Genomic DNA, 72,089 nt, shown 5'->3' with positions numbered 1-72,089 from the left:
TAGAAAATTACCTTTGAGAATAAATTCTCATTCTAATTTGAGTGACCAAATAACATTCACATGATAAAAATAGCTGTTACTTCAAAAAAAAACAGGTCTTGTCCATTCCCAATCTTTGGCAGTTAAAAGGTAACTCAGACCTAAAGCAAGCAAGCCAAGCCAAGAATTCCTCTTTTTCCCTTCTCCCTCTATCATACTAGATGATAATTGGTTGCCCTGTCAATTAATAAGCATTAGGAATATGAAAATGAATGTTAAACCTCCAACATGTAAAGTATCACACAAGAAATGTGTCAAGCTTTCTACTACAGGATAAATGGCCTATAAGGATACATCAGCATGGAACAGTGGGGACATCCTGTGGCCACTGACATCCTTTACACTTGAATATTCCCACTTACTTTTAATCCACTTGTTTAACTGCTTTCGCTAATTAGATGCAAAGTCACTTAATAAGAGGGCCTGAAGGCAATAGAATTTGCTTATCTAACTTCCCATCTACCACTTTATATTATCACTTAGAAGTTGTTGTGCTCTACCTCAGTTTTCAGTATTTTCTGTTCTCTCTATTCTTCTGGGTTATATAGTTTCCAAGGACAAAAATAAAACCCCCAAAATTTAGGGAGCTTGAATTGATCTAGGTGGCAACACTAACCTCTGACAGTCATGCACACAACTGAAAGGTGACTCCACAATCTCTCTGGGCAACCTGCTCCAGTGTTCTGTCACCCTCAAAGTAAAAAAAAAAAAAAAAAAATCATATTTAGACAGATCTTCCTGTGTCCCAGTTTGTGCCCATTGCCCCTTGTCCTGTTGCTGGGCACCACTGAAAAGTCTTGACACTCACAAATGACTGAGTGTCTCACAGATTTGTTCTGACACATTATAAGCATTGATAAGATCCCCTCTCACTCTTCTCCAGGCTGAACAGACCCAGCTCTCAGCCTTTCCTCATACAAGGGATGCTTCAGGACCTCTCATCATTCTCATATCCCTCTGCTGGACGCTCTCCAGTAGTTCCCTGTCTGCCTTCAACTGGAGAGCCCAGAGCTGGTCATAGTACTCCAGGTGTGGCCTTATGAGGGCAGAGCAGAGGGGGAAGAGAACCTCCCTCAACCTGCCGGCCATGCTTTTCTTCATGCACTCCAGGACACCATTGGCCTTCTTGGCCACCAGGGCACACTGATGGCTCATGGACTCCCAGAGCTGCTTTCCCAGCAGGTCAACCCCTAAGCTGTACTGGCACCTGGGGTTACTCCTCCCTTGGTGGAGGACCCTCCACTTGCCTTTGGTGAACTTCATTAGGTTCATTTCCACCCAATTCTCCAGCCTGTCCAAGTCTCACTGAACGGCAGAGCAGCCTTCTGGTGTATCAGCCACTGCTCCCAGCTTTGTATCACCAGCAGACGTGCTGAGGGTACACTCTGTCCCTTCATGCAGATTATTGATGAGTACGTTGAACAAGACTGGGTGGACCCAGCACTCACCCTTGGGCCACACCACTAGCTACAGGCCTCCAACTAGATCTCTGCACGGCTTATCACAGCCCTCTGAGTCCTGACATTCAGCCAGTTCCTGACCCACCTCACTGTCCACTCAATCTAACCTACCCTTCCTAAGCTTCCCTATGAGGATGTTATGGGAGACAACATCAAAAGCCTGGCTGAAGTCAAAGCAGGTAACACCCACTGCTCTCCCCGGAGTCTGAGTGTTCCTATGAAGAAGCTCTGCAATTTGCACAGCCCATAATTTGAGTCCATTTTAGTGTGGCATTCCAGATGGAAAAGTAGCCATCTAGGACTTGCCCCAAAGTGTGTTGCAGCTGTATAATCCATTTAGGAGGTCTGTTCTTGAGCGTATCTTCAACAAAATAAAACAAGCATCCCATCCTTCCAAGGAAGACATTCATGTTTTCCAGCAGGAACAGGTCTTTTGGTTTGCCAGTCAGAGGAGGTGCAGGACAAACTGTACTCCACAGCTGAGGCAGTTCACTGGCACTACAAATCAAAACTCATTCAAGCACACGAAGGTGATACAGCATTTCTCAACTTCAAATTCCACTGTCCACTAAATTGAATTCTTAAAATAATCACACAAACTAAAACAAAAGCAGTCTAAGTTATTCTCCATGTTGAACAGTTTACTTAAGGCATGCTTCGACCATACAGGCAAAGGTTGTGCCAATGCTGCCGTCAAGGCAAACTCCCCTGTCCCTCCCTCCCCCCCCCCAAAAAAAAACCCCAACTTATTCTTCGTTACCTGTGCAAAATGAGAGTTCATAATAACACAAATTATCAACTCAGCCTAAATCTGCTCCCACAAAGTACGCCTCTCAGCTTCTCTCAAACTTGTCATCTACAGCGATATTAGAAATTATCTAATGATTCATCTTGAAAGTATTTTTCCTGCATGCTCTTGCTAAAGATTTTTTCCTTCTAAATATTCACACACAAAACGCTTTCCACAAAGATTTACCTGAATTTGCTCAAATCCACTATGAAGTGGGCTCAGAACTACCTGCTCTGGAACACAGGTGTATTTGCAGCCACAGTTGCCCAGCCTGTGGCCAGTCGACACTCCTATATAAAGCTATTAAAAATACTCCTTTGTAGCTGTTCTACCAATCCCCTTTCACAGAAAAAAAAAACCCTATAGCTTTGTCAGTGCTGTTACTTATGATTAACCCACATGCCACTCGTGGAGGATTGCTGCTCTACTGCCTTCACATCCTGCACACCAACCTTCCTTCTCCCCCTGCACCCATAGCAATGATTAGACCCAAGGCTGTGCTGATATTAGACACTCACTCCAACACATCAGGCTGAGCACTTCCTCAATACAGTACGAGGAAACAGATGAGAAACACCTGAGCTAAGGAACACCGGCCTATCCCGCTATCCCAGCTTGTGCTTCAGTCTGCAAAGGTCTCTACTGAAGAAAGGTGCTGAGCTGCCAGTGAATCTTCACTGAGAAGGATAATCTGAGGCCAAGACAGATTAATAAACAACTCTGAAGGGATTTTACAGAGTCCATGTCTCCCGTCATGCTTGTATATAAACTGTTTACAACAAGGGGCTACGAAAGGAAACCTCAGGGAGCCACGCAAGGGGGCATATTCTTCTCAGAAGAGTTTTGTGATTTTTGGAATGAAGTAATCTGATGCAGATGGATGAGACAATAAACAGGTTTTAGAGAGGAAAATGATAACACTGGGTTCTGAAACTAAGCACAGCAGGTAGCAAGCTTCTGGAAGGGTGTTGAAAAGACTCATACAATTTCCTAAAAGACGATATGCTTAATCCCTTGGAAAAGGAAGATTTAACTGTTACCATTACTCCAGAGTGTAATACCAGATCTCATAGGTACAATGAAAGCATAAACCCTCCTCACAACTTCATGTGCCACATGATTTAAATGACCCTTCTATTATGAAGACAAATGCTCAGCACTATACCATGCACTGTATCACCATAAATCCACTGGAAAGCATTTCCCACAGCCAGGAAAAGAAACCCACGCTTGTTAACGTGCCACTGCAGTAGAGACCACTGTACAATTACTTCTTTTGTAACTTGTCAGAAATAACAAGCCCATTTCCCAAGATTCACCACATTCCAACTGAAGTAAGTTAAATGGATCAGGCAGATGTGGATCATAATGGATAAAATAATATTAACAACTACAGTGGATTTAAAATTCATCTTTCTTAATGCTGAGTATTCTCAAGTCAAACTTGAGATAAAACATCATGGAACAACTTCCTCTGTTGATCCCTAGGTTCAATCTATACCATATAAAAAGCCTGAGGATGCCAGCCTTTAAGCACTTTCACATTTTTCTTAGATTAAGTCTGGTTTAGAAAAAGAATCATAGAGTAACAGTTAATAATAATAAAAAAGAGCAGCATACCAGGCAGAATTTAGTGTAGCTATTTCTGAGTCCTATACAACTGGCCTGATAAAAAAAAATTAATTCAAACTGATCAACTTGAGAGATGAAGATTTTGAAGACTGATGGACCTTTCTTGTGTTTGCATGTGTAGTATACTGGATGAACAAAACACATCCACATATCCACATAACAGCATGAGGATGCTTCTAAAACAAAAAAGTCAACAACAATAAAGCCAGCTCAATTGCCTCTGGCAATAAGTGCTGTACATTTATATAAACCTCATATCCAAAACTTCTAAACACTGAACTTCCCTGTAAGGGGAAGGCAAGCATCTTTCTCCATGTGCAACTGAATGACTAATGTCCATAAGATATGTATTTTGGATCACTCAAACATTCCTTCTCATGGGACATAAATAATTACAGCAAAACAAGCAAGACTGCTGAGTAGAGACAGGAGGTATACAAAACACTCCTCTGAGTTTTACCTCACATCCCAGTCTCACTCAGTCCTTTCTAATTGCCCACCCAAACAAAATTTTCAACTCCCAAAGCAGAGACAAAAAATAAATTAAAATTATGAACCCGACATTAGAACACAAAACCACATAAACACACGCTAGCCTAATGCCATAATTTTTTTAAACTCTTCACTAACACCAAGACCGATTTGGAGAAGCATGTTTTAAAACATTCATGGTAGCTGAGTTATCTTTTACCTAGAGCAACGCCTCCTCCCTGATGTCTTCCCCCTCTGCATCTTAACCTGCTCACTTTCACCGTGTGGAGACTTGTGCATTATTTATACAAGTTAGTGTTTTAAACAACCACCTTACTCATAAGCAAAGTTCAAGTAAATGAGAAATAATAAAATCAGATCTACAAGATCAGCTATGAGAATATATATACATAAGTAACTCCCCAGCGGTCATCCCAGCACAGCCTCTGTCTCCACACATGCAAAACCTTTATTTTTTTTTAAATGCAAGAAAAAAGCCATAAGTCTGGAGCAGCTACCATGTGACATTCACCCCAGCATGTGAGCCCTAACCTGACTTAGGAGGAACAACTTGCGTGAGAAAGACTATTCAGATAAACTAAACAAAACCGTGCCCTTCACTTTTCTCTGTGTAAATCACCATGCACACGCATGGGACTATACAGTATTAAAATGGTTACTAAAAAAAAAAAAAAAAAGCGGGGTTTTGCCACATAGCAAGACAAATTTCCAAGAAAGTCTTTCACATTAATCCTCAGAGGGGGATAATACAAGGCGGTATGTCCTTTCTTCTTTGTAGCTTCGGGTTTGTGGTGGTTTTAAACCATCTCGCATGCTTCAAAATGTGACTAACGCAGAGTAGCTGACTGCCCTGATCTCTGCTGCTAACCCCTAAATGCTGCCTGCCCCTCCCCTTCTGCCCAGTGTCAGTCAAGGGCTGCTGCAGGCCGCTGGCCCCCCTCCAGCCACCGACAGAAACAGGCGTGCGAAGATGTAGCTCGGGACAGCCGTTGCCTCAGGCCGCGGATTCTATAAACCAGGGTTGGGGTTTCTTTGTATTAAAGACTGTGTTTGGGAGAGACAGCGGTACGTGAGCCGTGCGCTCTCTGTAGCCGCCGTGAGACACCTGGTGCAGGCGCCGTGCGCCCTCTGTAACCGCCCCTGCTCCTTCCCAGCCCGTCCCCGGGACCCCGCGGGCTCCGCTCCTCCCGGCAGAGGCACCAGGTTCCAGCGGCAGGTCGCTTCTTTCAGAGGCCGTACCTCGCCAGCCCGGTCGAGCACCCGGGGACACCTGCCGCCGCGACGCCCCCGCCCCGCTCACCTTCACCCGGCGCCCGCCGCAGTGCCGCTACCCCCCCTCCGGGCACAGACGTAGAGGCTCCAGCCGCGCCCCGCTTCAAAGCGACCGCAACGGGTCCGCGGCCGGGGCGAGCCGCCCCGCGGCGGAGGCGGGACGCGCGGCGGGGCCTCCCGGCACCTGCGCCGTAAGGGAACGGCCGCCCCGGCGGGCGGGAAGGGCGCGAGCGAGGGTCTTGAGGAGGCACGCGCTGGGACTCGTGAGACGGAGCCCGCGCGGGGCTCGTGGGGGCACGCGATCGGCTCGTGCGCGGCTCGGGGGCCACGGCTCCCCCCGACCCTTGCGAATGACTCCTCGGCGGCGGGTCCCGCCCTTCACTTCCTCCCGTTTTGCCCCCCTTCTGTCCCGTCTGCAGCCACCCTTGCGCCAGTGCCGCCGCCCCGCCTGCCCTCGCGGAACGCCCCGGAGGCTCCCGCACGCGCCACGCGCGGGGGTGCCGTCGACCCCGTGAAAGAAACGCGTTTCCCGACAAGCGACTCCGCTACGCGGAGGGACAGCCGAGCGACGCACACACCGTGTGAAGTCACACGCCGCCCCCGCCCCGCCGGTCGCTGCTGCCCCGTGACGCTGCTCCCGGCAGAGGGCGGCCGAGGGTAGCGCGGCCGCTCCCCCGGCCCCAACCTCCAGCCGGCAGGGACGCGGCAGGAAGACGGGCGGCCGCTCGGGGGTGCCCGGCACCGCGGGTCCCACGGTCATTCCGGGGCCACGACAACGCTCCGCAACCGCCGGCCCCGTGGAGGGAGCGACGTCCCCTGGGTGCCGTCAGCAGCTGCTGCGTAACACACACGTGCGTGTGTACCAGGCGGCGTGTCGCCCCTCCGTGTGTAACTCTGCGGAGGCTTCGCTGGAAAGCGCTGCCACCCTGGCACGGAGACGAGAGTCCTGCCCTCCCCCGATGTGTCCTCTCCCCCGGGCAGGACTCCCGAACGCGGGTGCCCAAGCACCGCCTGCGCTTCCCGTCCTATCGACGCCAGCCGCGCCCGCGCGGGGATGCCGCTCACGACGACACGGGCGCAGCGGACCTTTCACGGGGGTCGCTAGCCGGGCGGGGGGGGGGGGGCACACACCGAGCACAGCGCGGCAGAGGCGGCCGGGACTGAGCCGCAGCCCCAAGCGCTCGCCGGGGGGAGCCGAACCGGCCCGTCGGACTCCCCCCGGCGGCCGCAGAGGCGGGCGGCGACGTGAGCAGTACATGGGATCCAGAAGAGGGCCAGGTACCGGTCCCAGGGCGGCGGGACGTGCCGGTCCGGTCCGGTCCGTGTCGCGGTGCAGGGCGCGACCCCGCGGCCACTCGTGCCCGCGCTCTACGTCGGCCCCATCCCATGCCCCGCGAACCCGCGGGGATGCGGCGCGGCCAGGCGCCCCATTGGCCGTTGCTAGGTGACGTGCGCCGCGCCACGTGACCGGTGTTAAATGCCGTCCCGGCGGCGCGCGGCGCCGCAGAGCCCGTCCCGCTGGCGGCGGCGGGAGCGCGGCTGCCCGCCCCGGTCCCGCGGGCGCGGAGCGCAGCGCGGCGCGACGGGCATGGTGGCGCGGCCCTGAGCGCCTCTCCCCGGTGGGGACGGACGCGGGGCAGCGGCGGCCCGTGCCCCGGCGGGCGGGGGCGCGGGATGACCGGCGTGCTGGAGAGCCTGGTGCCGGACATGCACGCCAGCCAGATCTCCGCCGGCAGCTACCACCAGCACGGCGGCCTGCACAAGCCACAGGAGTCCCCCACGCTTCCTGTCTCCACGGCCACCGACAGCAGCTACTACACCAACCAGCAGCACGGGGCGGCGGGCGGGCCGCCCTACGGCTCGGTGGGTTCCTACGCCTACGCGGGCGGCGGCACCGCCCCCTACTCCAAGGCCGGCTACGACCTGGGCTACGCGGGCTCCTACGGCTCCTATGGGCCCTACGGCAGCAGGGCCTCTCCGGCCAACAACGATTCCGGTACGTCCCAGCCCCTGGGGGTGCGTCTGAGGAGAGCTGCGGAGCCGGGCGGCCCCTCCAGGCCTGGCAAGGAGGCGGTCGGGGCTGGGGACCCGGGGTGGGCTGGGAGGGCGCTCGTCCCCGGCGGACCGCCCCGACGGGGCGGGCGGCGGTGCTGCGCTGCGGGCAGGGCCCGTGGCGGCTGGGGCGTCCTTTCTCACTCGGGCCGCTGTTTTTGTCGCAGCAGAGAAGGAAGACTGCGAGCCGGAGATCAGGATCGTGAACGGGAAGCCGAAGAAAGTGCGGAAGCCCCGGACCATCTACTCCAGCTTCCAGCTGGCGGCTCTGCAGCGGCGCTTCCAGAAAACCCAGTACCTCGCCCTGCCCGAGAGAGCGGAGCTGGCGGCCTCCCTCGGCCTCACCCAGACACAGGTAAGGTTCTCCCGCCGCGGGGCCCCGGGCACGTCCCGCCCCGTCGGGGCCGCTCGCCTTCCGCGGGGCCGCCGGGTCGGGTGCGGGCGTGGGAAGGGACTCGGCCGGCGGCGCCTCCTCGGCCCCGGGTTGGGAGGTGGGGGGACCGGCCGCGCCGCTGAGGAGGCGCTTGGGACCGCTCGGGGCTGCGAAAGCTGCCCACCCCTCCGCCGCTGAGGCTGCGGCCGCCTGACGCCCCTCTCCACCCCCAGGTGAAGATCTGGTTTCAGAACCGCCGCTCCAAGTTCAAGAAGATGTGGAAGAGCGGCGAGATACCAGCCGAGCCTCCCCCGCGACGCAGCGCCTCGCCGCCGCCCTCCGCCTCACCCCCCGCCTGGGACTTCGCCCCGCACCCGCGCACAGCGGGCGGCACCGGCACCGGCAGCCCCAACCCCGCCGCCGCCTTCCTCAGCAGCTACTCGTGGTACCCACCGGCCCCCGGGGGCCCGGCGCATCTGCCGACAGCCGCCCCCCTCCCGCAGCCGGCGCAGCCCCCGCACCACCACGGTGGGGGCGGCATCTTCTAGGTGCCGCACAGACTTGAGCCGTGGTGCGGCACCGGTGTTTTGGTGAAGCCTGGCCCTGACCGTCCCGACAGAGAGGAACCGCTCCTCGCCCTGCCCCTTCCCGCCGCGCCACCAGCGTCGGACCCCGTGTGCACTTGGCCCTGCGGGGTCCGGTCTCCCGCCGCCGAAAGAACCACGCAGCGGAACGAGCATCCGCTTCCCCTCCTCCCCCCTGCGTCCATCTTTCTCTTCCCCGGCTTTTTCATCAAACCACCGGTGCAGAACTTTGGTTAACTTTATTTTTTATTTTTTTAAAGTTGATAGGTGCCTTTGCGGATGACCTCACTTTGATGCTGGGAATTAAAAAATAAAATGGTAAAAAAAAAAAAGATAAATAATTTTTATATGTAGATTTAAAACGAGAGCCTCCCGTGTTTAAGTTGTCTGTTTTAGCCGTGAACGAAACCTTCCGGCGAGGGGGGCCGGTTCTGGGCGGTGGAGCCGGGGCGGCGTTGCTCCCCGGCGGGGGGGCTGCTGCCCGCGCCTTGCCTCCGGGTGCGTTTCGTGCCCCGACGGGGCCTCCCGGGGCGGTGCGGAGCCGCGGCGAGCCCTCCCCTGCGCCCCCCCGCCGGCAGCCCAGCCACCGGTCCTGCCCCTGCGCCGTTTGATGTCTGGAGTCGTGAAAGAAAACAAAATAAAGGTATTTTTGGTTATTTATTATGGAAAACTTAAACACTCTTTAATGTTTCTTTTACAATAAGCAGAGATTATTTAAATAAATTATTGTTTCCACGGTGCCCGCGCTGAGTTTCTTTGGGGATTGGAGAGGATGGGACTGCCGATCCTGACCCCGGTGTTCGCTGCGAGAGGACCTGCGTCCCCTCTACCCTTTCCCCCTTGCAACTGTTGCCGCAAGCAGGCACTGCCTCCACACGCACCCACACCCACAATTCTAACCCCCTCTCCCATCTAGAATAAAAGCTCGCCCTTGCCAGCCTTCTCGGCGAGGCCATGAATCACTCAGCGCCGCCTGCAGCAGCCCGGAGCACACACACACACACCCGCCCCCCGGCTCCTGCTGGCGCCAGCGACATTTCGCCCGGGACTGGCTCCTGCCGTCTCCCAGTCTCCCAGACAGGCCAGAGGGGTTTGAGGCAGGGCCGTGTCCGGGGATCGGCGTGTGACTCCCCGTCGGTCACCCAGGCCAGAACTGGTGGCTGCCCCCGAGCCTCGCTGTGACTTTTCAAGGGGTGGAGGCACCGTCTGGACCTCTCTGGGATGTGTCCCTGGAATGCTGGACCCTTCAGGATGTAGCCCCCTGGGATGTAGCCCTCGAGGGTGATAAACCTCTGCGATGTACCTTGCGAGGGCTAGATCCCTCCAGGTTGAACCCTCCCGGTTCCAGGCTACACCTCCACCAAGTGGCACTGCTCTGGGATGTATCCTCGAGGGCTGGATGCCTTCAGGTTCTAGCCCTCTGAGAGGCTCCATTAGCCCTGTCTGCACCCCTCTGAGCTGAACCCCTTTCTAGGCTGCACCCTTCCACCCCTCTGGGCTGCCCCCCTCGGACACACCCCTCACGGCTGTTCCCTTCCAAGCTGTAACTCTGAGGGGTGTGCCCCTCCAAGATGCATCCCTGGAGGTCCTGGCATCTGGAAGGAGCACGGTCAAGTGTCTCTGTCCCGTGTCGTCCCCAGGTCCCCGCCAGCCTGAGAGGGTGCGGGGGGAGAATGACCGGTATGGAGGATCCCAATGCAGACATGCGATGAAGAAGTCGAGGCCACTGCGCCCGGGGCAGGGAATGGGCAGCCCGGCCAGGACCCTCCCGACAGGCATGAGGAGCCCGGGCGGGGCGGGGGAAGGCGTGGGGGCTCCAGCCCCTCGGGGAGCGCGACGATGGGGTGCGATAGGGCGGACTGTTCCTGAGAGCCTGGGGAAGGCTTGGGTCGAGGGGAGCGGGAGGGGGTGGTGGGCAGAGGGGCGAAGCAGGAGTGAGGAAAAGAGAGGAAGGAGGGAGGTGTTGGAGGACGAGACCAGCGGCTGCAAAAGAGGCGAGAGGAGGGAGCGGGAGAGACAAAGGGGGAAGCGGCAGCTGCCCGCCGGCCCCGGCGCTGCCCCGGCGGTGTAGACGGGCAGGAGAACCCAGAGCCGCCCCGAAAAACAGCGTTGATGGCCCGTTCTGTACCTCTCCGCCGCCTCTTATAGTCCCGCCGGCCGCGGGGCGACCCAGCGACAGCGGCTTCGGCCGCCCGCTCTGTCAGCGGGGGAAGGAGTTTCCTGGCTGGCGAGCGGCGAGGCGCTGGGGCGGCCGGCGGGGAGGGTGACAGAATGGGGAGGCAGCGGGGCCGTCTCCAGAGGCAGGGGCACGCGTGGGCACAGCGCCGTGGAGCCCCCCGCGGTCTGGCAGGGGCTTTGCTTGCGGTGCCGCCGCGGGCCCCGGTGTTGGGAACATGGAGAGAGGGGGAGGGCGCCCCTCTGCCAGTTGACAGATTTTGCCAAACTGCTCCTCCGGGGCGCGGGACACGGCCGGGACGGAAACACACACCTTCTCCCTCGTCGTCGTTTTTATACGCGCTTCTCGCTGTTAAATAAAGTTCCCCCAAAAAACACCTCAGCCCCCGTCCCCTCCCCGCCGTCCCTCCTCGCCCGGCAGCGCGGCTCCAGCCCGGTGCGGCGGGGCGGTGCGGAGCGGAGCGTGGCTAGGGCAGGATGCTGGCGGCGGTGTGGAGCCCCCGGGGCGGGGCCCTGCCCAGCCGGGGGACGCTTGTCAGCGGTCCGGAAGCGGAGCACCCCGCCCCGGGATGGGACACCTCTCTCCCCTCCGTGCTTTCCATCTCCTGTTTAGTTATTTATTATTTATTTATTACTATTTATTTGCTGCCAGCTACCAGCAGCTCTCTCTGGGCTGCCCGCATCTGGTGTGTGCGTGGGAGTGTTCGTGCTCCACGCCTGCAGCATCCCCGCGGCTCCCGGAGCCCTTCCAGGCTCTGCGTTTCGCCCGCTGCTCGCCCGGGCTCTGGCTGCGGCTCACACCGTGCTGGGGACGGCGAAGGCGGACGCAGAGGCGCGCCGCACCGCCGCGCGCACCGTAGCTGCACACGTACAGCCCTGTGTGTGTCTGTGATGTGATTTCTCACGCTCTTTTCCTGTCCGACAGGACGCGGCAGGCACCGCTGTGAACCATGTGCCCCCGCGCAGAGACTGCAGCTAGCGCGGGGCTCAGCCGCCCGGGGCCGGGGGGAGCCGCGGGGAGCAGGGCGGCCGCGGGGCGAGGACTGCCCCTGCCCCCCTCCCCTCTCCTCGAGCACTCCGGGAAGGGTTGGGTGTGGGGGGAGATGTGGGGAGGCTGAGCCGCTTCCGCCCCCGTCCCGGGGCCGACATCACACACCCCCAATCCCCCCCCAGAGCCCCGTCGGGCCCGGCCCCGGGCGGGGGCGGCTGAGCGGGGACGGCCCCGGGGGGACGGCCGGGGTAAGTGACGGCTCCGCCGCAAAGCCCGGTCCGGGGGGGTAGGAGGGGCGGCCCGTCAGCCGCCCGGGCGAGGGGCACCCTGTGCCTCCCCGGTGGCACGGGCGGGGCCGGCCGGGCTTGTGCCGTGGGTAGGCAATTTACTCATTTGCCCCGGTGAAGAGAAAAAGCACGAGAAATTCAATTAAAGCGGCTCTGGCAAAAGGAGTTATTTGAGGCATGAATGTCTCCCCTAAAGCTGCAGCAATCATGTGGCATTAGACACTTCCGGAATCCTATAGCCAACTTGAAAAATCCCAGACCCCTTTTTTCCCTAATTTTTGCTCTGATCTGTAATTTTATCCACATTTGCACTAGTTTGAGCATTCTGGCTCTCCCATCTGAAAGCCTGCAATTACTATATAATTCTTCGCAATTTCACATGTCCTAATATGGACTGTAATTTTTGCGCAAGACAATTTCCTGCTATTTCAAGCATCAACATTGTCAAAGTTGTATGTACATAATAAATGGGAATATCAATGCATAGTTTTTAGCATAACATCTTGACTCCTCGATAATTATATCCGTTCGGAGCCTACGCAGAATTAGCCTGAATTGCATGGTAACTGCTGCTGCTTTAAAATTTTTAAAAATTACTCATAATTTTCCCAAAGATTACCAAGATCTCGAGTGCACAATGTCATCAGCGTAATGAAGAGTAAACATTTATGCTAATAATCTGCAATTTTTTTCATCAGCTATAAAGACAGAGGCTATATAGCAGAAAATTTCAGTCATATTCTGCAAGAGCAGAGCTGCAAAAAGGCTGCTGCGCTCAGAGGCATGTGCATCTCTGGGGGATCTCAATCCACATTTGCACTCTCAGGATATTATTATTGTGCTCGGCTTTTTTTTTTTTTTTTTTTCTCTCTTTCCCCCCCTTTCCTTCTCCCTCCCGATCCTCTCCCTCTCCCTCTCCCTCGCACTCTCTCGCTCCTGTAACTTTCGTAGCAAAAAGCCGCGTTCGGTCCTTTGGTTTGTTGTAAAGCAAAGACCTGTGTCCAGCGCCTCAGGGACTGAGGCGGAAGGTAAGGGTGGCGACACAGGCTTCCTTTCTCGGGGGGTAGGTGAGTGCACGGGGCGCGACGCGGACGGATGCCCCGCGCGGGCCGCGGACGGGGAAGCACCGGCGGCGGCTCCGCCGGCCCCATCTCCCCGCAAAACTTCTCGCCGGCGGCGCCGGGGCGAGGGAAGGGGAACGGGGCGCCGGACCGGACCGGACCGGGCCGGGTGGCGGGGGATGCCGGGCACAGCCGAGTCGCGCCGGGGCATCCCTCGAGCCGAACCGCGGAGCGCTGCGCTGGCAGAGCGGCGCCGGGGCGGAGCGGGGGCACTCGCCGCCCGGGGCTTCGGCGGGGGCCGGGGGCTACCGGCGCCGGGGCGCGCTCATTTTCGGTGGTGGCTCGCGGTGTGCGCTTGTCGGTTCCTTGCAATGGGGAGCGTTACTGCCCGGTTCCCAGCCGGGAGCCGGGAGGCGGGAGGGGAGGGCAGCGGTGCGGAGCGGGGGGTGGGGACGGGACACGGCACTTTGTCACCGGCGAGAGAGCGGCGGCGGTGGCGGGAGCGGGGCAGGCGGCCGGCGGCGGGGAGAGCGGCGAGGGCGGCGGCGGGGGTTTCTTATCCCCCTCTGTCAAACGAAGGGAGCAAATTCCGAACGCAAACGGGCTTGGGCTCTGATATTTGATTTTTTTTTTTTTCTAGTTTCAGGGGCCGCTCTGTGCTCTGCAATTAGATTGACACATGTACAACATCCCCAGCCATTCAAGGGGGTTCGCAGGGACACTCCAAAGGGATTTTTTTTTTTTTCTTTTTGGGTAGAAGATATTAAAGAGGTATCTGTTGTTTGGCAATTTTGCTAAGTCTGTCTTCATTACTTCAACATTGTGCATTTGCTAATTTGGAAGCCCCTTCCTATTGACAGCTCTGCTCCATACACCTGCAAGCAATTTGCAGAGCTCCAATATAGGAGAATTGCAGAGATGGCAGCTCGCACCTATTTTATTTTTTTTTCTTCGCTTTTCTCAATGCACAGCAAATTTGGCTTTCAGTGCGTTATCTCTTTTGTTAATGCAAAAAGATTCCCTGGGCGAAAAAATTGCTCATAATTACCAGAGAGATGGGGAAACTGCATTAGAATAAATAAACCTGAAATTACTGTAATTATGTTGTGTTTGATGGGCTCGGCTTGTAATCAAGAAGAGAATACAGTGAAATGATGCTGACCCTCTTGGGTTTGCAGCTGTACGCGCACTTTGGGGTCTTTTTTTGCAGAAAAGAGTCATTTTGATCATCATTAAGCTGTGTGTAACCTATTTCAGAAGTGTTTGAAAATGAGGGGCACTTTTTTTTTTTTTCGCCAACAAGGAAAAAATATATCCCAAAATTACATTTTGCCATTTACAGGCTCATCCATAAGGTTGTGTTTGCGGGGTGACAATTGTTAAAGGTATAATATTCGAAATCAGGACTTAATCATTGTAATGAGGTATTGTTTCAATATAAGCACCTTTGGATTATTCATAGTTTAATTAATATCCTCATTATGAAAATCTTCGAATCAGATATTTGATGAACTACTTGTCAGCAACAAGGCAGAATTAATTAGGCCTGTATTGAGATTAACATTTTCAAATGTACAATTATAGTAGACTCTAACTCAAGACCGCCTCGCGGAGAGAAAACTAATAATTTCTCTATTTGAACTGTTAGCAAGACGTTATTGAATTAGGAGAAGCTGATATATCTTTAAAGCGCTCCGAGCTGCTTGACCAACCCCGCTCCTGACCGGACAAGGGCGTTTGGTCCCTGGCTGCAGCCGCCGCGGGAGCTGCGCGGGTCTTGAGCGCCGCGGGACCGCTGCGGTCGCGGCTGCGGGCTGCTCGGCACCGGGCTCAGGCGGCGGTACCGCGGGAGATACAGAGCCGGGAGGTGTTATTCGGGACGGGGCCGGCACCCCCGAGGGCCGCCCTGGGCGCGGGGCCGCGGGGGCCGCCGCGCCGCACGTGCACGCCCGGGCAGGCGCTGCGCTGCCGCGCGCCGGCTGCGCGCCGGCCCCGCGCGCTGGGGAGTGGGCGCACGCGGCGGCGATTCCCATGGGGTTAGCATTGCCCACGCGGGGCGGCTCCCTCGCGGGGCCCGGGCGCAGAGCCGCGCACGGCCGCCCGGTAGAGCCCGGTCACTCCCGGCTGCCTTCCGCTCTGCAGCGCGTTACCCCCAGCAGCGGCTGGGCCGCCCCGGGGAGCGGGCACGGCTGAGCCCGGCGCTGGAAAAGCCGGCTCGGCAACGGGACGGCTCCGGCGCCGAGGGGACGCGCGGCTCAGGCAGCCGGCCTGGCTGTCGAGGCGAGGGCCGGCGCTGTCGCTGTCCGTCCGCATCCCCTTCCCGGCCCAGGCGCTGTTCCCCGCCGTCCCCCTCCGGCGACGGGACGGCTCCGCCGCTGAGCGTCCCGCGGCCCTTCGGGACCTCCGCCGCCGCCTGGCCGGGCCCGCGCCGGGCGCGGACGGGAACATACTGCCCGGCCCGGGCCGCTCGCCCCTGCTCGGCCCCTGTCCCGGCGCGCCCCCGCCTCGCTTCCCTCTTAGGCCGCCCGCCGACCCGCCGCAGAGCGCGGAGCCTGGCCCGGGCCCCGCTCCGGCCGCGCTACGAGACAGGGAGCAGGCGCGTCTCTTTTTCCAAACCATAATTTTACTGTCTCAAAGAAACTTTATAACTTATGTACAAAGATTTGTGTGTTGGGATTTTTTTTTTTCCTTTCCTCCCCCAGATACAAAGCAATAAGTTAACATTCTCAATATAAAACTAAACTTTGACATATAGAACACTAAACACAGCCGAGCTCAGTTTATCACATCTTCCGAGTTTCACAAGTAAAATGTCAAGATCTCAGTACACAAAGCATCATGTTTTACAGCCACACGAAAACAGAACGGAAATAATAATAATAATAATTAAAAAAAAGGCTAAATTTGTGCAACATGTTTACAGAACAATAATAATAATTAAGAATAAAATATGTACAGCGAGTAGCTCCTGCACGTCGGTTTGTGCATTTCGACTTCGGGCCGGCTTTCCGCGGGGAAGCCTCGCCGGGGCTGCGCGGCGCTGCGCGGATGCGTCCGCCCGCCCGCCGGTCCGGCGGGTCCCCCCCCTCGCCCCCCGCCACCGCCGCCGCCCTCGGGGCTCTCGATCCGTCCTCCGCGCCTTGCTTCACCTCAGCAAAGCGCTCGGCAGCTGCTGCGATTCCACTTCAGTGTACCAAACAATGTGCATTTATTTCCTTTGTTAAATACGCGAGAAATGCAAATCATTCGGACCCAACCTCTCCACACCAGCGAAGTATAAAAGTTACTGTAAAAGTTAAAAATCGCATCCTTCTCCTGTGGTGATTTATTGGGGGTGGGGGGACCGGGGCCGGGGGACCTTGTGTGGTTTCGTGTGAAGTAAAACTGTGCGTCCGAACAGTGCACTCAGCAAGCCGGATTGTCCGTCTGTTTCTAGCACTCTCATAGTGGTAATTTAAGTCAATAAATAAAACCCCTGTCTTCCCCTTCTAACAACAACAAAAAATATACAGATGAGTACTGAAAGGTACGGAAAATGTCGAGGGAAAGAAGCCCTGGAAATCGTACAGCTTCCTTCCCCCTTGCAATTGAAGAGACCGTCAGATTGGGGTAGTAAATAAATGACCTACATTTCAACAGACACAGACAGACAGACAGGACAGAGGAGAGGGGTTGTTTCCCCCCCCCCTCCCCAAACATCTTTTTCTGATTGTCCCACAAAGCCGCGGCCGGCGCTCGCTCTGCTCCCAGGCTGTTGTGCGGTGCTCGGGGCCGCTCCGTCAGCTGTCAGCGGTGGGAACCGGCCCGCATCACATCTGTGCTCCCCTGCACCGAGCTACAGTGCAGCGTCCTAATGGCTGGATGGGCAAGAGACCTCCTGTTTGTTTGTTTGCTTGGGTTTCTTTTGTTTGATTCTCTCTCTCTTTCCCCCTCTTTTTTTTTTTTCCTTTTCTTTTCCCCCCTTTCCTTTTATTTTAACCTAATTTTTTTTTGTTTAATTTTTTTTTTTGGTAATAATTTTCTTTTCGGGACAAATAGTGCTTGCGGTAGGGGAAAACTGGTTTATAATCACATCAGCTGCGGCTGCTGCATAGCTTCTTGGTGGGCCGAAGGATACCACGACGTGTAGCTGGGGATGTAGGTGCCCGGGGTCCCCGACGAGGCCTTACCAGAGGCAGAGGTGGTATTCCAAACCGGGGGCACCGGTGGCGAGCTGCCCGAGAGAGCCCTGCCGTTGGTCAAGGCGCTGCTCTCCAGGGCGGCCCCTCCTTGCTTCATCAGCTTCTTGAATTTGGAGCGCTTGTTCTGAAACCAAATTTTCACCTGCAAACGGGAACGGGACGGGGCTCAGCATCCCTCCGTACAGCCCATCATTCCTGCCCCCACCCTGGGTCCGACAGACATCCCCCCCCGCACCCAGCGGCCTCCAGCTTCACCCCCTTATCCCCCCTCCCGTGGCTGTTGTGCCCGGTGCCGTTTTGTGATGCCAAATCATCCGGTAAAACACTCCCAACCCCTGCCCCGCCGCGGAGGAGCAGCCGGTACCGCGGGGGCCTCCGCAGTACCGGCTAGTCCTCCGCGGCGGGCGTCGCGCCGGGCCCCGTTGCCCGCGGTTGTAGACCCGTCTGCATCACGCGTGGGGGCTCCCACGCCGGCGGTGGGGACAGGGAGAAGTCACGGGAAAACGACCGTCTCGGTCGGAGTTGTACCTGGGTCTGGGTGAGTCCCAGAGATGCTGCGAGCTCGGCTCTTTCGGGGAGAGCCAGGTACTGAGTTTGCTGAAACCTCCTGTTCAAAGCCTGCAGCTGCAAACTGGAATAAATAGTCCTGGGTTTGCGGATTTTTTTCCCTTTCCCATTAAAGCGAACTTCCCCTCCTTCTACCACAGTGCTTTTCTCCGATTCGGCCCCTACAAACCACAAACGATGCAGAATAAATAATAATAATAGCAGCAACAGTAATAATAGCAGTAACAGCAATAGCAGCAGCAATAGTAACAATAACAGCAACAACGTCAACAATAACAATAATGAGGAGGAAGAAAAGTGAAGCTCGAGTAACGCTAACAAAGGCTCGGGCGATTATGGCAGCCCAGGCTTCTTCCCAGAGAAAGTTTGCTATTTTTACAGGCTGCAGTTTAGGTTTAATTACCCTTAATTGCATACATTGTTTATAGCGCTACGCAATAAATAATTACGAAGACTAATACGTGCACATCTGGGTTGATTTCTTTTCCAGCCGGGCATTGTGGTGCTCTGTGTACTGCTCCCCTGTGATCCTCTGCTTCTCCTGACTAATATTTTGTAATTTAATTTAATTTCCCCCCCGATAGATTTTTTTTTTTTTTTTAATACAAGCACCCTCCCTCCCTCCTTGCCTTCCCTCCCCCCCCTTCCCCCCCCCTCCCCAAAGCCGAGTGCACCTACCTGTCTCCTCTAACCGGGTCTGAGTCAGGCTGGAGCTGTTGGGGTAGGACTGCACTGAACTGATGTAGGGGTTAGTCGAGTGGCTGCTGACCGAGTTCACATAGGGGTAGCCCAGCGGTCGGGAGAAGGACGAAGCTGTGCTGTACGAGCTGTCAGGCTGAGAGTGGCCCGCGGAGTGTAAACAGTGCATGGAATAGTGTCCGTGGGACATGGGAGAAGGAGACATTTGCTGGCTGGGCGGCCCAAACTCCATAAAGACAGCCTTCCCTGAGACGGGGCTATTTAGACTCTCTGGCATGGTAGTCATGGTCATTTCTTGTCGCTTGGTCTGTGTGTGTGTTCTCTCTTCAGCTTGCCTTTTTGGGGTCTGTTGTGTTTCTCAGGACAGGAAAGAACCCAATTTAAGCGGAACAGGGTTTTTCACTTTCCATTCATAAGAAAATGGAGTTTGTCTCTTTGAAAAGTCTAAGCATGATGCTGTAGATCTACACAAACTCGCCTAAAAGCTTTGACTCAGCCAAGTCTATGAATATTCATGAGGTGGCAGAGCTGATTGGTCCGCCGTCTTGCATAATCGCTTTGGATTGGTCCAAGGCGCTCGGGGCTCGCCCGGACCCCGGTGAGCGCGGAGAGCCGGACTGGCAGCGCCGCGCGTCCCCGAGCGCCGGCCGCACGCCCCGACGGCACCGGCGGCACGGCTCGGCGGCCTCCGCCCCGCTCCGCCGGCTCCCCGGGCGAAGAGACGCCTGGGCCCGCCGCGCCCACCGCGGGTCGCCCGCCCGATCGCTCCCGGCGACGGAGAGCGCCTTGACGCGGCTCGGCAGGAGGCAGCGCATCTTCCTTCGCCCCTCGCCGCGCAGGCGGCGCGGACGGGCCGGCAGCCGCGGTCCGCCGTCCCGGGCGAGCGGCCGGGGCGCTGCCCCACTGCGCGGGCCCCGCTCGGCCTCTGCTCCGGCAGACGGCGGCGGGACCCGCAGGCAAATTGGACGGCCCCCGCTTGCCCGGCCACGCTCACTCCGCGGGCGCGCTGGAGCTCTCTGCTCCGGCCCGGGGGTGGGGTGTGTGTGTGGGGGGGTGTCCCAGCGCCGCCCGCACCTCCGGAGCGCGACGCCCGGTTACTGCCGTCATTGTTCTTACAAGGGAAAAATAAACCCGAAGAGCCAACGAAACAAAAATCGCCCTGAACGGGCCAAACGGCGCATTTGAGCTTAAAATGAAAACTTCCGCGCGCGTGAGCGGTAAATGAGGTGGGACTTGGGAGATCCTCCCCAGAAAGCCCACGATGAATCCCAAATTACTTTGTTAGATAATTAGAAAGTGTTGATAATTATTTCTTTCATAATTCAGCGGTGTGACTGTAACAGGAAAATGATCTTGTGAAAGTTCACACGTGCAGATGTATTAGTTACTGATTCATTTGATTAAATGCTAGTCTCAAGTGCTCTGATCCACAGCTGAAGGCGGCCCCATTAGCATAACACTGATGTTTAATTTTCATACGCATAATTAGCCATATATTTAACACTAATAGCAACATGCAGCCTTTCAGCATTAAACAGCCTGGGATTTGATCTGGCCTGGGCTGAACTTTCCCGGTTACACCTAGGCTGTCTAGGGTGCGCAGTTATCACGGCACCACAATCTGTGTAATCAAGCACATTTTGGCAAAGGGAGAACACCAATAAAAGTGAACGTTCAAAACAAATCGCGGCGCTGATGTCGTTAGAGGTATTAGCGCCGACCTGCCTTCCCCCGCCGCCGGCGTTGGGGCACCCCCGGCAGAGCCCGCACGGTGTTGGGGCTCCGCCGGGCAGCGACGGTCCTTGAAGCAACCGGGTAATGACTGTGCGGAGCTGACAAGACCGAGCCCCTCTGCTCCTGGTCTTTTTTTTTTTTTTTTTTTCATTAGTGGCTCTGTCGGTTTTAATTGCCCATTTCCTAACGCCTCTTTCACTTCCTCCCCCTCTCTCTCTCTCTCTTTTTTTTTTTTTTTTTTTGTTTCCCTCGCGATGCGCAAAGTTCATTTTCACAAAATCGCGGCGGCTCGGGGCGGGAAGGGGCAGTGGCGGCGCGGCCCCACACAGACTCCTCCGGCAGCCGGCTCTGCCCCCCGGCCATGTAAGTGACCACCCGAGGCGGGTCCCCGCGCTTGTCCGGGGGAGGGACGGGGCGCACCGGCGGCTCCGGCACCTTCGCCGGCTTCGAGCCCGGTGGCTGCGGGGAGGGGAGGCTGCCCCATGCTCGCCGGGTCAGCGGCCACCTCCTCCGGTCGGCCGGGGGCAGGCATTCCCGGGAAGAACCACAGTCCCGCCGGCCCCGCCAAAACCCCGCGGACCGGACGTCGCGGCTCTGCTCACACCCGTCCTCCGGAGCAGGGCCGTGGCCGGCCCTGTGTGCGACGCCCACCCCAGGCAGTGCGGCTTCGGCAGGAGCGGAGGGACCGCGGCTGCCACGAGCCAGCGAGGGCGATCGCCCCGTCGGGGCTCTCATCCTGCTTGCCCGGCAAGACCTCCTGCGTGAAGGGCTTGTGGCTGTCCCCTAACAGCCGAGGCACCTCTTTACTCTCGTTCCTAAGTAGGATTACAAACGCGCGCCATCCATGCCGGCGCCTGGCCGGCACCGCTTCGCAGCGGCCGGTAAAACCCGCAGTCCCATCAGAGCTACTGGGGACTTCAGCGACTAACAGGAGGTGCCTGTAGCCCCTCACACCGGGCCGCGGGGGCGTTCCCTGTTCCGGGCTGCCCCGTTCCCGCCTGGCCCCACGCCGCGGTTGGCGCGGGACGGGAAGCAGAGGGGCAGGGGACGTGGAGAATTCCTTCTCTGCTCCCCCCTTCCTCCCTTAGCACCTGCGGTGCCATCCAGGAGTTCCCGGCGCTACTAATCCCTCCCGGGACCCCCACTGCCCTCAGTGCCCCTCGGAGGGGGCAGCGCGGCCGGATGCTGGCGAACAGAATGGATCCCTGCCGGGCAGTGCCGGGGGTCCCCGGGCTCCCGCGGCCGCAGAGCGCTGCGTACCCTCTCTGTGTTTGTGAACTTGGCTGCATGGTTTGTTTTCACAGGTTTTAAGGCCTTCCAAGCTAGCCTCCGGGAGGACGGAGCTGAGAAGCTGCCCCGCGGTATTAGCCGTCTTCTGGGGCGGGTGTGTGTGTGTGTGTGTCCTGCTTTTTGAAAAGATGCTGTTAGAAACTATTAGAGCTGACAGCTCGTTGTACTCGAGTGAAAACAAACAGCAAAGTAAAGCTGTAAGAAAGCGGCTTACTTCTGCCCTGAATCACTGAGGGAGCCGGTGCTGAGCAGCCCCGGGCGCCTGCAAGCGCAACCGCCCGGGACAGCATCTGCCTGCAATTAAGGGCAAAGTTATTTGTACCGAAACCGCATCGCTGCTGCTGCCGCGGGTCTGGGACACTTCTGGATGTCACTTATCTCCAAGGCTCCCCCGCATGTCACAGGACCGCGTCCTGCTCTGGCAGCCTCCAAGTACCGAGGCCAGGCACGTCCGGCCCGATGGGGCGGTCAGCAACCAGCTATTTGCAAATCAAAGAGCCCACCCGGACAGGCCCGGGACGGCACCGCAGCCACCGTGGGGCCGAGACGGACCCGCAGCGCATGAAGACTCATCAGCTCCAAACTCCCGTCAGGAGCCGGGGCGCATCCTCCAGACCGCAAACTCCTCCGTTTCTGTTAAACGCTTCAGTTGCGGAGTGCTTCTCCCTTAACTAAACGTGGGCACCGCAGAGCAGTGATTACCCCAAACCGGCTAATTCTTCAAGCAGGGCAATTATCGATCTCCAGAGAAGCGCGCTTCGCATCTCATTTTTAATCACTTTTTGCGCTGTGCAAGGAGAAATTAGTAGAGGTAGGAAGGGGGAGAGCTCCTGGCGTGGCTGCGGGGGAAGAGGCTGCTGCCTCTGTTTTCCACCCTCGGGAAACTTTTTCCCATCCCAGCAAAAGTTACAGCCTGGGAAACAGCACTGTGCTAGTCACAATGAAGACAAACCGACTCTAAAGGGAAAATACCGTGTTCCTCTGTCCTCTCAGCTCCGCTCAGACCATGTCATCTGATACACGTTTGTCCCACATAGGATGTGAAAGAGAGGGGACTCGCTCTCTGCACCTCACCCCAAATAACCCAAACCCTTTGCACTTGCAGGCTGTGCATGACTGTTTCCAAGGTCACAAACAAGCCAAGGGACTTTTATTAAATACTCACCAGGTAACACACAGAAAAGACTATGTCCAGAGCACACCCCTCAAAGCTGCTTTTTCTGTTCCCTGCAACAATTTACGCAGCACCCACTCCCCACAGAAATTACAGAAACCTCTCCGTTCCAAATGAAACTGGAAATCCCAGAAGCACAGCGAGTTCCTCCACTCCCTGCTCCATCTTTAGGCTTCTTCCACCAGTTTAGAGAGGATTTCTGCTCCCTCTGAGGTAATCACAATGGTATGTTCAAACTGTGCTGATCTGAAATGCACATTTAGCAGTTAGGAGGGAGCAAATGTGTCCAGCACTCCTGTAAAACTCACCCGTTTGTTTTTTTCCCCAGATGGCAGTGATCAGTTCCACGGCTTAGGAAAGATCAAAAAAAAAAAAAAAAAAAAAATCAGGCACCTTTTATTGTCTACAGAAATCGCAGTCCATTTATCCTTCAGAATCCTAAATTCGGGGGATCCTTCCATTATTATTGGCTCTGCAACAAGAAAACCAAAATGTATTCTGAAGTTAGTCGCACTCCTGCGCGGAGAGTGCAGCAAGCAGGAAAGGGGGGGTCCCAGCAGGTAGCTCCCTTTCTGTACAGGTCCCGTCCTCCCTGGGCTGGCACTCTCCTGCAACACCAAAACGTGAACTAAAGAGGAAGACGAAATATCAAGGTAGGAAGTTGCCCATTCCATTTTTGTAAAAGCGGGGAGTTTTAATCAAGCTTTAATTAAGACCCCGTGGATAATAACCAAAGCACCAACCACACTTAGAAACAGCAGATAGTTTTAAATATCTGAATTTTTTAAACAGGCTTAAAATGTTCATTAAATCAGCAAAACAACAATTTTCTTATTTCCCCCTAATTGCCGCGCCATTTAGCCACACAGTGAGAAAGAGGGCTTTTCCCCCACCAGCTCGCCATGATTGGTATTTAGCACGTTCAGTCTGCGGGCGATGCTCTGACTGGTTACCGGCGCCGCAGTCCCCAAACCCAAACAGCAGCTCTGGCAGGCGGCAAATGACACAAGAGCCGCCAGGCAGCTCGCGGGTAAGGCTCCGCTCCGGGGGCACAGTCGCGCCCTTCGCATCCTCCACAGCCCAAGCGTGCCGGCCGGGTCCCCGCCTTGACAAAAATACGCGTCAAATATGTCAGTTAATACGATCCGCAATAAACATTTCGTTTTCTAAATCTCATCTCTTGGAAGCTATTTCACCCACTGGCTCCTCAATGCGGTTCGGTTTGGTGTTTGGGTTTCTTTTTTTTAACGATATTTTAATTTGCTTCCTAGGGGGTCAGTGTCGCTGACACCCCCATACCTGCGTGGATACCTGTACACCCCAGTGAAGAAACGGTACAGGTCGGGGCTGCTCTGTGTGCTTTTAAAAAGAAAACCGCAGCAGAGAGGTACCAACCTATTGTGAACGCCATTCCTTCTTCCATTAACAAATCACTGTCATTGGCTACAAAAGAAAATAAAAACGCGTTTAGGGCTGTTTCGGCTGGGATTTTTTTTAAGCAAACGCAAGCAGCACTTGGTTTAACCCCCCTGGGCTCACAGGAACGGCGCTTGCCGGTCCCCGCTGGGAGCCGGAGCACCCGCCGAAAGCGATCCCACCCCGGCTGCAGCGGGACACCCCTCCTTCCCCGCCATCTCCCCCCTCCCCCGCGACGGCTCCTTCCAGGCCGGGTCCGGGGCTTTAAGGTTTCGGTAGGCGGTTTTGCTTTGCCCCGTGACAAACTTTGCCGGCGTGGCTCGGGCGGGATGCGGGGCTGCAGGGCTACGGGGGTTCGGAAACGCGGCGGGTGCCGCCCGGAGCGGGGAAGGGCGGGGTGGGGGTGGGGGAGGAGGCCCGCGAGGCTCCGCTGCCCCGACGACTCCGTCAAACCAGCAATTTGTCCTCAAAAATACATGAGCGACTCTCAAAAGGCGAGGTCGGGGCTGCCCGCCGAGACTGCAAGTGTGGAAATCACCCCCGCCCCCCGCCCCCGTGCGTGGGTGAGGGGGGCTCTGTTCGTTTCCCTCCCCCGGAATCGTTTCATGCCCGGCGGGGGAAGTGAGCGGCGGGGGGAGCCGAGTCCGGCCGGCGGGCGCCGCTTACCGTAGTGCCACACCTCCGGGTGCCCGTGGAAGTAAGACCCGATGCCGTGCCCGATGAAAGCCGGGCAGACTTGGAAACCACCCCGCCACGCCACGGAGCTGCGGGGGCAAAGAGGACACCGTGAGGGAGCACACCCTGACCTCCACCTCTGCTAGCCAGCCCTGGCCCCTGCTACCCCACTGTCACAGGCATCATCCAGCTTCTGCTAGCTCTCACCCCCCATCCCAGTGCCGGGTGACCACCTGCACCTGCTTGGAGAGACTGCAGCCATCAGAACTAGCACCAGTGAGACATTGTTAGGTTTCAGAGTTAACATGCCTGCAGTGGAGCCTGGTGGCTCCTGTGGCTGCCCTGCTGCCTAAGCAAAGGGGTGATGTTTTCCATCAGAACACCGGGAACTCATTTTAATATGGGACAGCTAAATGGCAGCCAAGTCACACAGCTGCCCCAGCACACCACGAATCCGCAGCCTCTGCTGAGTCCTCCCGAGCTCCAGAGCCCATGCTGGGCTGTGCACCCCCTGCCTGCACCAGGCTTTCTGCAGGAGAAGAGTGTCCTGCAGTACACAGAATTAAGAGCCCTACCATTTCCCTTTCGGAAGACTACAAACAGGACCAAAATGTACTGAAACTCCAGCAAATCTGTTCATGCTAATTAACAACTTATTTCTAAAGGACCCATCACCACCACAGCAAAACCAAATTGTAACAATTACGATTCTGCCTCAGAGATCTGTCCTGTCCTTCACCACTTGCCTCAGGGAGGAGCATCTCTGAGAGCTGTCTGCACCAACATGTCCCAGAACCGATCCCTACTCATCCTGATCTCTAAAAAACACAGGACCTGGATAAATGTTTGGTGTCCTCTGGCTGCTGAGCCACCTGAAGGCTTCACTCGTAGGCTCTGCCCTTACTCAGGCAGTGTTGGAGGGATGAGTTGAGGCAGCTCAGCCAGGAGGGTTGCTCACATCCGAAAAAGAAATGTGTGGAGGTTTGGGGAGACCTAGAGGTGGATTAGAAGTAATAAGGAAGCTACCCCTGTCCCTGCATCTCACCCCCGCTATTTCTAAAAGCAAACAGGAGCAAGACAGGAAGGCATTTAGCTTGAATTTATTTTGCCTACAACAGTAGAAGCTTCATTTGTTTTAAATCAAGGTAGGTACTTAAAAACTTCAGCTTTCCTGTGTTTACACCCTAAATGCTTTCTCAGAGTCTGACAGCAGGAGGAAAAGCGGGAAAGTTAAGAAACTCAAACCTGTAAACTCTCAGAGAAATTAAATGATGTTAAACCCCATGGGGAGGCCCTTATTCAGGTGCAAAATGACCTCAGCTAGCTGTACGCAGTAATCCCTTTGCACACCAGGCTTCACAGCCCCTGCAGTGTTGGCTCCAGTGCCCATGGGTCACCATCCCAGAATTTAATGCCACTGCAATTGAGGGACATGGTGCTCCACCACAGCGAAAAGGCATGAGGGAAGAGAGTTCGGTCAACGGTTAATAATGCCGCAGTGTTCAGACCTTAAAAGCATATTCTAACAGTATTTGTATATTAGCTTTTACCTACCCATTAACCACATGTCTTTCATTAACTGTGGGGAAGAATTAAAATGTCAAGTTCAGCTGTCCCCAAACTCCTGAATACTGGCAAAAAGTTACTCATAAGGCTATAGATCGTTATTTAAAGTCCAGGCTTTTACCTTACATCTCATTTATGTGGAAAAAAATCATGAAGGTTTATGCAGCGAAAATCCTACTAGAGATGGAAAAGACTTTCCCCTATGTATGCCCTTCCATCATGTCACACATGTCTAGGTCAGAGACTCAGCTCACTGGCTAGGGCAATTCTGTAGGCCAAGGAAGAAGCACAGGGACCAGCAAGGAGCTAGAAAGCCAGATTACACAGGAACATACACAAAACAAAATGGAAGATCTCCGGTGACTGAGCCCAGAGCAATGCAGATAATGATTCCCATATGGGTGAAGTGATTCCCTGGAGAGAGATGGCAGAAGCCGTCCATACAACATGTGTTAAGCTTTTCTTTCACCTTCTTCTGCAAGTCCTTTTTGAAAAGCATGAACAAGCGACTGTTCAGCTTTGCCGATGCCCTTACATGGCAACTCTGACCACTGAAAGAGTCACTTTTTGAAATGTTTGCAATTATTACAGGATTTTTCCTCAAAAAAAATCCCACCTTCTGTAGCCAGACTGAAAGGTGTTTTTTCCTGTGCAGCTATTCTTCTGAGCACAGTGGTTACATATTCTCCTGTGGGCAGGGGAAGTTCTCACCCCCGCACTCAGCTGGTGCCAAGGAGGGTGGCAGCAGCAGCTGCGTGCTGGGCACTGGGCGCAGGAGCACCAGACACACACAAGGCAGTGTGCAGACAGCATCCCGTCCTCACACAGTGAAAGAAGTGGTTCTTGTGCATTTCAATGGCAAATTCTGCCACTTTCTTGCCAAGCAGCCTGAGAACAACTCTGCTGGCATCAGTACTGTCTGATTAAAACAGGGAATCTTGGAGCTCACGGGGCTTTGACATCTGCACTGACAGATGCCCGTGGCCACCCTACCCCTCAACCACTTAAAAATGTCTTGGGTATTCTTTACATAAAATGTAATGTGGCCAACGAACCTGAAGTGAGAACCAGAGAAAACCTGTGGAGAAAATAAACTGCGGGTATGAAACACAATCTGGTTTTAGCATTTGCATGTGCTTCAGAAGCACCTTATGGGGTATTTCACTCCACAACTACTAGCTTTACTTTGGAGTTTTTCCAAAATCCTAGTGAGCTCTTACATCCTTGAGGAGTTAAACACCCAGCTTTCATAAAAAACAAAGCTAGTAACCCCAGCTACAACTTGCAGTGGTAATCCTGTAAACATACTAGTACAGGTTGGCTGTAAGTGCTGGCAGGACTTCGAAACAGCTCTGAGAAGAGTGAATTGAACTGTTGATCTTGGTCAGCCTCTGACCTCCAGGACTCCCAGTCTGTGGAATGTGGTTAAAAATCAGGATGTCATGGAGCGGAGTGTTTTTGCCCAAGTTTACTATTTGCTGCTGACAACAGCTCAACATTTTGGTCTCGCTGTCTCATTGCCCAGCTCAGGATCTGTCAGCAGTGGCCTTTCTTTCCAGCCTTCCCTGGAAGGCAACCTTACAAGATCGCAGCCCCAGCTCCATGCGCTGCTCCTTGATTACCAGTGGGGAAGCAGTGAAGGCAGGAGTCGGCACGCCTGAGCTAGGCTGCCTGGCATCCGTCGTGGGAAAGGAGAGCAGCACTGCAGTGTGGATGTGCCAGTCTGCCAGCTGCCCTTGGCCGTGGGGCATGCCCCAGCCAAATCACTTCCAGACCAAAGGCTGGGGCAGCACAGCCACACCACACCGACAGCATGAAGGCAAAAGAAAAAGGTTCTTCAGAATAGTAATTGTTAAAAATGCCCATTGACAACATTTATCATCACACATTTCCTTCTTTGAGTCATGCTTGGGCAGAGGTGAACTGGGCAGGATTAAAAGCATAATAATTTAATGAGCTCAGGACTTGATTTTATGTTTTACCGCCATGTGCTCCAGTCCAATGGCTGTGGAATCAAGAGTACCCACAATGCTGCTCCTCTTTTGCTGATAGCAAAGCCAGGCAAAGAATCTATCATCCAGATAGACCAGCAGCAGCCGGGCTGGTAGAGGAACATCACTGTGGGGCAGGCTGTCCACCTAAATCCATAGGCAGAGCCCCTCATATGGTGGTATCATGCTTCTGAGAGTGGACAGAGACAGGAGAGCTGGGTGTCAGTTTCCTCCTGAGCATCCTCTGCCCACGCTGCCACACAACAGCCAATTCTCTGAAAGGATAAGGATGAAGGTGGAGACGTGTTGCTGTCCTGCCAGCAGCCCAACAGGGCAATTGCCACAAAGCAGCAACAGGCAGGACTCTCCACAAAGCGCTCCCTGATACTCCCACATACTCCTTGATACTCTCTGACTCCCACAATGCCACACATGAAAGAAGATCTTGGGCAAAGTGGGTAAATCCCTCCTGCTAAGAAGATGAAAAGTGGGTTGAAAGAATTTCCTCAGGGGGTTGGCCCAGTGCAGGTAGCCCCCAGGAACATCTACCGGATAGCAGGCATCCCAGTGCCAGAGGAAAAAACATCCATTCGGTCTTAGGACTTGAACTCACATTTTTGGGGAGGAAAAAAGCACCACACCCCACAACCTGTGTTTTCTTTTTACCAAATGTCACTTTCTGCTCAAGGCAGGTCTGGACCAGTACTCTAAGCCCTCAGCAAAGAAACAAAGTGAAACAAATCCCATTTCCAGCACTGACGCAACTGCCCCTCCTGGCTCTTGGTGGTACAAGGGAAGAATTTGCTCATCAGACAAGATGGCACAGACTGCTCCCTTACCAAGGCTGAGCATCCTGGTGAACAGATTCCCAGCTAGGGACTCATCCCCCATGGTGCCAGGTCCTCTCACCAGGGATGAAACTTTATCAGCAGTGGTCTTGCTGAGCAGCATGATAGAAATGGTTCAAGTTGCTAAACAAATCTCTCTTATACTTCTGGGCAGGGAACACGTCTGAGAAATGCTGAAAGCAATAAGAGACCTACAATAATTGTTTTCTCACTTAGGGATCTGTATGAATGATATTTTTTTTTTTAAATTAGAAGTAATTAAGTTTTTGTTAGGTACAGTGTTAGCAAAATGAACATTGAAAGACATGTTTGCTTTTTAAAATTTTTTTTAAAATTATTGAAAACAGCATCAGCCTAAACTAGATTTGCTTCTGATAAAAAAAAAATCATTTTGAAGAGTACCATATAATCTAATTTAAGAAATTAATAAATTCTACTGGGGAAATAATAAAGTATTTTTCTCTTAAATAGTAATCCTAGACTGAGGGAATGCACAAGTTCAGGGATTCCCTATAATGACAATAAATGTTGAGGTATAATTAGTAATATTTTTGAAAGCCAACAATTGTTTTTTGAAAGAAAGGTACATTTTAGTTTCAAACTGGAACACAAATTACTGTATTTTTCTTACAATAGTGCTGAACTTTTATTTGAGGTTCTCTGTTTCTGAAAGCAGACATGACGGATTGAAATAAAAGATAATTTATTGCAATGCTTACTTTCAAGTGTAGAGAGAAGCAGTGTAATTGTAATTTACACTAGCTGTCAAGGAAAATCTATCACAGATGACATTAAAATGACTTATTTTGCCTGAGCCACTTATTGTTTAAATGTGCATAATCTGATAGAAACAGATTTTTTTTTTTAATGTGCTTTATATTGTTCTAAATTAATATCAAAACATATACTTATGAGTTAAACATTTTAAACCATTTATTAATACTTTCATCACTACCATTTTTCCTAGGAGTTGGAAATTGGTTTATTTAACAATATCACGTTTATGCCTTTTAGGTCTCTACACTCACAACTCTTCCACGTACCTAAACTCACTGTCTAAAAAGTAGAATTTAAACTAGATTTGTTTCTGCCTGAAAGAAAAATGTCAGAAATGGCACAAGAAAATGGAGCATAGGGCCCAATTCTGTTTCCACTGGAGCTGACCGACAGTTCTGCCACCACCTTCAGTAAGAAAACGTCAGCAAAGACTCAGGTTTTTTAGGCAAAGTCAGTGATGATTCTATGCAATCTGTTACTCGCAACTTGTAGCTGATGGCAGAAGGAACTGCTAACCATGGAATACTCAAGTGTCAGCTATCAAGCTTCTGTAACAAAGGCTGTGTTAGAATACTGAATGCAAACTTACCTCTGCGATATAATTATTCCCAAATCTACTGCAGAAAGGAAATACACTGATTATTTGTGCCTAAGATACGTTCTGCATATCACTTGAGCACCTCTATAGAAATACTGATGAAAGAAGCCTGGAGACATTTCCATCCTGATGGGCCTAAATGTTTTCAGCTTGCAGGTGCTGGTTCTCAGGTATTTATGACATCTGACTCTCCTGAAACTTAAGCTTGTGATGTATGTATGTATTATATATGTCTGCCTGCATGCAGAAGTCAAGTGATGAATAACCAAGCCCACTCAGCTTCGCTAAACTGGGGCAATCTTTCAGCAGAGGCAGTGGTGAAGTAGTTCTAAACAAAACAGCACATTTAAATTGTCTACACGAAAAAATCTTGAGAAATAAAGTTAATGACCTGCTATTTCATACGTAGTTTTGAACAGCTACTAGCTTTGATTAATCTGCTTTTTAAAGGGGGCGCTGACTATATATTTACACTTTTCAAGTAAACTGACCTCCGTACCAACACAGCAAAAATCCAATGTCACATTCAATTCTGTTCTTTTTCTTCTTCTTCTTTTTTTTTTTTTTTAATACAGCTAGAATTAATGTAGTGAATCTGTAATGAAATGCATTATCCTGCATGGAGATTTATCAGATTTTCCAATTGAATGCCATGCTTTGCTAGCACTAGCTGGAGTTCACCTGCATGTTGGTGTGGCGTGTGGCTCTTTTTTGTAAAGAGTTAAGTTGAACACAAAAAAAGGGAACAAAGGTCAGCACCCAGCCGCCACTTGAATGTGAGATTTTTCTTTTTATTCCCCTTGATGTATACTAGGCTCTGTGTTATTAGTCTTAATGATGGAAAATTGTAGTGTTGATACAAATCTTTTTTTCAAAGTAGTAGGCGGGAGCTCCATTTGTTAGTAAGTTTTTTTGTGACTAAAAGCCACGGACAGTACATTTATGTAGCAGTAAAAGGCCTAGATGCTCTTTCCATAGCAGAGCTAATTATTCCTACTGTGACCTTACTGATCTACCCTGTTCCTAGTACATCTCATCTGCACGCCTGTTCCTCTGTGTAGATGGTGTCAGAGAATATGAAAAACCCTATAATGAAACCATTTTCATGATGGAGAAAGGCTACTGGAGTTGCACTTGCTACAAAGAGGCTCAATTATATGAGTAATTGTGATAATTTTCTACATTCATAGCCTTCAATGGGGAAAAAAGAATGAGAGCCACAAAGGAAAATTACTTTAACAAGAAAGTACAGAGAGTAAAAATGGAAGAAGAGACAAAAAGGGGGAAAAAAATAACCAGAAAAAAAGTTTAAAAAATAGATCTGGAGGGAGGAATAGCAAGACAGGGAGAACAACAGAAATGCTCAAAAAGCCTATGTGCAGCTGTGTTGCACAATTAAATTGAATTTTTTTTCTGCAGTTGATGAATGTGACTACTGCAAATGTGCCTCTGTAGTTAGCTATCATTTGTTGTTCCGTGACAGGAAAAGGATAATTACCTCTCAGAGAGAATCAAAGGCTGACATGCCCTTTAGACACAGCCATGAATGCAGAGCTCGATAGAATGCTTGAATAAGAATCCAGTGTTCTGTGCCCCCTTCTACTCAAGAATAAATTTTGTTAAAATGCAAGAGCACCACCAGTAAATTTGTTGAACCCTAGGTGTTCAAAAATATGAGGTGCATCTATCGACTCATCCCATTTGCAAAAATAAAACTACATTTTGAATTCACTTCTATTATATTCATGGACAGTAAGATAGTGAGATATGCATTAAATTTCTTTTCCCAGTAGGGGTCTGATTCAACATTTCCTATGAAAGAACAGAAAGACACTATCCTTTTTCTCCAGGCTAGTTAGCCTATAATTTAAAACTGTCAAAAACACAATTTTATACAAAGTCTTCAATAAAAGCTTCTCAGATATAACCCAAAGAGGTTTTACTAAAGTTTGATTCAGACACTGTTACAATATTTTTAAAGCTATAAATACATCTAACTGATATTTTGCTGTTCTCTTTTTTCCTTAAAGTATTTCAAGATTTACAAAGAAAAAAAAAAGCAGCATCCTTTCAAGGTGACTAAGCCTTGCAGCTTTTAAGTAATCAGAATGTATTCAATAGCATGTTGGGACCATTAATAGTCCAGAGAAGTATTGCTTAATGAAATGTATACGATATATGTCTATTTTTTGGGGGAAAACATTTAAAAATAATCCATAGGTACCTTCAAAAAAACTAAGCCATATTTTCATTCAAAATCACCAGCAGAAGAAGAGTCATGACTGCATTCATATGAGGAGATGTAAAATAGGGAAAAATCTCTGAGTGTGAGCTCTTTTTTCCCTGTGACGTTAGCATGCACTGCTCTTTGTAAGATCAGAAGCTCTCGAGTTAAATATTTTTGTAGTTTTTAAACAAAGAGATTATTTGTGTTGACTAATTCCTTTGTATCATTTGTTATTGCTATATGATGAGATTCATGGTTTCTAACCTTCTTACATTGTTAGACAGATGTGGTGTAGCTTCACAAACAAATAAAAAATGAAACAAAACCGCACCACAAATTACATCTGTTAATTTAAATCTACTTTATGAATATCTTTGACTCCTTCTACAGTTATCTTTGCTGACCCCAGTGTAATTCACTTTAAAAAAAAATAAAAAAAATCTCTCTTACCCAAGGAACAACATTATAGCTTGGCAGTTCACATACTGATATCAGACTGAAATGATGGTTTTGAATCATAAAACATGTCATCAGCTTTATACCAAACCACCAATAACCTTTGTCCCACTTGCCAGCCCTCCCTTTACTTGTCAATATAAGGCTTACCTGATTGTGTTTCCAATTACAGAGAAGGGAGCCCCTGGTCTGCAAGCTGCAATTGCTTCATCTCTACATTTCCTGGCAATCTCCACTAACTTTTGACCAGATTTATCCACATTGCCCACCAAAAAGGTTTCAGAAGTGTCACCATGGTAGCCATTGTAATAGACCTAAACATATGCAGAAATGTAAAGACATTTTCTTGTTGTGCATCCAGAAACAGATCGTCTTCTTAATTAAATCCATTCTTTCTAGGAACGAGCTATATTTTGCGACAGAGCGACCACAGGTAAGCTGGATTTGCAAGAATGAGACTGGAAAAGCGAAACATTGTGGAGAGAGAGGAGGGAAAAAAAATCCCCAACAAACGACGACGTATGAAAGGCTGCAAGGTGTGCAAGGGTTGCCAATTAAAATTCCAGAAATGCAAAAGTTGTGCATCTCTGCCCTGCAGCTCACTGCTCAGCTACAGGACATGCGGCGTGAGGCGAGCTGGTCTGCACGTGGGAAGATGGGCCAGGGCTATGCATGGGCTGAAGGGGCCTTGGGGGCCCTTGTGTGCCCACTTGCCCTGGCTGCCCAGCCCTGGGCAGGGACCTGCGTGCACCCCACAGGGCTTGGACATCAAGCCCCGGCGCTGGCCGTGGGTGCTGAGAGACCCATCAGCAGCTGGCAGGGAGACCTGTAGCTCTGCAGCCAGCTTTCCCTGGTGGGGTTTTGAGGTGATGCTGTGGGGTGAGGTGTACCCAGCTGCCAACATGCAGAGGGAGCCCCATGGAAAGCATGGGCCAAATCCACCACCTGCTGCTGCTGCACGTTTTCTTTAATCTCACTTCTAAACGACAACAGGGCATTAATGTTGGATTTTATTTCTGATTTCCAGAGATGAATTTTAAAAGAGAATAAACATCCCATTCTGGCACCACAAAGTTTCATGTGCTGAAAACGTGGCAGCCCATTCAATCACTTACATACTTTTTTTTTTTTTTTTTTCCATTTTATAGGTTTTAAATCTCAGTTCTCTAGAAATTCTCTGCCGGGCACAGGACCCTGACTCTGCACTACAGAGCTCTGCAGCACCCCATTAAAATGGGGTTTGCAGCTCTGCAGTATGGCAGACAGGCACATAATAGTAAGATGAAGCCAAATTTCCCTACAGAATGACAAATTACAATGGTGCACAGTTTTGATCTTCTAAAACATCCCCTGCCCCCAACAGTGGGCAACTATCCTTCTAGGACTCATAACTCACCAAGCTTGAAGCACTGAACTTTTGCCACTGGTGAGCTATTTGTGAAAGGCAGACTCACATTCTTTTTGGTCAATTCCAAACAGAAAAACCCCAAACAACTAAAAACCAAACCTGTATACAGTTTATCCCAAGGCCAGGTTTGTGTTCGGGCCAAAATGTGAAGAAAATGCAGGCACATAGGAGCGAGGGGTGTTTTAAAACAAGGTGAGTGCCTGCAAGGGCCCAACCATGTCCAGCCAGCTCAGTAAAGAGTGGATGTGATCCCCTGCTCTACACGTTCTTCTGCCAGTCCAGACTCCCACTACGTCTTCTTCTTTTTTTAAAATATTTTTTTTAAAGTAATTTAATGCCTGTTGGGGAATTTTTAATCTAGATAGTTCTTATTTAAACCAAACCAGCTCATTTTTAGCTCTAGCAAGTAGAACACACAGAATCCCAGCATTAAACATCATCATCCTGGAAAAGCGAATACAGATTTATTATGAGAGCCTAAAAAAAATAGCAGCCCATCAACTGGAATTACATATTTTTGACGTTAATAAGCTACAACCACAGCAACTGTAACACACTAATTTCTTAAAAGTCAACGAAAGAACCAAGTTGTAAGGAACATTAACCTGGTAATGGCAGGCTGAAAATTGCACAATGCTGAGGATTCAGTGATAGATAATGCTTTTGTTTCTACATGATTCAGAGCAATAAATTTTGTGTTTCATCTACAAAATTCTACCATTTTAATTGTGCAATTTTTTTCTTCAAATAATTTGTACAACTATTTGTTTATACTTAATAACCAGAATATTATTTAATCATTTTATAGAAGCTGGACACAACTATGAACAATGTGTTTTGAAATATTTACTTTGATTTTTAGTTTGCCCACCTGTGAAATGTCCTAATTTTGCTCATTAAAGATTAAGCTAAAATATAATTAGCAATGCTTCAAAATAATATTTTTTCCTCAGGTATTTTGGAAATGAGCAATTATAAAACACAGCACAGTTCGCTTTTAAATTATAAAAGAAATCTTTACATAGATAATCTGTAAAGAATCGTCACATTCACAGAAATGTCAAGATTTATTTTATTTTATGATGGTAAACAGAAAAAAAAATATCTTCAATAGGACGACTAAGATTTAGTCAGACATTTTCTGTAAAGCAGAGTGGACAAAATATGCACACCACATTAATATGAAAATGCTCAGTTTAGTTTATCACTGAAAGTATCTGTGATTTTTTTTTTTTTTAAATCTGAGGAGTTGTTATTATCCTGACAGATGAAACAAATAAACAAACAAAAGTAAAATATAAAAAAACCCAGATGTTAAATCCTCTGCTGTTGCAAACAGATTTAGTCTAATAAATTTAGGCCAATAATATACCTTAAATATGTTACATCATAATGTGCAAAGCTCATCGTCACAATTCTACGCTGGAAAAATATGGAGATAGGGAAGAATTTAGGAAGATTGGAAAAACCCCAACAACCCAGTTCTGGATCACACGTGAGTATACCATGGGAAAAAGGTCACTGACCCTAATTTTAATAGAAAAAATATTTTAGGAAGCTTGAACCTCACGCTCAGAGGTAGGTCTGCTGGAGATTTCTTTGCTTCTGCCAGTATGAAATTTGGGCCCATCGAAAACAGTATCAAGTTACCAAGAGTTTCTTTAATGATTAAAAAGGCTTTTTCTTATGAGATGGTGCTGCCATGTATGTGATGTATTATTACAAACTAATGGTGGGATTCTAAAGGCGCCTGTGTTCCTGTTAGAAATAAGCTGCTCTTTGAGAAAATAAAAACATGCACAGTAAAAAGAAAAAAAGCTGCTGCGAGTGATGATTTTTTTCTCTCACAAATGAAACGTGAATTAGGTTTTCAGTTTCTGTACTTTCTTGCTCCTAAGAAAATCCAGCCAGTGTTTATTTAAATAGCTATAATTGACCATTCTCTGGAAATATTAAGTCACGGTTATATCACACTATTTCTGTTTCTGTGCAAAAGGTTCAGGGCTTTTATACCAGAAATGGAACACAACACTACCTTCGGGGATTTTAATAAATGTAGGGAACACTGCTAGCAAAAGAGTTGCTGTCCAAATAGACTGACATACACAGGCCAATGTAGCCTCTAATGACAGAGTAAGATAATGACAGGCCCCACTCAAAATCAGCAGGAAGAGGAAGATCAATCTTGGCAGAGTGAAGGAAAAATGCTGGCTTTCTTCATGTTAGCTCATCTCATACATATCTATCTTCAGCTGCTGCCCAGTACTGTGGTGCTCTGCATTAACTACACAGTGGATCAATAACAATTACACCTTCTCAAAAACATGACACATAGCAGGATTGGGTTGACATTTCACTTAGGCCAACATTGATCTCAGTGCATCTGATTCCAGTCCTAAATTCAAGTCAGGCCTGGGTCTAGCTGGAATAAACACACAGTTAAAAACAAAAAAGGAAACCAGCTGCTTGTGCCTTGGCTCAGAAGTAAACAGCACATCCATCTGTGCATCCCCCATCTCCAATCCACTATTCTTCCTGTTGCTACTAGTGATTCTAAAGTTGATCAAAGACTATTTTTTATATGAATTACTCACCGTGACATCAATGTTGATAATATCTCCATCCTGAAGAGGTCGACTGAAACATAAACAGAAAAAAAAAATAATAATGGTGACAGACAGTTCCCAACAAAGGGAACATAAGAATAAACACCTAATGACACATACATAAAAAATCAGGAGGTAGATATTTTGTGATGGAAGAAGGCAGAGGCAAACAGAATAACCATTTTTAATGTTCAGCTCTCACTACTCAGAGAACAAGTGTAGCTGAATATAAAATGAGAAACAACCACCAGAAAAACATATCAAGACCTGAAAAAAATCTACCATTATATTTATTCTTTTTCTCTCACTAGGGTTCATATTTTACTTTGTGAGTAGCTGAATGTATTGCAAATAATAATAAAAAAAAAAAAGCCACCGAACCCTCACATAGATTCAAATCTATTTCTTCCTTACCCTATACTTATTTTGCTGGAGAAGAAAAAAAATCAGACAGTACTGATTTTTTTTTTCTCCAGGCACTGAACTCTAAGGACATTATGCTATTTTTTTTAAAGTATCTGGATAAACAGGATAATATTTTTTTTTTTACTTCACATACATTTCTGTAACATCTATCAGCATTGTGTGGTAACATGATATGCATCTGCAATAGGTTTACATATGACATTTAGTTAAGCTGAAGTATGTTCAATATTAAACACAATTTATTAATTTCAGTTTAACATTTTCACTCCTGGTGGTAAAATGTATATTATTGGGGAAATACCTGTCAGGAATACCATGACATACCACGTTGTTTACAGAAGTACAGACGGATTTTGGAAAACCTCCATAGCCCAGAGGTGAAGGATAGGCGTTCTGTCTGATTATTTCATGATGAACAATGGAATCTATTTCTTCAGTTGTCATGCCAACCTAAAATATCAAACATAACATCCTGTTAAAAAAGCAAAGATAGTTTCTCGTATTTACTGAACGTGATTGCAGCCAAGCGTTTCAATGAAATCTCAGATGTTTCAAACACACTGTTTTGATACAGAACACTAAATTGTCTGATATACTTTATTGATACATTGGACCTTTATTTTAAAGAGAAAAGGTTTTGAATAAAGCATGCAGTAGAAATGAGCACTCAAAGGTTCCTAGAAAACCTAAAATACTGTCTACTTCCTTTAGGTTCTTTTTTTCACATTTGCTTTCTCAGACACCAATTTTCCATGGCATTTTGTTTCAGTAGCTGCTATAGAAATGTCTGGTTTCAATGCTTTCAGTCCTTCAAAACGCAACATTACTTTCGCTTTTTATTTGTAAAAGAAAGGATATTAATTCTTGTAACTGTCCAGTATACATTTGTATAAGGTACTTGTGCATTTTGTGAAATTGTTCCAAGTATTCTTTAATTTTATAAAATATTTAAATATTTGGCTTCGTATCTTGAGGATAATGTACTTAAAGTTGCCATAGCCTGGATGATCACAGTGAATCTACAAGCGCTCATCCATCATTTCTAGAAATCTTCATTTTTATGCTTGACATTTTCTAGATTCATCTTTTCCCCATGATTTTACATATTAAAAAAAACCCCTCTCATAAATCATTCAGCCATTTCTGAGTATCCATGGAGTGGAAAACGCACATGCTCAAAATAACATTCTTCTTCCTTTTCTTTTGGATGGGCTCTGTGTCTCGAATGGTTAGAGCTGAAATTTGAAATTTGGTAGGGAAACCTCCCTCATTGAGAAGAAGTGCCTTTGAGGGTTCCTCTGCAAATTGATTTTGATTTGAATGAGTTTTGAGCCTTTGAAAATCATACTTCGTACACATACACTAGAGCGGCTGTGATTTTGGAGGACTTTTTAGTAACACGTGGAACACAGGCAGGCTGTGGCGCAGGAGGCACACTTATCCATATATTGAAATATTCAGTGATCGCGCACAGGGAATACAGAGGAGTGCACTTGTGTACTGTGTTGAGGATAAAGCCAGGTCTATTTGCTCAGCTTGCGTCTTGTTCAGCATGAAAAACGTGGTTGGGCAGATGAGGAGGGAAGAACCCACTCAAGACCAGGATTTGGGGTTACGGTGCAACCCCCCTGCTTTGCAGTAGCCACTGCAGTCTCTGTGCCAGGATGGCATCCGCAGCCCCTGTACGCTGCCCATATTGGATACTGCAGCCCTCAGTTCCAGATAAATACAGGTTTGTCACTACTGCCTTTGCTCACCCATCTATCATTTTCAGTCCATAGACAATCCGAACCGCTGTGTACCGATTGGGTGCTGTCTGCCGCTGCTCTGCTCACAGAATTCAATCTGGCTTTTGGACTGTCAGCAGACAGGTCTGTGCTCTCTGCAGGGCAGGCTTACACACTGAAAAGTTCTCCTTTTAACACTATCTGCTTTACTTTTAAAGGAGCTTTTTCTATCCGGGTAGTGCCAGGGAGACACCTACAGTGCACCTCAAAGAGATGGAGCAATCTGGTGGTATCTAACAAAATATTCCCATGTCATAGAATTTGCTGCTTTATTCCCAAATCTTTATGCTTAATCCCAGGAAATGCTATCGTATATAATACCAGGCAGTAAGTGATAATATCAAAACCACACTCAGCCCAAACTTTGTCCCTCTGCATCCATACATCATAATGCATCTCTGTTGTACTGGGGAATGTGGCTGCCATTAGCTAAAGCACAGGCGAGAGCTGGTTTGGAGGGCTGCATGCAAGGTGGGTTCAGCAAGACAACAGGGACAGGTGGAGGGATGGGGCTCTTCAGATAAAGAGGAATGCAGAGCTTACTACCTTCTGAGAACAGCCTAGAAGAGCTTGGTTTGTTTAGTCTGGCGCACTGAAAGCTGTAATAGCTCTATTACTGTGTGAAGGGGACAGACTCAAGGAAAGGCAGGAAGCTGTTTAAATTAAAGAGCGGTGTTGGCACAAGAACAAATGGATATAAACTGGCCACGTGCAGCATCAAGCTGGAAAGCAGAAGATGGCCCCTGTTGAGAAAGAAGGGTACTCCCAGTGTTGGCTGAACACTTACTGGTGTAAAAGGGATCTCACCCCTTGTCTGCAGCTGACCAGGGCAGTGATCTCGGCACTGCAACTCCAAGTGCCACCTTCCTTCCAGTCCCACAGCTTCTGGTCACATAGTTCTTATTTTATACATTTTTCTCCAAAATGTTTGTTACATACATGTATCATTTTCCTATTACACATGACTTGGCACATACTATGAACTGCATCATAAGCTACACCGTGCTGCACATACATGTATTTTGCATATAACAACCACCAAAGATTATTAGTGAAAAACCGCTCTCATTCACAACCCACACTGTCCCTCAGTCCTTCAGAAACATGTACATGCCCTTAACTTTGCACGAGTGAGTTGTGCTGTACTGAGAAATAATTGCATGTGAAGAAGTTGAACACGTATGAACACATCTAAGATTAAAGCTTGGGGAAGTTTTATTACTGGCCATCCCAGCTCCAGAATTAAACCTCTGGGAAAGTGATAGCTGAAAGAAAAATGCATGGTAAACTGATAATTTTTTCCCCTTTTAAGTCAATGGCATTGACCTACAGTTCCCATCTATCTCTGCATCTCATAGTTACTCAACCCATTTTACCCTATCCAGTATGCTATTACATGAAATACCAAGGCAAGGCTAAAAAAGCACTCCTTCATCTGCAAAACCTGGTAGAAGACTCCTCCCAGTGCATTTTAACTTGGGAGGTATCCCAAAAAGCATACTGTAGAAACATTACTGGAAACTACGAGGCTTTATTATCAATGCACTCTGGAAAATTGTGTGGAATTTGGCAGCTGTTTTTTCCAACAGCAGCTCTACAACTCGTGTCGTGTCAGACCCTGCGGGACAGCAAGGGACTGAAGGATGGACAGGAACAGAAGAAGCAGACCAGCCCTTTGGACTTGCACACATGCAGAGCTAGAAAGCAGGATGCATGAGGAAGATGGGCCATGAAATGAAAGAAAAAAAAAAAGGAAAAAAAAAATGTAGTGTGGGCCTTATGAGAAACTCGTGTAATTTGGCATGATCTGAACAGAGGGAGACTACAGATAGAGAGATATTATACTTGAGCCAGGGACTCACTCTAAGCAGTACTTGGGTCCAAAATACAGAAGTAATTAAACAGGCATATCACGGACTGAATAAAAAGTTATCAAATCCTTTTTTCAGGATCTAACTTAAAAGTTAGATGCACATTAAGGGAAAGTAAAATAATAAAAAAAAGATGTAGAAAAAAAAACCAAATAAGTGAAAACATAAAAGACATCCAAGCTGTTACAGGACTTCTGTAACTGTTACCTTTAAGCCCTTTCCAGCCAGAAGCAGGACACGACGGGCCAATTGACAAGCTTGACGAAGTCCTTGAATCTGATCTTCATTCTTAATTTCTATGTCGTCTCCCCAGTCTGGTATAATGCCTGTCGTCACATAGTCTGGCTTCTTTATGTGCTTGGAGAAAAAGGATTGAAAATGAAGATCAGAAAACTGAGCATGACAATGGGATCATTTTCTCAGATACTGCCTCCTGCTTCATGGCAGCTTGCCCTTTCTGTCGTAGTATCGACCTTCCTAAGCCATCAGGGCAAACCCTCAAGGCTGCCTCAGTATTTCTTCCACTGCCCTTTTGAACTTAACATTGCCTGTTACCACTGACTTATACAGTCTGTTAACCTTCCAGCGCTGAAACCCCAGATACTGCAACCAACTTCCAGCACAGACAGTTGCAAGTTTCAAAACTGTGAGAAAGAGACTTAAAAACTCCTTATTTTCTTTTGCAAAGAGGAACATTTTCTACAAAAGTGATCTAAAAACTGGAACTGACAGGACAAACATATAAAATTAGGCTCACAGATAAAACTGATCAAATACAGGCAAAACTCCTGTTAACTCTATGTGATACTTTTTTGGCTGAGAAACTTAGGATTTAACTTACCTTAATTTAAAGTTTTTATTTACTAATCTACTTCATACTCTGCCCATCTATAATACTATGCAAGGGTATCCCAATCAGCTGTGTCAAGGAAAGTGTAATAAACTTCTTTTTTGCACAGAAAGTTTCAGCTCTTATAGAGAGGTGAAATTTCACTTCTGATTTTTTTTTTAATTAACAATAATCCCTTGAGAAGTGTATGGACACAACAAAGTAGTAATAATAATGGCAACATCCTGCCCAGAGATGGAAATACGCTTTCTCTTGGAGGGTCATGGGCTGTTTCACTGGCTGGGGGAAGAGTCCCTTTGCCCATCACAGTCAGGCTGACTCTTTCTCATGTTGGTCATGCAGCGAGTTTTGCACTGATGTCACAAAATACAGAATCAAGCTGGCAGGCAAAGACCAAAGTGGGCGCTTGGGCTGTACACAAGACCATACAACATCCGGGTGTAGGAGGAAAGAAGAGTTTAGCTATAGTGGGACTTTAAATAGGAAGACTATTGTTAAGGGTATTAAATTTCTACTCTGACAAGAAGTGAAACTATCTTCAGTGGATTCAAGTAAACAGAATTTCAGATTTACATTTCGTTCAAATTAATGGCACATCAACCCTAACAACATACTACTGCAGTAGTCTGGGACTTAATTTAGAAAAAAAAACCCATACATTTGCTGTATTAGCAACTCCATACACAGCAGCACCCTTGCTTTCCCCTTGGAGGGCACTTATCTAGTAATTGCCGAGACCTGACCCTGCTGACCTGCAAGATCTGTTAAGGGAGAAGCCCAAAGCAGTGTACATACAAGTCTATATATACAGTTTCACAGCAACATGTTGAAAAAAACTGTGTTATTTCAATGTGATACTCTGAATAAAGTCATAACTTTGCCTGCAAGTTTTCAGAGCTGAAGAACTGGACTGACTTTCAGACAGCCTGAGAACTCTAATCTGTGAAGACAACTTTTCAGTATGACAATGTATTTCTTCTTCCTCTTTATCCTAAAAGAGGCATCTAGATACAAGGAAAAAAAAGTTCATAAAATTGGCAGTTTATAAACCTTTGAAAATATATAAAGCTTAACATTCTCCCTGCACACAGAGCTTCCACAGCCTCTGAGGTGTTAAGAGCCCTGCATCCAGTATCCTTACTAGCTTTCCCATTAAACAACTTCTCAGTATTTCTGGCCCATGGAAATCCTCTGTATTTTGCATAAGAAATTCATAATAGAATAAAATGTAAAATTAAAAAAGTACTAATAGGCATCCCGAGCAGCTCTGCTTAGAAAGAGTACTTTGGTTTTCTTTTGGCTAAAGGAAAAAAACTAACCAGTTAATCTCTATGCTGCAATTAAATGGGGGAAAAAAAGGGTGGGGAGAAAACCAGAAGTGTAACACATGTTTAAATTGCACGAAGAAGTTCTTTTTGGCTCAAAGGTAAATAAAAATAAAAACATATGTTGTAAGAAAAATACCCCACTCAGACACAGTAAAGATGAATTTATAACATGCAGTGGGGTTGCAGTGCAGCTCCCAGGGGGTACTGTGTGTTCTCTTCCTAAATCTGACATAATCAATTAACAAAGCCTACAGCAAAATATAAACTTTTTATCATTAGCTTGCTGAAGATTTATACAGAAAAGAACTCAGATGATCACGAATGATTCCTACTGATTTTTGATACGACCATCTATAATTGTTCAAAATTAGAATCTGGACCCAGAAGTGTTGACAGATGATTATAATATTCCACATTTATAGTACCATAACTGAACAAGTCCCAGGTTTAAACTCCCTAATAACTAGATATGCCACTGTGTTTAACATGGTCGGGAGCTGAAAACATCTCTCACCAGTGCTCCTATTTCAAATACCAGACCAAGCAACAGGACAGTGATCCAACCCCCCAGCTGTCGGACAGCGAATACACTTAATCATGCCTGCAGTCGAACTTTATACTGACTGAAGAACAGATTAGATAATAGAAATTGCAGTACCTTAGGAACTGGGTGAGCTGGAGAGACTGCGGCTGGCCAAACTACGCTGTAAGCGGTATTTCTTTGTCCATGAAAAAAGAAGCATCTTTGCTGTTGATTGCTTGACTGCCTGTGCAGGTAGATACGATTGCACCAAGAAAAGATTACATGGCCAGTCACAGAACCTGTTAATAGACAAGTTAAAAATGGTCAACATTTTTTCCTACTACCACATTACAAAATGGGAAGTATGCAAAAAAGAATGGGATAATGTAAAACAAACCACAGAACTCATGTAGTAGCCAAGGGTAGTTCAAATTGTTCCAACTTGTACTGTTAAAGAAAGAGCATTAACACTAAGAAGCAATGAACACAAAAAAATACCCTAACAATACTCTGAGGTTTTATAAAATACCAGATCTGTTTTGATTTGATACATTAAAAAGTAGTGTGGGCAAAGTCCCCAAAGCTTAGAGCCAGGAGTGACACTCCCGCTGGTGCCTGCATGGAGCAATTTGTATGGCTATAAGCTACACTTTTCAAGGCTTGAGGAAATGGCAAGTAAGGGACAAACAACAACAAGAAAAGAGGAGAGGAAAAAATACTTAATGTGCATTTCATGCAGTATTTTCATCTGTATTTTCGCAGAATTGATGACAGATTTGAGCATAACCAAGTTCATGTTGCTCTTGTCATTTGCATCATGACACAGTGAATGGGGTTCAATTTGTCCTCCCTAGCTGGGCAACACAACAAACTTCACGGGATATTTTTAATTTTGGCCAAAGGCAATTGGAGGGATTAAAATCTGTAACTGACTCGGAATATTCAAATCAGATTTCCATTTAATTCACCAGGCAATTCAGGATGACAGTTCATCAGAGTGTGCACTGCTCAAACTTAGTTGTCAGGCAATGATGCATTTTGCCCCCTGAAATAAAAAAAAAAAAAGGAAAAAAGAAAAGAGAGAAAAAAAAAGCATTGGGGCCCAAAGGTTGTCAGAGACATCAAAACCAAAATAATACATCACAAAGACAAAGCTAGCATCAAAACTGGGAAATACACTAAATTCAAAAGGATTATTGACACTGCCCAATTAAACTACAATTACACTAGTGCGTATTTCCATTACTCAAACATTCTACAAGCTAAACAGAGGGGTTTTTTTTAAATGTAAGTTTCACATAATAGTTAATCTGCTTCTGAAAAATGTCATATGTATACAAACATAAGAGCAATCTCTGGAGGCAAGCAACCCATATGAATAATTACTCTTTTGTAAAAAGGAAGTGTTTTCATTTAAACAGAAGTAACTAAACATGTATCACAGAAATTAAGAAATTAATCTCTTGCGTATTTTGTAACTACTAAAGATGTTTTGTTTTTGTTTTTGTTTTTTTTTAAAGCAGCAGCATTTCTTCCAGATCTTGTATGTTTTTATTTTATTGTACCTTCCTTCCTTTCCTTGGACGCATTTATCATGTCCAGATGCAGAAATTATCCTTCCACATGTACACTTGGCTGCAAAGACAGCCCTTTTACAGCATTCCATGATATGTGGGAGATTCGAGTTCCCTCCTTTGGAGCACCAAAATGAATGAAATATATGCATGTGGTTTGCCTTAGAGGTGGTCCAGACTCTCTGCACGCTGATCAGTGCTACTTTTGGTTCCCAGTACCTGAGAGGTTGTAGAGACTTTTCCTCAATGCAAGCAAATTTTTACTGTTTTTTTAAATTTTTGGTAAGTAACAAGGTGAGTTGGAGAGTGAGGCTCAGGTCAAGTTCTCGGTCTAACCTAGGAAACCCCATGGAAGTTGTCTGATTCAAAAGAGAGTGTCACTATGAAGAGGAGCTGCCCAGTTAACAGAGGGCTGGATTGTTTTCGTGGTGTTTTAATCACAGTTTAATCAACAACCTCATCTACTGCTTTTCTAGGGTCTCCATCACAAGAAAAAAAGCATTGTCCAATTAAAGAAAACTCCAAACCAACAAAAAAACAGCAACAACAACAAAAAATCCAGGCCATCCAACCTGCACACCATATTAAGTGTATCCAAAGAGCCCAAAGCATCCTACAAACTTCTTGGGTGGTTTGCACCCATTTCTGGAAGCACAGAACATGCTGAGGCAGCAACTTCTGGCTGTTTTGTAGAGCAGCAATCAGTCTGCTCTCATAAGCTAAGGTAGCTCTTCTACAGAGCGCTTTGGAAGTACCTTGCTTTTACCATGGCTGAAGGTATTCTAAATATACTGAAAACCCACACCCACTGATGTGGTCAGCTTGAGTCCATGTGGCCATCAATACATGATGTACTTCAAACGCTCACCTCACTGACATATGGCATGCTGCCCGGGCACCTTGTCCACTCTGTAGAAGTTTCATTGCGGAAGAAAAGGTGCAAGCGTGCTTGTCAACTATTGACAATACAACTCCCACATGTCCCAGATACACACTCCTAAATACACTAAACCAGTCTATATTCATGAGTGCATGCCCATCAACTACCCCACATTCAGAAGGGATACCTTTTTATAGGGTATAAAATTTGTGCCTCTATTCTCCCAAAGATACACTGTAAGTGTTGTCACAAGATAACAGGATAATAAGGTACTGTAGTCTGTTGTTATTCTACTAACTACTCATTATAAACCAGACGCATATAAAAATATCTACTACTTGAACAGGTGAAATGCGACAACCAAATAAATATCACCACAGTATAATACGACTCCTAAAATACATTGCAAGAATTATACACACAGGACAACTAAACCTTTATTTGAAATATAAAATATTACAGCAGAAAATATTCTCCTACAAAGTAAAAATAAAATTAAATAAAATGGCATTAAAATATAATGAAGTTACTGTTTTATAATGAAAATCTGGACTCCATCCACACACTTCCTTCCTTAAGAAGGCCTTCCTAATGTCTCCACAGCTCCTTTTATTTTTTAAGCTCCCATATTCACAGCTAATTCGATATAGCAACATCATCAATCACCGGAGACAGGAACAACTGGCTGTATTCTCCAAGTCTGGCTCAGATATTCCCTCCTCCCCATCCCTCACACCTATCAAAGCTTTCCTCATTGCCTTATTTACTTCTGCAACACTGGCGCTCAAGCACATCCTTTTTGTTAAGCTTTCTCTGTACACTAATTACTGCATGATAGCTGGTAAATGTGGGATTTTTGCAGCCTCCAGTGGAAACTGCAGCCATGGAAGGCAGCCCAGAGTTTGAAGCCGGGTGACCTTATAACACACTGGCACAACGAGGATGCAGAGTCGACCCCCTTATGCATTACTTCTCTCCCCCAACAGTAAGGCCACTTGCCACAAACAACAGAGTATTTGCTCTCAGCTGCAATAAGGGGAATTATTACCACTGTTACTAAGTCACATCAGCAGATACGATGTACCAAGCACAGAAAATGACAGACAACTGCTCCTCTGATTCGACAGTGAATCACACTGTGCAATCTGTATGCACGCATGTCCTGCTGGAGCTGCTGGATTCCTCAGCATACCTCCCAGACCTTAATTTGTATTAATAATATAAATATGCACTGTGAGCTTTCGCAAATTACCAGATGAATTTATCTTGTGTGGAAATTACATTTTCTTTTTCTTTTAAACGAGTCAGCCAAACGGTCTGAATACAGAATTCGTGTATGATGATGGGTGGGAGCATTTTAAGTGACTGATTTTGCAGCACAATGTGCCCTATATTTATTAGCCTTTTACTCTAGGTCTATTTTAATTGTTATCTGTTCATGCATGCCACACTATATAATGAAATGCTCCCATTTCACTCACAGAGTAGAGAGTTTTTTATGCGTATCTCTATTAATGACCCTTAATTAAATTGATTTTAGTAATTTAAATGTGATTTTCCTCTGGTCAAGAAGTATTTTTAAAGGGAGATGTTGGAAATGAACTCTCACATAAGCCCTTTTCTAATGCTTCTTGTTTAACAGTTACAGCAATTTATCAGCTGTATTTTCAATGAACGAGGTGTGGGGTAGCCATGCAAAAAACTGCTCAGCTACATGATTCATCAAATGTGACTGTAGCAACCTTTTTTTGGTATTTATTTGTGAAAAGCTTTCAAATTCCCAATCAAATGGCAAAAATGTTACCAAAGGTTAAACTTTATACCAGTTCTAAGTTCTAAATACAAGGGCACACCTTAAAAGATCTGAGAAAGAAATTTAACATATTTTAGAATAATTTAGTCATAGTACCAACAGAAGTGCAGTACCAAAATTATACAGGATTACAAAAATTAACATCCCACTGATTTAGAAAATAAAATCAACTTATTCTTGACAAAGTAAATCTTAATATACAAGAACAATTAACAACATCAAAAGCGTTGTTCAGATAACTTATTTTTAAATATGTGATCTTGCATGTATCTATTTTTAAATCTAAAAAATGAGCATGGAGTGGGCTTTTTTTTAGTATATACATGTTTGAGGGTATTTTAATTTGGCTTGTCAGGTCATTGTAATATATCATAATTTTGCTTCTTGTGCAAATATTACATTTGTTTAACCTTCAGAAGAATAAAGTTTAAAATACAATATTAAAAATCACTATGGGTAATATTATATGAAATCCACCCAATGCAGCTAAGTAAGAATATATAGCTTTTTACTGTTAATTACAAAATGTTTCAAAATTTCAATCCAATATAATGGCTGTAGTTTCAAAGATCTTTACTTGTAACTGTAATTCTGTCTTAATAAAACACTGACTTTGTAATCCCAGTGTTGCAGAGGTATGTCCAGGCTTCAAAAATAGGATGGGAAAGATTAAAGGTTCTCTCCATCTCTGTGTAACCTGTGTAGCAGAAGAGCAGCTCACATTTCACAAGCAATAACCTGTGCATTTGCTAAGGAAAAAAAGAGAAAAAAGAACAACATAGGGAAATGCCTGAGGCAGAAGTTGAAACTGATTGGGCAAAGTAGAAGGACAAGAGCCCTTGAAATTAAACAAAAGCAAATTCATTCTGTTGACAGATGTTGATTACATCAAAGCCACAAAACAACTTTTTTCTGTTTCTTTCTTTTTTTTCTTTCTGCAACTAATACCTCTATGTTTTCTCTACATTAAGGATATAACATATCTTAATCAACATAACCCAACACGTAATAATTTTTAAATTTGGTAAATGTATATTGTAACGAGGTCTTAAGGACAGGCTTCTCCAAACAAGAGTGTATTCACATGGTCATGTCTGCATACCCGTGCTGGTCACGCCATCATCAGCCCCTTACTTCCAGGGGTTAACTGCTCTGGCAGCCAAATAAAATACAGAGAGCGCTGTGTAATTATGGAGACAGTCAAAGGGCAGACTCTATTTTGAAATCTATTTGCACAGACAAGGTCTTCCAATTTCGCTTACAGGAAACAAGCTGGTAAAGGGGGTCTCCTCCTCTCCAGATGCTTTCCACACTTTTTTCCCACATCAGGAAATCGTGGACATGGACACCATGCAGCACTGTTTCCTGGATTGCAGGACTATGTCATTACAAGACGAGCAAGTCCATGCTCGTGAGAAGTATTTCCTCCTAATTGCCCATATTAGGGGAAAGCAAAACCCACAAGGACTACTGAAAATGTGACTAGCAGCAATTTGTAAACAGGACACAGCCACAGCTGTCATGATGGTACTGGAAAAGAGAAAACAGAAATGAAAGGGTAAAAACACTCTGGTTTTAATAGCATGATTGGGGAAATGAAATATTCATCAGGATAGATGTGACTTCGGTTACAACAGCAACACATTGGTGAAAGCCTCAACAACAGCATGCTTATGACTGTACCCTGATAAACCGAAACACACACCAGTTTCTTGCAAACATTATATTCTAATTGGCATTGTTTTATTTAATTATTGAAATTAACTGGAAATTAACGACAGGAGTTGTTCAGTTAATAAAGGCATTAACAGAATTGCTGTTCCCGTTACTCTCGAAAGAGCCAGGGAAGCGAGGCGATGGCCAAACACCGACCGACCGGCTCCGAGGGAGCAGAGTCAACCCCTCTGCCGACACCGCTGGGACTCCTCACGGACACCGAAAAGTCAAGTTTGGCCCTCAGGACCAGTTATGCTCCCTGCTAATTAAAAATCTGCCCTTACTTCATGGAGAGCGGAACCAAGCAATTTGTTTGCTGCATGCTAATATAAATGAGGTTTTTAATTGGGTGTAAATTTATAAACTATATACAAATACATTCCTGTTTGGCTTTACTTATTATGACTTAGTCTAGACCAGGACACTAAAATGATGAATCAGTGCCTTCTGGGATAGTGCCGCTCTTCTAATTCACTATTCAGTCAAACCTAGAGCCAACAAAATAGCTGTTCTACAAGTTGGTAAACTGGGAAACCACAGAGAATCAGAACCTCTTCTATTTACAGGAAGGATGACAGCCTAAGGGTACTTCATCCCAATAATAACAACATTCAAGTAACGGTGCCCAGGTCATGACAAGCCATGACCCTCCCCATAGCTCCTTCAGGAAGTTGGCTTGGTGCCACCTTTTATCAGCAGCAACCGAAAGTGCAACTTCAACAAACAAGAAGAAAAGGAAAAATTAATTTTATATCCTTAAAACCCCCTTTGACCAACTGAGCAGTTGTATACGTATACACACACAGAGTCATACCAAGCCAGTATAAGAAAGAAATGAGCAAAATTCTCGTATCATTAACCAGCACTTTCCCGTTTTACTACAGGATGTTAAAAATACAGAGTAGAACCTCACTATATCTGAATGATATTCATTCATATTCCAAAGGAAATTAATTGTCTATTACAGAAAATGGGACTTGGCTGTACAGGCTTAACTTTGGGAACACAGTGTTGTGGTTCTCCAATACAGCCTTCCTTCCTGGTGTAAATTCTACTAAATTTTCTCTCTCTGGTACAATAACAGAAGTAGAAAATAAAAAGGAAAGAATTGCCTAAAGCACTATCACAGCAAAATGAAAGAAGTCAGGTACAAAAGCCGGACAAAGCAATATTAAGAGTTTCACACAGAGTTAACATCAAGGGAATTTAGGCTCCAGAACACAGCATCTGGCAAGTTTCAACTTCTGTGACTAGCAGGAGAAACATTCCTCTTATGTTACCGCATTCCTGTATTGAGTAAATTAATTTATCATAATGTGAATAAATTAGAATGAGAAACATATCTGCTCAGGTTTGCACAAATACATCTTTTGATCACTTTCTATCTACCTTTAGGTTTTTTTAAAAGATCAGAGGAATTACTTTAGCTTAAAAACCTGGCTATTGTACTCATTATTTTGATTTTGTAGGGAAGTAAAAACTGCTGGAACAAGTTACTTAGTTTAAAAAAATAGCAGTTGTTGTTTCAAACTAAAATAATAAGCTACTCAAACAGTCCTTACACACACGCACAATACCAAATCTTGTTGTTAATATGCACCCACCCACAGCTTTAACATTCATTGAATCCTACTGGGATAAAATCTTTTCAGGTGCTCTGTGAAACAACCGTTTTTTCGACTGGCTTGTTTATGTCCTATATATATGCCTGATACAGTGTTAAATGTTAAAAATAAATCTTACTTTAACCTCCTAAATTTCCACCTAAAATAAAAAGATATGTCTGAATCACTGCCAAACACCCACATTTCCCACAGAAACCCTTTCTGTGGGTGATCAAGGCTGCTGAAATAAGATTAATCTCTGTGTAGAAAAATCAGGAGTGCTCCTGAACATCGTATCAGGATTTTCTGCATAGCTTGAGACATGGGAAGAGAATGGGCAGTCGGGAGTGTTTTCCCCACACAAAATATGAGACCCGTTGCAATAATTATTTTCAATGCACCTGCAGCCAAATCTGTAAGGATACAAAATGATTCCTGAATAGTAAGCCAGGCTTATCTCAAAATTAAAATAAAATTTTTAAAAAGTGTACACTCCTGGCAATTTTGGGATGAATACCGTACTAAAATATGATTACACTACTACTCATTTGGTAAAAATGACAGCTAGCAGTGTTTCTTGCCTTGTAGTAAATGTTGTGAATTACTCATATTGTCCTGTTTTCACCTGAAAACACAAGTTACATTAGGACAGCAGGTCTTTACTGTGAAAGCATGAGCGTTTCTGTTGCTATTAGGGATTGGGGAATTACATCCCGTAACCAAGATTTCAAACACAGAGGTGTAAGAGTTTACAGCTGTTTCTACTAAACTATTGCAGTGCTGGTGGAAACAAGCTCGAATTCTTTTTTCAAGACCATGCTCGGCACACGGAAGATGTTCCAATCAAGAGCTTGTTGCAGATAACTTGCAGCGCCCTTATTAAAACATTTATTTTTAAACCTGTCAGTCACTAGTGTGTGCTATTACTGCGTAACTTAGAAGCTTATTCATAAATACGTGACACTTGGGTCACTGAATGAATTATAATGATAGGATTATGGATCGAATTTGGAAGAGTATGGTATAATGTTTGGGAGCTGTTCTAATTTTTTTTTTAATACCTTTCACTTATCTCCTTGCTTAACATTTACAAAGACCTCTTTCTTATCATAAAAGTCCCTGTTTATCAAACAGTGATACAGGAAGAAGTTGTTTACCTTTTCAGAAGTACCAACATACATCACTTATGACAAAAAAAACAAGCACTCCATAAGAAATGCTCAATCACTGTCAATCATATGTACTAAAATATACATAAACCAAAGCATGTGGTGTGAACTATATTAGATTCAAACTGAACACAGAATTACAACTATAACAAACAAAAAACAAATAATTACAAGTGACTCATAGGCCTATTTACACATCTCACCAAACTGCTGGAAAGGCAGGTAACCATAGAAACCTGACAGCCTAAATTCAGTACTTTAAAATTTGTATTTATTTTAAAATGCTGAAAATTATGTTTCTATTTGACAAAATCCGTATTTTAAAAGGCTTCAGTTTTTGCTTTGGTACTTAAATAAATGCTTAAAATTATTTCATCTCTCACTTACTAATAACTTGCCTTTTAGATTTGGTTTTATCCAAGTAAAGATTAAAGTTTACTCTTTATAATATAAAATGTCAATACATTTTAATACTGAAAATTAATATTTCTAACATTTCTTTAGTGACCAAAATTAAATAACGATATAAAACAAAGACTCCTGCACTTTTGCATATAGACTTTTCTAAGCCACACACTAGCAAAAAAGAGATTACTCAAATTAGCTGTTAAAGCTGAAATGCTAATAGCCTTTTCAACTTATAGTTCTTTTTCACTGACAATTACAATTTACATGGCTTAAAATTTAATACTATGATTAGTACTAATGTCCTATATTTTACTTCATAATCTAAATGAGTAAAATATTATTTTTGTAGTTCACTGGCTCTTATACTTAAGCTGTAATGTTCAGTGTGTATTTCATTATGCAGATGAGCAATGGATGTCGTCTAACATGATTTAAATGGGTCAACAGTATTTTCCTATTCCCATTAATCACCCAGACAGCGACCAGGAAAAAAAAAAAAAAGAAAAAAGAAAAAAGTGCCTTGAAAACTAACGGAGGAAACCTCTTTTTACTACCGAGTCTTCCCACCAGTGAAACGGAGACGGGAGCCTCGCAAACCGGGGAGCCAAGGCTGGGCGCTGCTCCTTTCGCTGGCGCACAGCTCCCGCCGCAGCCGGTGCCGGCAGCGGGCAGCGCTCCCTGGGCTGCCCGCGGCCCCGTGCCAAGAATGATTCTTGTCCCGCCAAGTTCAATGGGAGCTTGTGTGTTGACAAACTGAGCAAATTTGAATCGGCAAAATTCGTTCTTGGCACGGGGACACGCAACTGCGCTGAATGCAAAGGCGTGCTGCCCGCTGACGCTGCGCTGGCAGCCGGCGGTTCTGGCGTAAATGCACTTGTCGGAGAACTCCCACAAAAGTCAGAGGACAGGATCAGGCCATTTATTGCCAAGATTTTATAAAACACATCAAAATCAAGGGCTCTATTCTCAAGCTGTGTAACCGTCATCTATGGCCCGTTTCATACGCGGCATATTGCAAATAAAATGACAATTTTACACAGCGCTTCTGTGGAAAGGGGAGCTGCTCTAAACACTAAAGGCAAGGAACCTAAGTACAAAACAGGCAAAGAAACAGAGTATGAGGTGCCAAACATTCAGCCTAATTTATTCAATGAATACGGAATTTGGATTAAGAAAAAAAAAGTGATCAAGAGTCCCTCGAGCACAAAGCACAGACATGGCACAAAATCTCTACAAAGACAGAGGTGACACGTTTGATTATGTTACAGTGTAAGAGGGCTGGCAGACCTTGCCTGGGAAACCCTGCTCTGTCCATACCACACAGCAGATCCAGCTGGGCAACACGTGGGATGTCTGAGATTCTCAGAGACATGATACGCGGCCTGCAAGGCCACAGGCAGGCAGGTGGTAGGACGCCTTACCTCCTCCCTCATTGCTGTGGCACAGTGGCTTTACTGGACTGCTCTCCACATCCATCCTTACTTACACACACTGATATCAGCACAGCCATCAATATTTCAGTTTATTTTCTAGCAACAAAAACTTAAAGTTCTGTGAAACTTTGGCTACCATTGAAAAGTAGCTATTACTTGCTAATTAGCTGTCAGCCAGACAGCACACATAACATCTCTCCTCCAGAAGCTATACTGGCTACTCTCATGCCAACACAATCCCAAATTTTGGAATACCAAAAAGTATGGCTTGGACACTGGCTATCAGCTTTCTCTGACAGCCTTCACTGTACTTCCTCTTCCAATCCATGGTTGTAAACAGAGGCGAGTAGGAACTGAGCTTCAGCTTTTAAAATAAACTAATCAACACATAGTAGGAGGTTTCCAGCTATTCTCACCCCAAAAGACTTCATTTGCAACCCTCATGTGCTGGACAAGTGTTTCACCAGTACCTAATAAACAGCTGGGTACAGCAGGCACCTTAATTTGATGCAGTAACTGTTCAGTGCAAAGAGCTCATCAAAGAATAACCACCACCATGATGACCAAGGTTCAGTCTTCACCATGACCCTTCCGACATTTCCAGAACATGGAAGAGAGGTGAGTGTGTTTCATGGTGTGACAACCCATGTGCACATCAGTTTGTAGCACACTCACATCGCCTGTGCCCGGTCCCAAGCAATGCACATTGGAAGGGGATAAGCCAACTGACATTCAACACCTGAGAGTTTCTCAAGCATTTCTTTGGGACTGGCTCCAGCCCTGCTCATCCGGCCCCTGTGGATCGCAAGAGCTAGCTGGCAGCCCTGAGCGGTAAAGAAGGACCTCTGGGTTTTTCCATGCCCCATATTTCACAGTAGATACCCAGCTACTGCCACAAGATACTTCTTGGATGCAGTACTTGCCTTGTTGAAACAAAGACAATAAATCACAAATTACATCAGCTACTTAATCCCTCCTGAGAGGGTCATGTAGTCCAGTTGCACTTTAGGCAGTACCTGTCACCTCCAAATCTTCACCTTGCTCCCAGTCACTCCTCCCAATGCATACTTTACAGGTACCAGTCACCCACATAACACCTCCCCACCGCACATGGTGCTCCATGGATGGGTACAGCAAGGCCCTTCACAGTGAGACACAAGCAGATTTTAAAAAAAGTAGAATAGAATACTTCAGTTCTAAACCATCTTCACCAGGCTATTCACTCTCTTCGTACAGTTTATTGGACTGCTCCACCATCTGGTTTTCTAAGATTGAGTAAGCAAAGGGTCTTCACAAGAGCTCAGGTCTCCAACTCCTTTTTATAGACCGAAAAGGATTTATTCAGCATCTTCTCTGCACAGATAATAAATCTGTAAGAAGGAATGCATGCTTTGCTTCCGACAGGATAAAGATATTCTAACTCACCAGCTAAAAATGTCACACATTTCTTCAGAGCACGCTTAGCTACCTTGTTGGCAAAGCTGGGCAGCGACCCACAAAATTCTCCACAAGGACATCCCATTTAATCAATTACTAATTTGCAAACTCCACTCAGAACTTTTAGATTGTCTTGTGTGATTTGCTAAACATCCAGCTTAACTCTCTTTTTTTTGTTGTTGCTACAGGTTTGTGGTTTAAATACATGGATTTGCAATAATATTGCCCACGGGAGAGACAGATCCATGTGGGGAGCAACCTGAGCCCACAGCTGGATTTCCCAGTTGCTCTGACAGGAGCCAGCTGCTTACAAGTGAGGAAAAATTTCAACAGCCCACATGCCTTTATTTATTTAGAGCTTCGGTTAGAAGGAGCAAGCTCCAGAGGCAGAACTGACATGAGGACAAAATTGTAAAGACATTAGTTGCATAAAGAGAAAAAAACTTTGCAAAGGCTTCCCATTCAATTTGATTAAAAAAAAAAAGGGCGTTTTTATTTCTAAGTAAAATTTAACATTACTGGAAGAGAAGGCTGCAGAGCTCTCTGTGTGTCATGCAAGACACAGGCACATATTGTGTTCCTCATGGGAAGGACTGAAAAAAACCCAAATGAAAAAATGGGCTAGCAGTGAAGTCATGCATGTGGCAAGAAGTATAGACTGGTGTTATTGAGAAAGGCCAGTGATCCTGGTAGCCCCATGTAGATCTGATGCTAGTGCAGACCTACCTTGACAGTGCTTGACTAAACCTGCAGATATGCATAGGGAAACACTGATGTCACAATTTTACTGGTGATTTCAGCTGCAAAGGCACTATTTTCTAATTTAAAAATCAGATCACTGAAGTTGTTCATTAAACCTCTATCTAGATGTGATTTGTGATCACTTGTAAATTATTCTGAGAATTATAAAATAGAGATGGACAGAGGCAGTATAAAAGCCTCAACTTGGGAGCAAGTGCTGGTGCTCCCACAACCTTCTGCAGAAGCCCAGACATGGAACCATAGGCACCTTCTGTGTGTGATTTCCTATTCTTTGTCTGTCTCTTGGAAGGCTTTGGGCCAACATGTGGATAAATTCTGAGTGAGAAGCTTTGGTGCTAAAATATATCAAAGATGTAATAGCAGAAGTTACGTGTATTGACAAAATCATAGCCCAGACATGTGCAGGAGGAGGTCTCAACTCCTTTTGATTCTAAACTCATCCCCAAATCATTAAATTCAGTCAACTATGTGCTAAGAATCCTGCTGCATATTTTAATCATGGAAGATGTGAAGTCCATTTAAGTACACCTGTATGGCTTGCTGCAAAGTGATGTGCCTGTGAATTCAAATTTTACATCCCTGGCCACATCTTTGTAAACATGAGGGCTCCTGATTTGCATTCGTTGACCCAACAGCTATGGGGAAGTGAACTCTGACCTGGTTTCTCCGACTGCAATGGCACAGTCAGCAGAAACAATGTTCCCATGCCTCCGCTGTGCCTGCTCGCAGTGCGGTGTGTTGGTAGCTCATCATTACCACCTGTCACATCAGAGGGGACAATCACCCACACGGATTGTTATCAGCTGCCTGAACTTCCAGCTGGCAACCTCCCATGAACCCGCTGGCAACCTCCAGCTGGGTCCCACAGCTGGAGACACAGTTGTAGCAACAGCTGCTGATGTTTGTCTAGCAGCTACTTTACTCTATACCTGATTTTGGAAAACACTTTTGGGAAAAAAAAAATTTGGACAAAACAGACCCCAAATGAACAAAAGCAACACTGTCTTCATCAAGCAGGTTTTTTAAACATCTGCTTCTGCAGTCTTAGGGTTGCTCTGCAATAATGTTTTGCAAGAAAACATGTACTAGTTAAAGAGTACTCTACAACCCAAAACTCCTAGACAGTGTAACAATGCCACACAGAAAACCTCTGGTACAGACCTATACCAGCAAAATTATTTTTGTTGGTATCACCTCATCTTTTTGAGGAACCAATTTAAGCTTTCCCAGAAGAGAACTCTTCTCATGAGCTGACCTTCTGCTGAATTAGTAGGGTCTGCCAAGCATGAACCAATCTTTACAAACCCAGCAGGTTCTACTGCTTTATTTCTTTCTTCAAAGAACACCCATTTCCTTTAAGTTTCTATCATGAGCCAGAAGCATGTTAACAATAATCAGTGCATAACAACTAGAAATATCTCTGAGAGGTAAAAGCTGCCTCTTCACCTCACAGGTGTCAGTTCTGAAAGTATATGGCAATGAATTTAAGCCTTGTCACCACCTACTGTTTCATCCCTCATGCAAGAGTGTGAAATGACTCTCAGACCTGCATGAACAATTGTGGGCAATACCTCGTCTTGGTGTCAAACCAGGACATCTTTGCAAGGCGACTGTCTACTTTGTCCAGTGGAGAAGGAACTCAAGTCAACAAGTCTAGATGAGTTTACTAGCACTTTCAAGAGCTATAAACCCAAACAGCATACAAGCACATCTGCAGTGACAGCAGCTCATTTTTATGGCTCATGGAAGGAAGTTAGGAGGTCACTGTTGCTTTTCTTTCCAAGTCCAACACATCACCTGTGTCTATCAGAAAATCTGACACTAAACAGCTGGAATTTATGTGAGACACAATTTCTTTGCCATTTTCTTTCAATGTTATGCCATCACTATGGACTATAAGTCTAAAAATATGTAAGGTAGCACCTAATTCATGTACAACTAAACATGAAACAGATAATCTGAGAAGCGTACATGTTCCTTTAAAGAACATCTGATATGTTGTAAGTATCAGTGTATAAATTCAGATCTTATTCATTGCTGCAATAGTCCTACATGGATAAAATGAGCTTGATCTAAAATTGAAAAACAGCTTTAAACACTATTTTAACCTTAAATACCTAAAAGTAAATGTTTTAAAAAGCATGAGAGACTTTAAACAGCTGGTTAGAGTGGCTAGTTATTTATCATCTAACCAGAAAGAGAACAGTGCGACTTTCAAAAACACTCATGAAAGTTTTCTCAGGCTGCACACTGCAGAGTACGCCTGCCAAAAGACCTCTGAGGAGCTCTGAAGAGCCCTTTATTCCCCTTTTCTAAGGCTTCCATGCAGCAGGGCAGTTTGTTGAACGCTTGGTTTCCAACATTTTCCTCTTTGTTCAGAAATTAAGAATGGAAAGACATCTACTCATTTGGACAGGACAACAGCTCTAAAAGGAGAACTCCCCAGGAATTGGACATTTAACAAAACACACAAACAAACTCCCAAGTTTTGTTTCTATGTCATAAAGAAATTAAAAAAGAAAGAAATTCAAACTTCCCCTGCCCAGGAACCTCTGTAGTAACTACCTCTGAGGTACAGTTATCATTCAGAAAAAGCCCTTTGCCAATGAACACTTCAGCTTGTAAATACTACCTTAAACAATTTCTTCTAGATTCTTTAAAAACATAGCAAGATAATGCCGTAAATAAGACAAAACAGAGAACTCTTGACACTTCTTATCATATTAAACATAGCCACATATTATATTTTCCTCCCTGAACTGCATCCAATAAACTACAGGACCTTACCCTGTGGCATATGAATTTTCATGCTTACACTATGACGTTTGACAATGAAAACTTGCTCTACTTGCCACACTTTATAAAGTGGACTGGTCTTTTTTGGGTTTTTTTAGAGGGCATTTGTTTCTTTCACATCTCTAACCCAATGCAATAAACCAAGACTGTGGCCAAAGTGAGTATTTTATTATCCAAGCAGGACAGACTATATGGTGCTGATACATAACAAACAAGATGCAGTTGTTTTCAACTTGTGCTTCAAGGAAATCCACGAATCTGACGGCCACATCCAAAGACCATGAAAGACCTTTTTTTAGAATGCAAGTTCATTGTCACTTTGTTTCAGCTCCCTACATGGGAGCCCACATCAGCACTGGAGGATGCTTAGAAAAAAACATGCTCAAAAAGCTTGAAGATCACTGAACCAACAGGTCACAGGCAGGTAGGGCTGCTCCCAAACACAGAACAGCATTGTCCCTTCTGGGGATGTTTCTGCCTGTCCAACAGGCAGCGTGCTCTGACATTTACTGGAGAAGCATCCTGAAGAAGAGCACTATACTGTGCAGCACTGGCAGGCAGTGAGTGCCCAGGGCAAAAGGCTCCTCAGGAGCTCAGGGAAGTCTGGGTGCAGGAATGACCAAAGTCATGAACAGGTACACAAAGGGTACTGAGTAGAAACAGTGCAAAGAACAGGAATTTTGGTGACAATGATGGCTATGGACATGGAGAGGAAAGTTACGTCAAGCGTGTCAGAAACTGGGAATTTGGCAAGCAAAACCCAAGACATACAGATCAGGTAAGAAATGACTGACTGAGAACCGACCCTTGTTATATAATAACCTGTTTTTAAAAGTTTTGAAATGGTTTCTCTTAAAAAAAAATATCTTCTAGTGTTCGTTTTCACTGTAGGTAACAGTGAAGACCAATGGTGTGACCTGAACTGCTGAACACAAAACATGAGTGACTTTTCTTAAATGGAAACTAGAATTTGACTTCATACAGTGCCTTTCATACTTAGTGTGCAACAAATTGCTTTAAATACTGGCAGGCAAACAGCCATTATGCACTCAAGAGCTCATACATAATAATACTTAGCATTTTTATAGTGCTTTTCATCTTCAGAGTGCTTTACAAACAACTCATTAATCTCAACCAACGCACCTGCAAGGTAGATAAATATCCACATTATAGGTGTAGACACAGAAAGTTCAACAGCTTTTCCAAATCCATGCATACCACCAGCCCCAAAATCCCTAACTCCTGGGTCCTAGTACCATGAAAGACCTGAACCCTGTCCTATCCTGAGATCGTGCCTTCTCTTCAGCACACAGCTGTAGAATTATCTTACAGAAGAGCCTTCTGTTTCCATAGAAAGGCCATCTCCCAAGGACTGCTAGCTCCCAACAGGACCACTGTACCCAGTAAGTGGAAAGTCCGTGAGACACCAAGGTGAGACTCATGGTGGAGGTTCTCAAACTGATTCGTGACCAAGCAGTGAGCCAAAAAAGCCTCTGTGTTGGCAAAAACCGCTGCTGCTCTCCCTTGTTTATTACGCAAACTTTTGCACAGTGTCAGGGACAGGAGATTCCTACAACTTAGACAATATAAATCTGAAGCATGTTTCCTCCAAGCATGGCCACAATGCAAGAAAACAGCTTCACCTTAACTCCTCAGGTGTTCTCTAAATATCAAAAACTTGGAAAGATCTTTGTCTAGGAAGAACAGTAACTCTCTCCTTTGCTGGTAACTGGAAAAAAGTATTCTTGTGATTATACCACATGATTGGACTTTTACCCTTTTGTGGTTTAAAAAGATCTGGTTTCTTGTCATGCTTTGTTTTTAAATCCCAGAAATACCAGGAATGTAAAACTTGGAGCAGACAAGAAGCTTGGAAGATGTGAACTGTAATACAATACACGTACCGTGCTACAGCAGACCTTATATTCCCATAACCAGAGAAAAAGAATCTTGAATTTTTAGTAATGAAATCTTTATTTCAGTTTTTTTTAACCACTAGATTTAAATAAGTAAATCTGAAAATCTTTATCTGTTCAGTCTTCACATTTGTGATCCCAGAGCTTTACAAATTTGCCAGCCACTGTAGCTCCTCACAGGGCAAACAGGTCATGTGTAGAAAAATAAATGTCAGACAAACTGTTACAACAACAGTAAAACAAAAAAAAAAGTTGGAAAATTTCCACACTTTTTCTTAACACATTATGGAAAAAATTTCCCCACAAGAAATGGAGTAACTTGTTAGGTACGTAAACATGAGCAGTAAAAGATAAAAGAACAATGGCAAATATGTAGCTAAATGTAGCTAAAAATAGCTAAAAGAATAATTAACAAGATCTGCCTGCCTGTCCAACTGACCTGGACATACAGAATAGGAAGAAAAAAGCAGCTTTTAATTATTTTTCTCCATCTTAATTTTTGAAACTTACAAAAGAAAATAACTAACAAGGTCACACAATCCAAAACAACATGAAGAAACAGCTCTTGAATATTAAGCAGAGACTATATGTTCCCCACATTTAGAAGAATTTAAAGACAATTATTTCACTGCTTTAAAGTGAGTTTGTGTCTGGCAGGCAACTCCATACTTAAAAAAAAAAAAAAGAAGTCAAATTTATAACTCCTGATGAAAATAAAGACATATAGGAGCAAACTAAAAATAAAACATGCAGGAAATGCAATTAGATTTAATTAGATTGAACACTGACACTCAGTCTGCAATCAGAAAAATTTTCTAAAAACATTTTCTAAAAAAAAAAGACCCACCATGATAATATTGTGCAGCCAAAATAACGATGTTTATATAATGCTGCTTTTTTAACAGAACAAAAACAGATTAAAGAGACACATGCAAGAACAAAACATAAATATGCCATTGCATCCACTAAACACCAGAAGTGTTACAGTGATAAACCCAACCTGGTAACACTAGCACTTCAATATTTTTTGTTATTTTGTTTAATAGCTTGTCACTTTATTTGTATGCAGTAATCACCAGATGTCAGAGGAACTTCTGTCACTGCCTGTGCTCTTCCTTACTTTGGTTTTCAGTCTAGGTTAAAAAGAATCTTTTCTCCTAAATACCATCAAATGAAACCCAGATTTTACTGGTGGAGTGGCACGCTACCCAGCAGTACAAGGTGAGGCTACCTAAAAAACAAGGAAAAATAATAAAAGCAGGAGGTGAGGCTTAAACACAGTTTTCTTTCAATTCCCTTGGGAATCCCGGTACTGCAGGTCTTAGATTCCCGGGCAGGGGGGATCATGTTCATCACTTACAGCAGCTCCCCTGGGCCTAAGTCCAGGTAGACTGCTTGTCTAAACTTGATGAAATATAGGCGCCATCAGGTAACAGTAGTGGTCATGGAGACTCCAGAAATGTGTAACTAAAAACTAAAAAATGAAATTAAAACACTGCTGTAGCCAAACAGCCTCTTTCTACAGGATGCAATAACTGCAAGGCAGAGAGCACTCAAAGTACTGACTGCTCCCTGTATACATTCTCTTGCTTTTCTACATATGTAGCATCAAGGCATACATGCATATTTTAACAAACACTGTTTTTAAATAGAAATAGATATGAAACAAACCACTGTGACAAATGCACACAGCTTGAAGAGGCAGAGCATCAAGAAAAAAAAGCAATTGCCCTGCAACCCACTCCCCCTCCCACTACAACTTAATTACTTCAAAATATTTTCAAATTAAATTTTAATGCTAGTAAATATCACTAGATCAACAGCACTGGGATATGGTGTCTAGAAGCACTGCAAGCTATCTGGGGTTGGCACGTCACCACATCAAACTGTCAAGAAGAAGAAGAGAAGAGGCAGTGAGCGAGTTTGTCTTGCCAGAGGGGCATTTCCAGGGGCTGCAGGAAAGAGCAGGGAAGAAGAGGGGAGGAAAAAAAAAAAAAAAAAGAAATTATATAAATTATATGATCCTAAATTGAGAAGATCACTGTAACTAGGGATTCCACAGGTGGTTTTAGGGTTTTAGCACAAAAAGGCCTTTTACAGACTTCATGTGCAGTCAAGCACTACTTGGAAATCGTAGTTTGCAGTAGGCCAGCAGAACTGTCATTGATGACTGCTCAGAAGGTCAAAAAGCTTTTGCTTAAATTTCCTCATGATTCACAACTGTCACAGCCGGAACACCATGTCTACTATGTCTGAATATTGTGGAAAAAGCAGCTTAGATTTTATGACACAGACCTCTGCTTTAGCACCAGAACAGGTTCAAGCCTAGAAGTAGCCTGTCTTCAATGTGACTTCAGCAGAAATCCATGTCTCTTTGGAATAGAAAATACTGTGACACTACAGATACAGGTTCAGTGGGGGTTTTTTTTTGTAGCCTTAACTCTAGCTATACATAGAAAACGATGCAAGAAATGAGGGTAAGTGTGCTAGATTGGCCCAGTTCTGTTCCCCTGCACAACTAGAGAACACCCACAACACACAACTCCCGAACTTTACAGGCAAGCCATATGTTGTTTTTATGTATGCCTTAAATCCAGCTTCTGGTCTGAGTAGGGTAATTCAGTGCAAAAACTTGAATAAAAGGGATATGCTACCTAAATCTACAAAGTTACTACACAACTGTCCACTCTTAAAATGCATGTTAACCAGGCTTAAGAGCAGCGGGCATTAGGGCAGCCTCAGGCCCCGTTTCATTCCGCTGATGCTGCACAAGACCCCCCACAAATTATTCCCTCAGCACTATAGTTTCTCCATCCATCAGCTAGAGCTCACGATTTCAGTCCCTTTTGTCTGATGGAGCTACCTGTGCCGTGAGCTCTTGGAAACAAAAAGATGTTATACTATATGCTCATAATGCATCTGATGCCATGATTTTGGATAGAGGAGCTATTTGCTCCAAAATACAATATAATTCACAATTTGAGGTTCAGAATTTCTTTAGGGACAATTCAGTCCTTCTTGTCAAATGCTGTATGTTACTGCAAACAAGCTTAGAGACCACCTGTGATACATTCCACCACTATTCCTGATGTTTTAAGTAACAGAACATGCAAGGCCCAAGAAGCCTGAGACTTCCCTTGCAGTTTGATCCTGTACACAGGCTTGGCAGGATCATCTGGTGTAGATTTTAAGAGCCTAGAGATTGTGAAGTGGTATCCTGTATTTCACTGATTTGTTGTATGAATATAAAGGAGGTTAAATCAGCCATTTGTTTCTTTGCAGAGCAATACTAAGATCTGTGTGTTGGTTAACACTGCATTTGTGAGACTGAAGAGACCCACCCCTTCAGGAAGAGACTAAGTGCTCCTTTGGTGCTGCCCAAATCCAGCACTGAACTATGCAGTCACAGATGGGACTTTCCATTTCAGACTTTCCACCTTAGTATGTGGTATTATGTTTAATTTTTGCCTCTACACCTGAAGCCAGGTAAAAAAACATCAGATGAGGACAACAGCCTCTGGCAGGTGATGCAGTAAAGCATGCAAACAGCAAGTGCTCCTCACTCCCAGAAATCCCCATGTCTAACTCTGAAGACTGAGTGTGCTGTAAAACCCACTTTGAAACACTGCAGCGAGCAAAGTTCCTGTGATGGGGCATCCCAGTTTCTTGATAGATACTTTCCCAGAGCTTTCTGGCATTTTCCTTCAGGGTCAGTAGCCTATGCACACAGCTGCAGCAGCCCTTACAGTGAACCACTGCATCAGGGCAGTGAGCTGCTGCAGACGGTGAAAAGTCTGAGGGCCCCGCAGTAGGAATGGAAAGAGAAAGCAGCTTCTTTCTGCTTAAAAAAAAAAAAGCCAAATTTATAACTCCTGATGAAAGGTCCCAGGTGAGCTTTAAGGAAAACTCTGCAAAATGGAAAGTGATACATGTGAAATACACTTCCAAAGAAGTTCCATTTTGCCTGAAGGATTACAGCTAGCCTTACCCCACTTAGCTTCTGGCATCTAAAAATGTATCTGTCCAAGATATTTATCACAGACTAAGCACTGGCAGATAGAGGACACTGCCAGGGACCCGGCCACCTAAGATATAAGGCACATGGAGCAGAGAAAGCATTCTCAAAAGGCTGAAACTAAATATTTTTGAGGACCTCATCATGAATTTTGTCTCTAAGTAGATTTTAGTTGTAACTGCAACAGTGATGCTCCAGCACCAGATCAACAGGCAACTTCCTACAAATAAGAAAATACTTTTTATGTATTGAAACAAATGGCTACATGACTAGATGTGGGTCGGTACAGCTGTTGATGTGGCAGACAACGTTGAGTTTCAGCAGATAGCCAATAATGAAAACCACTCAGGTAATGCCTGAAGTCACTTACAGAGATCGCTTAAATGGAATCGCACATGAAAATGCTGCTGCTTTACAAGCCGCCCTCCTTCCACACCGGGAAGTGTATCCATCCAAACACAGGTAGATCAACAAGTTGGTCTGATTCAGGGCAAGGCTGTACATCTGCTAATGACTTTCCTCCGCTTAAAGGCAATTGTAGCTAAAGCTGATTGAGAAACCTAAGCTTATGGAGAAACCACACCCTACAAATCCACCCACAGCCAGAAGTGATAGATCTTGTCAGAACAAAGGCGCTGTGTGCTGCCAACAATACATTACCTCTCAAGTGAAAGAAGAGAACAATTAAACACTTTATTGAAAGGGGAATATTTTTTCTCTCGTGCATCAAACCATGAAAGTGCATGTCTCCCCCCGAGTTACTCATTGCTGCACTGTTGAAATGGGAATAATTCCTTGTCTGCCTGATTATTTTCAAGACAGGGATGAAACTATCTCAGGATCATTTCAAGAAATGTTAAGAGTGTACTACAATCAAATGGTTTGAACTTCCACCGTGCATCATTTGCAGCTGATAATGCTAATGTTAAATTCTGGAGACATGAGTCTGTCTACAAATTAATGGAAAATGTGAATTAATATTTTCTTCCAGCTAATTGCCTGGCTCATGTATTGCACAGTGCAGCCAAGCATCATTTGATTTTGAAAACTCTCTAGCGAAAGTTTTCAATCACTTTTTCTCATCTGCCAAAACCCCTCACAATTACAGGACACATTTCATTATCAGTCTGGAATACCAGGAAACCTTTAGTCAAGTCTCCACAAAACTGTTACCTGCACATACTACAGTTAATTTTTTTAAAAAGCAATACAGCTTAAAAGTATTGAAAGTTACCATATGTGAGTATTAATTTTTTGAGTGGTATATTTCTAAGTTTCTTCTTCTAAAAGTGAAGATATGGATGAAGAGATACTTTTAGCATTTGAATATTAATAGTGTTATAAAAAGATTGTTATGATTTATTCTTAAAATGAGAATAATCTCATGTATATTGAATTTTATGGTTAAATACATTTATCAAATGGCAAACTACAACAGTCTTGCATACAAAAATGCATCATCAAAAAAAAAGGAAACAGATTGATTCAGGAGCATATAACAGTTAAAAATCTGGCATGCATACTCGGATTTCAGCAAAAATGAAAACTGCCTTATGTTGAGTCCTTTTTCTACTTCCTCTCAAAAATATTGCAAAATTTTTATTTCATGAGACTGAACATTATTGAGGGCTGCAGACTCTGTATGTCAGAAATACTGACTGGTAGAAGATTCAGTGAATTTTTACGGATAACTCAAGATACAGGACTCTTATATTAGGCAGCCATTAATGCTCCACCTTCTAACACAAATTCACTCAAGTTCTTAAGTCTGGGTGAATGCTTTACATCAACTCCAATTCCAGTGTAGGAGTGAAAAGAACAGGTTCCCATTTGGATAGAATGCACAAAATGGCTAAACATTGATAATGATAAAGACTGACTCCAAATTAAGGTTCAGGTAATGGAAATTACATCTCCCTAAAATACAGTACCTTATTTTTCACAGGGGTGTCCTCTGCTTCCATGAGGACCAGTTAGGCACCCTCAGCTGCACTCAGGAAACAAAGCTGACCACAAGTGTTTGATGAATTCTGGATAATGAATATTTAATGTATAAAGGTAAGAAGACACATAAAAGGAAAGGAAGCTAAGCACACTGGGGGAAGGATGCCTCATCTCAGTTGTGGTACTAATTCTGTGGCAGGCTGTGTTGGTGAGGAGGTGACGTGCTGGCAAGTCCAGGTTCCTGCCTACAGATGAGGTGAGTTAGCGATGGCAATAGGGTACCAGAAACTGCTGCAAAAAAAGATTCCCAGGGAGTGAGGATAGTCCTCTTCCCCTTGCAGGTGGTGGGAACTGCAATGGTTTTAGAGAGATATTATTCAGTAAGGTAACTGATTTGATCTTCTCCATGTTTCTAGACATCAAAAAGCCACAGAAACTGCCCATATAACACAATTCTGTACACCGACATGCAGAGTTCAACATCCAGTGGTAACTTAAAAATTGACTACCAGTTCTGCCATCCTAAATGGCAAAACTATGTCTGGCCACAAAGAAAAACAGTGTAAAATTAAATATATGCATGCTATCTAAAGGCTGCAAACCAGATCACTTCATACCACCTCAGTCACTTGCTACATCTTCTGTCAGTCTACTCTCTGCAGGGTCCAAAATAGTATTTCTAACTTCTGCAATACTTCAAAATAGTTGGATAGTTTGATGGTTTTCATATAAACACCTTGCTGGAAAAGACTTTATTATTCCTTTGAAAGAATCAATTTTGCCTAGACTAATCACGAATCCCATGCACTACTGACAAGACCCATAAACCAAACTTGTGATCTATATGGCCTAAATAAGAATGTTTTGTAATATATATATATATATATATATATATGTGACTGATTTCTAATGAGACTTGGCACTTCCAGGCAAAGCTGGAAGGTTCCAGTTCCACAAGGGCCTTAACACGGCAGCATACAAGCAAACAGACAGCCTGGGAACACAGACTGCCTATCTAAGAGATATATCATACACCATCAGTCTACAGTGACTTACCTTTAAAAGTCTGGACAGTAATACACTACATAGATTATTACAGAATACTTAATTCATTGTTAGAGATACAGAAGCAAGTTCAGAAATCAGTTATATCAGTATTTAACTCAGTAAGCAGATCATTTTACACAGGATGTCTTCTCATCAATTATTTTCCTGTGGCTCAAAGTCCTGAAACTTCATTACAGGAAATTAGGGGCTTCTACTCTACCATAATTTACTTGCCTAAAATGAATAAATCAATAAGAGACTACTATGCCTTAAACCATCTTAGTTGTGTTTGTAGACATGCAGTTCTCTGGTGCCTTCTACTTTATTATCAGTGAAGTATCACTGATGTAATTGCTGTAATACCTGAAGCTGTCATAATAGGGAATGAGACCATTTACAAACCACTGAATCACCCATGTGACCCATACTATTTATAAGTACAAACTGTGACATGACACACTAGTTTGATGTGTCCATGTTCTGGATGTTTCTTAGTTTTTCCTTTACAAAATGGTAAATGCAATTCGCCCTTCTGTCCATCACCTGTAAAATTATTTTCAAATACTCTTCAAGAAAGAGCAGCAGCTAAAATGCAGTTCAACTCGCTGCAGGGCCACTCTGAAATGCAGTGTTTAAGCACACAGAATTTCACAAGGGTTTGTGCAAGCTGCTCACACTTAAAAAGCTGTGTACCTTCTCCTTGGATTGACAGTGTTGCAATTCGGACACTAGCAAGGCAGAGACCTTTCAAATAAATTCCCTACATACTTGCTGAAAAGGCACAAACTGTCTTTTTAACTTCCTACAATCTTTTATTCCACTCATGTTCTTTTTGCAAATATAATAGATTTTTCAGGCTAGCTGAAGACTTTCTGATATGTGGAGGAAGTATTTAACCACTATAAAAAACTTCCAAGATCTCTGCTCTTCAAATGTGCTTATCTAGAAACAGTTCCATTATAAAGAAAACTTTTATTGTCTATAAAAACATAACATACATATGAAAAAAATACCACAAAAGAGGCTATAAAAAAGTAATTTTCATTCAATTTAGGTAGAATGGATTCCCTTAGGTGAACAGAAATCTAATTTAAATTACTTCTGTCTTTCAGTATTTGCAAATTAAATTATACTGAACTGTCCAATTCAGAGAAAATTGGATTTAGTTTAATCAGTCTTGTCTGAACTATGACAGTTTTGCTTTTTCAACTTCTGGAAGTGCCTGTCCACTAAGGGAGCTGAACAAGGTTTGATGCTTGAAGGGAAGGCAGGAAAGCTTAGCAAATTCAAATGGTTTGGCGCTTTCAACTGGATGACAGCCGTTGGGTTTCTAGGTGTGGAGGGGGCTGGAGGCAGTGGTAGGGCACAGACACACGACCGAACCAATATCCAAACCAAAAAGGTTGCAGACGCAGAACCACCGAGGCCAATAATGAAGAACAGTATGAAGCTCCACATTAAATTTCACGTCATTTGAGATTCAAACAAAGAAACCATTGTTTGTATGGTATTACAGGCTAAAAAATGCGATCCCGTTGCAGGCATGTGGAAGAGTGAAGGTTTGACAGCTGCTGGAAATAAAGCAAACGGGAGACTCTGGAGGCCAAATGTTGCAGCTTTTCCCAGAGTTCAGCGGGTGCTCAGGTTCCAAGCGTCCAGCCAAACTGCAATGTCTGTATGGATATGAGCCACCACCAGAGAAACAAAAAAAGGGCCACTTCCACCCTGCAAAACTGAGGATTAGCCATGACAAAAAGGCCTTTACTTTTCCCAGTGTTATTCAGGACTCCTGGACAAACAAAAGTACAGTGGAGTATCAGGATCAACAACACGATGTAAGTGCTGTTACGCCAGCTGTACAGCCCCACAATACTGTGCTTTAGCTGAGAGCACGCAGCCTGCAGCTTAATGCTCAAGTTAAAATGAATCTGGGGGCACTCCATCCCCTGTTAGCACACTATGTATTTAACAGTGTCGTTACCACATAAAATATGTAGTAACAGTCCCGTTATCACATAAAATTAACCATGTAAGACTTTCCTCAGTATGACAGGAAGGTATTTCCTTGTTTCACACGCCCAGAACGGCAGGGCAGGCCCCGCAGAGCGCCCAGCCGCCCGTAGCAGGAGGCGGTGAAAGGCTGCGGGGAAGGAGCGGGAGGAAAGTAACGGCACCCCGACAGGATCCCGCGTTTTTCAGCAGGGTACAGCATCTTTCGCGGTTGCTCCGTGTATTAGTAAGCCAGTGAGACGTACCGGAGGGATTCACTTGTGAAAGGGCGTGCGGTACAGAAGGTGCTTTTCGGAGGGGGCCGGAGCGTGAGGATGGGCGGGGGCGGAGGAGCCGCGACACGCGCCGGAGCGCTCGCGTGTCACGGTCTGTTGAATGGGTCGGCCGAAGAAACGCGTTATGATTCTGTCAGACCACTTTTCTGCTGAACACTTCAATGGCAGCAGCAGCAGCAACGACACAGCAACGCTCGAGCAAACCGCTCCGCGGCCTCCCCGCACCCACGGCTCCTCGGAGTGCGGGTGCGGCCCCGCTCTCACCGGTGCCGGCCAGGTGAGAGGCGGGGCCGGCCTCAAACTCCAGCAGAGCCCCAAGGGAGCACGCGACCATAAAAGCCGAGACGTGACAGCTGCACCCACTGCTGCCGGACCCCTCTGAGGCTCCCCAGGCGCCGCCGACACCACACGGCAACCCCCGCCCCTGGCCCGGGACGTGTTCCCACGCCCCAGGCGCTCTGACTGGCCGGGATCTCTCCCCGCTAGGGCGGCGGTGGGACCTTTCACCCCTCCGTTTCGAAGCGAGCCCCAACTCAACAGCGGCGACAGGCGGGAAGGGCGGCAGGAGGGCAAAGCGCCGCGCCGGCCCGCGCCTTACCCCCCCGCGGCGGCGGCGCGCACTCACCTCCGCTCCGCAGCACGTTGACAGCTCTGGGCGCCGCCATCTTGCCCATGTGAGGCGGGATCACGTGGCCGCGGGAGGCGAGGCCAGGCCGGACAGGGCGAGCCCGGCAGACTGGCGGGAGCGCCGGCTGCCTCGTGCCGGGCAAGCGCGGGACGCGGGGACGCCTCGCGCGTGACGACCGCATCGGCCCTTGTTGGGGGCGGCGTTGTGCGTGCGCTGCCTGAGGCGGGTGCCTGGGGGTAATTCCGTCCCGCCCGGGACGGTGCGTAACAGACCGTCCCCTCGGGGCCGCCGGCACCCTGCCCTCGCCGGGCAGCATCCCGGCGCCGCCGCCGCACCCCCGCGCAGCCCGCTCTCGCTGCCCCTTGCGTCTCGCCGGGCGCGGAGCCCGGCTGCTCCGAGGCTGCGGCTGCGGCGGCGGGGTGGGAGCGCCCCCTTCCCGCCTTTCCGCGGCGGGGA

The 72,089-nt window shown here is 46.1% G+C and overlaps 3 protein-coding genes across 4 annotated transcripts; 1 reads left to right on the top strand and 2 right to left on the bottom strand.

Annotated features, from left to right (window-relative positions):
- Positions 1 to 7,359: 7,359 nt before the first annotated feature.
- On the top strand, positions 7,360 to 8,658 carry DLX2 (distal-less homeobox 2; the record flags this gene model as incomplete). The annotated part of the gene is made up of 3 exons (XM_084265281.1): positions 7,360 to 7,681; positions 7,905 to 8,092; positions 8,344 to 8,658. 3 exons carry the CDS (start codon positions 7,360 to 7,362, stop codon positions 8,656 to 8,658), a joined length of 825 nt encoding a protein of 274 aa, XP_084121407.1.
- An 8,618-nt stretch (positions 8,659 to 17,276) lies between these two features.
- On the bottom strand, positions 17,277 to 18,947 carry DLX1 (distal-less homeobox 1; the record flags this gene model as incomplete). Its single annotated transcript, XM_084265793.1, has 3 exons — positions 17,277 to 17,531; positions 17,918 to 18,117; positions 18,635 to 18,947. The coding sequence occupies 3 exons, from the start codon at positions 18,945 to 18,947 to the stop codon at positions 17,277 to 17,279; spliced, it is 768 nt and encodes a 255-aa protein (XP_084121919.1).
- A 3,864-nt stretch (positions 18,948 to 22,811) lies between these two features.
- METAP1D (methionyl aminopeptidase type 1D, mitochondrial) lies at positions 22,812 to 71,679 on the bottom strand (the record flags this gene model as incomplete). 2 transcript variants are annotated; one of them, XM_084264886.1, is made up of 10 exons in its annotated part: positions 22,812 to 23,099; positions 23,247 to 23,325; positions 24,249 to 24,296; positions 24,936 to 25,033; positions 33,558 to 33,721; positions 37,410 to 37,452; positions 38,149 to 38,297; positions 41,713 to 41,862; positions 44,342 to 44,505; positions 71,631 to 71,679. In XM_084264886.1, the coding sequence occupies 10 exons, from the start codon at positions 71,677 to 71,679 to the stop codon at positions 23,021 to 23,023; spliced, it is 1,023 nt and encodes a 340-aa protein (XP_084121012.1). In that variant the 3' UTR covers positions 22,812 to 23,020. The 2 variants fall into 2 exon arrangements, with proteins under 2 accessions (XP_084121012.1, XP_084121011.1); XM_084264885.1 differs by lacking the exon at positions 71,631 to 71,679 and adding an exon at positions 49,736 to 49,799.
- Between the last annotated feature and the right edge of the window lie 410 nt (positions 71,680 to 72,089).

This window comes from Gallinula chloropus (assembly GCF_964237585.1).
Source record: "Gallinula chloropus genome assembly, chromosome: 5".
Lineage (NCBI taxonomy): Eukaryota > Metazoa > Chordata > Aves > Gruiformes > Rallidae > Gallinula > Gallinula chloropus.
Note: the sequence above shows the minus strand (reverse complement) of the source record. Positions and strands in the feature narration are given on the sequence as shown.